We start from the raw sequence: 71,604 nt of genomic DNA on the forward strand, positions 1-71,604 counted from the left end.
CTTAACTTGGTGTCATCTGCGAACTCTCTGATGATACACTCTATGTCCTTATCAAGATCATCAATAAAGATGTTGAACAGAAATGGTCCCAACACCGAGCCCTCAGGAATGCCACTTGTGACCGGCCGTCAGCTGGATTTAGCTCCATTGACCACCACTCTCTGGGACCGTCCATCCAGCCAGTGCTTGACCCAGCAGACCGTTTGCTCATCCAGGCCATGGGCAGCCAGTTTTTCTATGAGAATTCTATGGGAAACTGTGTCGAATGCTTTTCGAAAATCCAGGTAGACAATATCCACAGGTTTTCCCTCGTCCAATAGTTAGGTCATCTTGTCATAGAAGGAGATCAGGTTTGTCAGGCAGGACCTGCCTTTCATAAACCCATGCTGACTAGGCCTGATCCCCTGGTTGCCCATTATATGACTTTTTATGGCATCCGAGATGACCTGCTCCATGACCTTCACTGGCACCAAGGTCAGACTGACAGTTCTATAGTTTCCTGGATCACCCTTTCTGCCTTTCTTGTAGATGGGTGTCACATCTGCCACCCTCCAGTCCAATGGGACCTCCCCAGTTAGCCATGATTTCAGGTAGATCATGGACAGCGACTTGGCGAGCACATCTACCAACTCGTTCAGCACTCTTGGGTGTAACCCATCCGGTCCCACAGACTTGTGTGCATCCAAGTGGTGTAGCAGGTCTCTGATCACCTCCTCTTCAACTGTGCTGACCTCAATCTGCTTCCCTTCCTCATCTCCCAGCTCATGAGGCTGGGTGTCCAGGGAACAGCCAGTTCCACTGCTAAAGACTGAGGCAAAGTAGGCGTTGAGCACCTCAGCCTTTTCCTCATCCTTAGTTACCATGTTTCCCTCTGCATCCAGTAAAGGAGGGAGATTTTCCCTAATCCTCCTTTTGCTGTTAACGAATTTATAGAAACATTTTTTGTTATCCTTAACAGCTGTAGCCAAGTTGAGCTCTAGCTGTGCTTTGGCTCTCCTAATGTTCTCCCTGCATAACTTCACTACATCTTTATAGTCTTCATGAGAGACCTGGCCCCTCTTCCAAAGACAATAGATTCTCCTTTTGTTCTTGAGATCCAGCCAAAAGTGTTTTGAGCTATTGAGTTTTTGAGTATGTATGGAGTAGTGTGGGGCCTGAGCATGACATAAATGGTATGGAATAAGGGGTAGAGAATGTGGTGGGTTTGGTTGGGGTAGAGTTATTTTTCTTCATAGTAGCTAGTATGGGGATATGCTTTGGATTTGTGCTGGAAATAATGTTGATAACAGAGGGATGTTTTAGGTATTGCTGAGCAGCGCTTACACAGAGTCAAGGCCTTTTCCACTCCTTGCACCACCCTGCCAGCAAGTAGGCTGTGGGTGCACAAGAAGTTGGGAGGGGACAGAGCTGGGACAGCTGACCCCATATGTCATCATGCTCAGCATGTAAAGCTGGGGTTAAACCACAACAATGAGGACATGCAGCACAGAAGGAAAGAGGATGTCCTTGGACCAAGAAGTCCTACTGGCAGTAATCATGAGGTTCTAAGACCAGAGTTGCCTAGACAAACCAGATCTCAAATTAATTTTTTATAGAAGTCTTCAATCAACTCACAGTCTTTGCTTTCTAAGATCATATAAGAACTCCCCATGTAAGATTCCCTTGATGACTCTGGGGAAACATTCCCTTAGGAAAGATCTGGAATTATTGATTGATGAAAGGGCAATGACTCAGCAGTTAAAAGTAGTGCTGATTTGTTGGTGTTATTGCTACCCATGTTACTGTGATGCAAATAGCTTATACCAAACATTAAGAGTGCTGAGAAGAGATTTATTTTTGTTTAGTAAGTACATTAAGTTCCCATCAGGGGCCAAAGTACCTGGTCTTGTCTACAAGGGTAGGAACGTCATGGGTTATCAACATCTCATTTGAATGAATCATGGGTATATCTGGACTTGCTCTTTTTTGCTGATTGATAGAGATCTGCAGCAGCACACTCACTGGACCACTGTTCTGAGGTACACACTGGGCTCTTAAATGCTTTTGGGATGCTGCAGCTCTGTTGGCATTGTTCCTAAGCACAGATTCTTTACACAGGTCCTCACAGGTCAGCTGCCTTCTCAGGTTCCTTCTCAGGTAACCTCTCAGGTTACCACTGGCTCTTCCAGATTTGTCAGTAGTTTCCATGCATTCATCCTTTGGCATCGCATTTCCAGATGAGGCACAAGGAAGGACTTACAGATGGGAGGTTCTTTGCAATAGGGTGGGCCTTGTAAATAATTTTTGTAATTCATGAATTAAGAATAATGCCCCAGACACCTATACAAAACAAAACATTACTTCTTTCAACAAGAGTCATCAGACCAGCTAGTACAATTAGGAAAGATGGACAAGTTTCAGGCTCATAAAACCTTTTCCTGCATGGAGAAAATGAGCACATAGGATTTCATATCAGAAGAAATTTATGTCTAAGGCAGCAATCCACTGGTTTACAGGAAGGTTCCTGATGGAGTTGGGATATAGAAGGGTAATATCATTCCCCAAAAAAACAAAAACCAAACAAAAAACCCCCCACAATAAAATGTGATTGACAGGAAACTTGCGAAATAAGACAATGGTTAAGTTCAGAAAATATCTTCAGACAAATGCTTTTGTAATAAATCTTGAGTTTTACCATTGACTCCCACAGAAGTAGAACTGGATTCAGTGGTGTTGCTCTCTCTTTATCCTAATTGTGAGGTTTTGTGGTTGTGGGTTTGAAAAGGGCAGTACCAATGCAGTAATGTTCTTTATACCTATTAGGTGCCCTTCAGCAGAGGCAGCTGTCATTTATAAATTCCTGTGAACTCTCCTGGGTCGAACATTAGACAGGTTGTTCTTCCAAGAGTTGCCTAGCACCAGAAGTGTGTCAGTTAGCTGGGATATGAGACTCTGTGATGGTTTTTGCTATGTTCTGGCTCCAAATTCCTTGTTTTCTTTGCTTTCCAATTGATTTTCATTGCAGGGCACAATGTTAGTTCATCTCACAGGAATTTGTTTACTGTTTTCCACTATTTCAAGCCTCTTTCCTGGTTAGTTTTCAACTTGAAAATTACCTTTTTCCACATAGACACATTTTTTCCCCTACAGTTCTGATTAGATACCTTTTTTTTCCACTTTTTGCCTTACTCCAGTAAGTAGCCTTACTACTCACTGAAGAACACTGGTTGGTCTGCAGCTGTATGTTCAGTATGGATGAAGGTCTTCTCAAGTTAGGAGGGTGTCTTCTTTGCTGGATGCTGACCAGTAATATCTCACCAGAGTAAAAGCAGTGAAAATAAGCCAGACATTTTAAAGTGCAGTCTTGATGTAGTTTGTACCTTATTTTTTCCTATCTTGAATCTGTGAGAATGTAGTATTAGCTCACAGTCTGTTTTTATTTCCTCCTTTCTTCCTCTTTTCATCTTGATTTCTTCCATTTTTCCTCCTGACTTTCTATCCTAGTTTTTTCTCACCCCTGTCGTCATCTTATTTTGTATGTATCATGGGCTACAACCAGGAGAAGGAATTTGATTATGTGGAGAGGCTCCAGCAAAGCAGAGTGGACAGTTTAAATGGATAGGCAAAGCAACACATCTAGTGTGGAAGATGTATAGATTTTTCTTCTACTCTTCTACCATATTCTTTTCAAACATCTTCAAACTATATCTTATTTCAGGGCTTGAACCTGCTAAATATCCTAAGTGATAGGATTCTCTGTCTTGCCTCTCTCCCTCATAGTCAGTGGTGGTTATATCAAGGCTAACATGCCTCTGCACATTAGAGGTTCCTGTTTCCTTAGGGACCTCATATTTGCTAGCATTAAGGCTTCTTGGTTTAAGTCAAATAGATAAGATGCTGTGGTTACAATTAGGGCATTGAAAATAGAGGATACTGAAATAACAAAGAAATTGTTGTTTCAGAATGAAAAGTCACCATAATCTGCAAGACCTTTTCTTGGGAGTCCTTTTAATGCTTAAGACCAAACTCTCAAAGGTTGAATATGGCTAAGGGAAGTAAGAAGAGAGAATTCAAGAGCCAGATCTGCTGTCTGTGCGAACAAAATGCTCAGTACCTCTGGGGGAGTCCTGGTAGGCATCTTCATTTCCATGCCACACTGATGATGTATCATCACACTAGTGTGACCATGATGGAGTAAGGAAGTGGAACCATGCCCCACATTACTAGAACAGCTCAAGGTTAAATGTAACATAAACCCTAGCTGTCAACAGGAAAGGCTCTGCTGGTGTGTTGCACAGTAGCAGCTGGAAGATATTACATTACAATTACATCTGGCTCTTACTGTACGCGTGGCTTGTTTAAGATCTGAGTGCTTCTCTTTTAGTAGTAAAATATTTAAAATCATAATACAGTTTAAAAAAGAGCACATGTTATGTCACACCATAATACACAATCTCCAGTTTCACTTTGGAGGACAGAAACTTAAAAACTATTTCATAACATGCAAACACTTCAGATATAATTAAGATTTTATACTTTCCTTGGCTGTACTATTTTTCTCCTTTCTAAATATATAAACTCAGCTAAACTGAATATTCACAGAAAAGCAGATTGGGAGGGTTCTGAGAGGTAATTTTTCCTGTTCTAAGAATGTAAATTGGATAGTGTATTCTAAACGTATGAGGAAGATACTTTGCCAAAAATTTTTTTTAATAAAAATAATTACAATGAGAGATGTGCCAGTTTAAGACAGGTTGTTATATGCAACCAACTGTATCTATGTATACGTAACCTACCGACTCTAAACAACTGTATCTACATCTGTAAGTACGGATTGTATATATGCCTGTTTATAAACAAGGAAATGGGAATTATTTAATCAAGAACTAAATTTAAATAGCAATTCCTGCCTGGCTGCCTTCATAGGATGCACAGAAGTGTGACCAGAGCTAGAGCAGGTGTCCTGCATGGCTTCTGCTGGAATGGAGTTAGAACTGCCCTGTACTTCAGACTCTGCATTGTTAAGAGCAGACAGCCTGGGGCTTTAACTCATGCTATACATCAGAGCCTGCACTTCATACAGTCATCTTCCTAAGGGACAGCCAAGACAGAGGGCAGAATGAAAACTGTAATGTTCTGGAAGAAGAATATTCATTATAGTCTGATGCCATGGCAGGCACAGATGACACAGATGATGCAAAGCTAATTCAAGGCAGTAGGAGTCTCAAAAGGAAAAATACTCCTTTCTTCAGGGGCAGGAGGACTGGAGAAGAGTTTGTGTTCTTTTCTCTTGGATTCAGTTGAAATGTCCACTTCTCACCAACACTTAAGGATAAAGATTTCTTGCTGTACATCAAGCTTGTGTGCTGTAGTTGAGGAGACATGTTTGACTTAAATCCACCCATCAGTTGCTTCTCCTTCTGCAGCTTTAATGTCTGGTTTCTTAGCACATCTCTTATTCCTTCAGACTTACTGTTTTGCACTTAGAATAATTAAGCTACACTCTGTTAAATGGCTGGGTTTTTTACATTTTGTACAGCAAGGCGTTAATTTGATTTACACTAACTTTCATTTCCTTGGACTGTCATTTATTTAAATAAAGTTCTGTATCTTAAGAATGAAATGCATCAATCAGTGATATGAGGGCTTAAGTTCTACTTTATTATACTTAGGTGGAGGTGGTGAAATCACGTGATTGTATTGATCTGAGCTCAAATAAGGCCTCAGTTCTGACCTTCAATATATTAACGTAGAGTTCCTGCTGATTACAATGAGAGCCAAGCACATGCAGCCAAGGCTCAGAGTTTGGCCTTTGGTCAGAATATGTATTCATTTTTGCTTTTTGTTAGATTTAGAGGATATATCAAAAATATTGTCCATTTTAAACTTGTTTTTCTTTTCTTCTGCTTGTCTAAAGTGAGATGCCTGTTCCCGTTATCCAACCCCAAGTGAAAGACACAAAGCTAACCTCTAACTTTGCCAACTGTAGTTCTCCAAACTTGCCAGCACTTTTGCATCAATGATGAGGACAGGTCACATTGCCCTGTTGACACAAAGATATGCCTTTGCAGCACAGCCCAGGGATGACACAGGTGACCCTGCCTGTCTGTTTCACAAGCAGAAGTATTACGTCAGTTCGTATTGGAAATTCCCCCTAGCCAGGCATCTTGTGAAAATCAGTGTTTTAGCTGTTTAGATGGTAACTAGTTATGTTTATACGGGAACTGTTAAACTAATTTAGCAATAACTTATTTAAAAATACCATCTTGCACAATGAGAAAAAGCTGAAAACAACCAAAAGTAATGTTAGTTTGAGTGGCCTCAACAGAACTGGTCAAATATTTTTAGCACTTATTTTAGTGTCCTTCTGACAGGGTGCACAAAAAGTTGAAGGTGAGACAGAGTTTTCTCATTCTGGTTCCAAAGGCACAGCAAGAAGTTTCCTGCACCAGGAGTTTACAGTGTCTGAAGATAAAAATAGGAAATGTTTCTGGGGAAAGGAAGTATTACTTCACAGTTTCTGAGACAAAAACCTTAAGCAGAGAAAGAAGAATGATTTGCTCAAAGCTACCAGAGGTTGTGGTGCTCAGAGGAACTGCACTCACCGCTCCTGGCTGAGGCACTGGAGTATTTTTCCACTCTGTTTTGCTCTTTGGGGTAATATTTAACATTGTGCACGGCAGAGTATAAATACACATAAAAACAAATCAAAGTAGATCAGATCAGCTGGTGGTTTATGTCTACGCATAGTGTGCCAATGTCTCCTGTAACACAGATGAAAAAAGCTGACCAGAAGGATAACCTGGATCAAACTTTTAGGTAGTTCTACAAGCAGAACTGGGACAGACACAGGGAAAAGGGGAAATAATTTTACTGGCAAAAAGAGACTGCGAGGGTTTAGATGAAGTTCTAAGACAGCCTCACTCACCTGACCACAGTTGGGGTGAAAACACCACAGAATAGGACTATTTAAAATACTCTAATGCTTGTGACAGAGCACACATTATGCTGATAAAACAAGTATGCATATCTGAAGCCATTTTGTGCAGTTTACTATGAATTTTTAAGCCTCTTGTGCTGAATTTGGCAGTGTGTTTCTGATGTTAGAACAGTCCTTCCCTGCAGCAGCCCAGAAGTCAAGTTTGGAATAGGATGAATTTCAAAAAACCTTAGGGAAAATTGAATTTGAAAGAATGTTGATGCCTATACACACATCTAAGTATTTACATATGTATGTACAAGACTTAGATGCATATAAAGTAGAAAGAAAGAATTGTAAGGCAATATTCATTTAAGGAGGTCGGGCTGGAAGAGGTTTCCTTTTATGTACAGGGGAAGAATTTATTTTCTGAATTCTTAAGAAGTTTTGTGGAGTTGCTGAGTTGTTTGTTGGTTTGTGGTTTGTTTTTTTTTTTTTTTTAGTTTTGGGCTACTTCATGTACACAGGTCCTACCAAAGTGATGGCTGCATGGCTTCAGACAAAGTTCTCATTTTATTTTGGCAGGATCTTTTTCCTGATTTTCCTCTGAAAGCATTTTAAATAGTTCTCCTTTGCAAGATTTGCTGGTTTAAGCTTATGTCAGAAAAAGTTTAGAAGTGGAAAAGAAAATTGCTATTTTAATCTATTCCTCATACTTAAAGTTCTCTTCTACTATTGTGCTCCCAGAATCTTGTCCTTAAGATGTCTGCAAATGGTCATGGGTTTTGGTTTTTTTCAAGAGTGAAATCAATAATTGGAGAAGTATAGTCTTTAAGGTCATGATAAAAAGCTGATAGAACAATATAAAATAGCAGTTTCAAATAAAAGCTTGATGGTTAAGCTGCAAAAAGATCCATAGACATGCTAACTGTTGAGAGGCTGATGACACAAACAGCTTTACTAAATTAATGGGAGAAAACACCTCCTTTACTAGAATAGACTGTGTGAAAAGCTGACCTAAGGCTCTTCTGTCTGACTGTCACAGTTGTCTTCTCTCTAATGTGTTTTGAAGTTTAAAAGAATGAGAAGAAGAAAGTCTGTTCTGTGTCAAGTAATGGAGGAATACCTGAATAGGTGAAAATTCTTGAGACAAAGGTGACTCTCTTTCAGAGCTTACACACTTAGGAGTGTGACAAAAACATTGGGCACCCAGAAGACAAAATCTCACACAAAATTTTGTCAAAATGATGGATAGGAAATGTGCATTTATGAATAGCTTGCTATTCTCTTTTTGCTGCTTTTCGCCTCTTTTTACTGTCTTTCTCTCTTTAAAATCATCTTGGTATTTCTGTTGATTCAATTATTCCACATTTGTTTGATGTGTAAGAATACTCTGAAACATTAAATTACATAAATCTTTCTTGTACCAGAGAGACAATTCAAATGTTAATGTAGATGTAGAGCCCTTATTCCTGGTATTTTCTTATAGTGTAGAGTATTAGTGCTGATTCTGACTCACTTGCTGTATGAGTATTGAAAAAGTCCACCTCTGAAATGGAAACCCTTCGAAGTATCTTGGCCCATGCAAATGCCAAGTTGTTTCCGTGTATTTGAAAGACAAAGTCCAGCACGTTTGTCTTGCAATACTCAGCTGAGTGTTTTAAAAGGGGAGATTAAAAAATGAAAGCTCAAAATATTAGCACAAGATAAAAGTGGCAGCTGTTTTATGGAAACTTTGATAAATTTCTTTTAGTAGACAATTGTGTGTAAATGCTCCTTAAAAACATTGAAATCACTTTTTGTTAAAAGATGTGAAACCAAAAATACATGCCTACTTCTTCAGTTTTTAACTCATGCCTTAAAAAGGCAAAGTTTCCAGTGACCAAGGTCTTATTACTTAACAAGGTCTATTTCTTCAGCTTCTCTTTTTTCTACTGTAAATATTTTAAACACAAGAACAGCCAGCATTTTTAACTTTGTCCTTCTTTCATTGAACTGATGTGGGTGGAAACAAAACACCTGACAGAAGCTAACAACCTCTTGTCAGATGGCATGCTGCTGATGGTGGTAGAAATATCTACCCTGAGTTCAGGGGTCAGCGTTGGACTCTGTAGCAATAGGCACAAGGAAAGAACTGAAAAAAAAGGAATTATTTTTCTTTCCTGCCTGGCTTTCTGAAACTCAGTACTCTTTCAACAAAAGGCTCTTTAGATTTGCAGATATTTGGGATTGAGGAAGAGGTGTTCAGTTTCACTGTTGGCTCCTTCCAGCCAAAGCTACAATTCAGCAAGCCTTCACCAGCATGCAGAAGAAGAGTTGTCAATCAACAGTTAAATACTGACATGAATAGTACTTTTGTAAATATTTCTGTTGTGCCTTTGAAAGCACACAAGCCAAAACAAAAAATCTTTTGACAGTGTGTGAAAAACAAAACTGAAATGCTTCAACAGCCTTTCGCAGCTAGAAAGCTGGCCATATAAACTCTAAAATTGAATGTTCTTTGTCAGGTGGAAGAAAGCTGTGTTCTGAGATTTGATCATCAGGCAGCCCAACAGTGCAGCTGCATGATTTAGAAAAGCATTTCTTAGCTGTGTGAGTTCGTTGGTTGCATTTTTATTCACATTCATGAAGTATTTGCAGTTGTCATTGTATTCATCTTGAGTGAGTTTCCCTTTTAAAAGCATTAGCAAGACACTGAGCAGTTTCCAGATCTTCAGTCAGATCTGATATATTGTAAGATCTGCCAAATAAATCCCAAAGTTGAGTGCTTTTGTCCATTTTTTTAAGAGGCAGTAGGAAAATAACAGCCTCACATACACAAAGAAAGTATCTTTCATATCTATCAGTTTATAATAATCTCTACAGGACAGTCTTAATGATGTGTATTGCAGAAAACATTGCAGGTGGTGACTAACTAAAGAGCACTGGAACACAAGTGGAGCAGTTATCTTGAGTTGCACAACCACACTTGCAAAATTGAATATTCAGACTTGTTTGGATTAAAGGGCACATTGGCTAAAGCTACCAATTTATCTGCTGCTTTCATTGTAACTTGGATTTTAACTTCCACCAGAGATGGCATGAGAATTGTTGCTACCTCATCTAACATCTAGCAGACTCAAGAGCAGCACCACAGCTGTCAGTCTGCTCAGAGGTGGCTGGGAGTCCAAATTCTCACATGAAAATTAAACCCATGACTTTGTGTCCCAGGTCCTGTGTTTGTGGGAATGTTTTTTTTTTTTTTTTTACAGGATAAACTGTTTCATCCTCATATACAACAATTTTGGTTGGTTTTTTTTTCAGACATCTGGCATCTTTTGAATACCAGTTAATCCTCTTTGGAAGGGCCTAAGTCTGTCCTAGAATTGTTATGTTTTCAGGAAAATAATTTTCAGCTGTTACCTAAAGTTAAATCAACAGTTCCCCTTCGGACAGTCATCCCGTTGCTATGCTGTTCTGCACAGATTTACAGCTGTATTAACCTGTGTCTTTTATCTGTAGGTCCTCTAAGGTCAGTTCAGCTGACTGTAACCTTCCATTTAGATTTTAAAATTCAACTAGCCCCAGTAAAATTCCAGTTTATGTAGACTCAACAACATTCCCTTTACCGCAGTCATGTTGCCTACCTCTGGGTGCACTTAGTAGGAATGTCTGCAATACTTTGGTCACTGAGAGAACAAAAAAATTCTCTGAAATGCCAAGACCTAGAAGCACTGGAAATGAAGGAGATGGTTGGAATCCAGTGTCATTGAAAAATGGTGAATGGGGAAGGCATCTAAGTAACTGAAGATGCCAAGGAGAGATCTCTTTCCCAAATAGAGATTCTTCCAGACAGATTATTTTTCAGCATATCAATCTTCATTTAGAAATAGAATCTGGACATTTAAGATACAAATATGAATCTTTAGGTGGAGAACTAACCTGCAGCTTCTGCTGAGGTGAAACCGCTATCTAGAATGCAGGCTGGGATAAACATCCTTGAAATTATGAGGTATAACCCATGTTCTTAATTTAAAGCAGTTCAGTGCAAGATTGCTCAAACAGGAGGAAACAAATGTAAACTTCTGAGGCAAAAATAATTTCTAAATACTGCCATATGCATGTGGATAGATGGAGGGACACATAGAGAAACATCTAACACTGAAAGGGAAGCCTGAAGTACAGGTTTTTGGCTCACATTCTCTGGAGCTGTTGTTTCCCGTGGGTCTCACCTTAGCACCAGGGATCCTTTCAGCTGGTCCTTGCTAACATAGTAAAACTGGAGGCTTGGAATGAAGACCAAAAAATAGCTGGGTAGATCTCATTGTTTTTCCTGGTGTAATATCCTTATTGTAGTCATTAAAATCTATCCTGGAATTTTGAATTTGCAGTCAGTGCTTATAGCAAAATACTTTTTGTCTAGATCTTCATCTGTGATGTGGATTTTATTCATTGAAGTCAATGAAGTAATAGTGACCTAAATCATCTAAGCCTTAATCCTGCCTGTGGCTGGAAGCCCTGGCTCTTGGTGTTTCCCTCACATGCTTTGCAGGAGCAGAAGAAACAGCATTAGAGAGAAGTGATTTCTGTTTTGAAGCAGAGACCATTTCTTTTGTTTTGCTTTGTTGGGTTTTTTTATTTGTTTGTTTAGTTATGAATTAGTCAACACCTACCAAAGGTGATATTCCAGTTAAAAACCTAATGGATGGTAATGGAGTGTCAGAAGATCGTTTGGGCTATGCATATATTGACAAATAGGATAACACAGTAGGAGTGGATCTGTAGAGTAAAAAAATTGGTGCTGAGGACTGGACATTCCACAATATATTGATTTCAGTAGGTTTTACTTCAGGCTGGTTCTGGTCTGATCTGTGAATGGAAAACTCATTAGCGGTTGGGGAACTCCAGGGGCACATTTCTGGGTTAGTGTTATCTGCAGGTAATTCAGATAATATGCTTCAAGACTTCTCTACAGCATGGTATGTGGGAAAAATCAGGAGGTTTGCTTCAAAGTTGCGCTCTTGGTCTCACTCTGTCCTGAAGACAGGTCATGAGTTGTACATCTTGCAGTAAGTGCACAGTGTGGGTATGGTCTTGCAAGTTCTTCCCTTGTTAAAAGTCTTCCTACTGGATTAGAGGTAAGCTTGCTTGCAAAAGGATTATTTCTGAGCTGATGTAAAACATATCTAGTGTATAGCATATAACTACAGCATTGTTTGCACTCTTTTGAGGCTTGCCAGAGAACAGCTGTTTCTTATTTTTCAAGTGTAGTGAAAAGGAGACAGATCTGGCAGGAAACCTCAGACAGGGGGTGGTAATAGCTTAGAATTTGTGCTCCCTTCTTCAGACTCAAACAACTTGAAACTGGACCTGGGCAAGCTCCCTGAGGCAATGAAGACACAAATGCCAAAGTGATTTCAACAACCAAAGATCTGACCAATAAATTTTTACCTGGAGAGGAAATTACCGAAATATAAGCCTCACTACTGATGTTTTAAACTTCTTGGGTCATATACATTCATTCTTGTGTGCCCAAATGACACTTTTTTTTTTTTCCACAAAGTAATAATTCCACAGATCAGAGGACAGACAGTAAGAGACTGATTTGGAGTCATTAAAGCAATTAATCGGTATGCTTATTTGATGATAATGCTTCCTGAAATAAGTCTGAAACCACTGTTAGCTCCAATATCGCAGCTGATGAGAGCACTTTCCAGAGGGTAGCCAGAGGTGGCCCTGACAGCTGCTCTGAATTGTCATGTTGCACATTCCACGGTTTAAACAGTAATTTATTTTGCAATCTCTGCATCATCAATTCCGGGGTGTTTGTCTGTAATGTTTAATGTTTAAAGAGGTCAATATTTAGAGATCTGTGACAGCAAATAAAACCTCTAGATTGCTTGAAAGTTAATATGTCACACACTCTGATGGTGATATAGAACAAGAACTGCCACTGACAAAGTGTCAGTGCCTCTATTAAGACAAGAAATTATGGTGGTAAGAGAACCAGCAGTGAGAAAGACTATTTAAAACTTCTGACGCAGTTTCTGAGTATCTTAGTAAAGTTCACCGGAGCTTAAAGAAAAAACTCTGTTTGTTAATCTTATTCAAGACGAACAGGGAAACAAAACAGTGTGAATAGTACAAAACAGGGTTATAGGATTTGCTAACGTGGAGAAATGAACGTCCCTGCTGCTCTGCCTCCTTCTCCAAGCCAGCGTGGGAAAAAACAGGCATGTGTATTGGCAGACTGTGGGATACACTACTGCTCTCAGCAATGCCTGTAAGAGTTGCCACTATATATTCCTGCAGGATCACTGCTTTGAAGTAGCACAGTCATGCTTGGTATTGAGGTTCCCAAAGTGATGCTGGAATAATCAAAGTACCAAATTTGTGGGTTGTGCTGCCAATAGGGGAAGATGATGGCAATAAAAGCTGGTACTACAGGCACCGAAATCCGTGTACGTGACTGTATGGTAATCCAAGCAAAGAAGGAAAGGGAGGGTGGAACCCTTTCACGTGTCGGTGACCTGAGGTTAGCAAGTTTTGCCTCTGCTAACCCTGCTGCTTCTAGATCACCCCCTCTACCCAACAGGGCTTTCTGCAACAAACATCTGTGGCAGCAATGCTGGGAAGCACTACCTGCCCTTCCTTTCTTTCCACGCACAGTTCTGAGTAAAAGGGGGACTGATGTTTTAAACAGCAGATGGGCAAAAGACCTCTGAGCAAAATCCGTAATTATTGGAATCTCAAAGATACTTTTTCTCTTGTTAACTTAAACTTTTAGAAACAGGGTTATTTGATTAGTGAGACAACTTCTGATTTTATACTACACATTAGAGAGATAGATATATAATATTTTCATCTGACTTGGCTAAACTCACACCTGCAAGCACAAGAAAAATTATTCCACTGAATTGGAAAAGCACTCCTTGAATCTAAAATTACTTTGGTTTAAGCACCAGGTTAAACATCATGATGTAGTGTATTTGTTGTGCAAACACAAATTACGTAATTAAATCAAAATTCTGTTATTTTTACTTTTCGTAATTTTTTAGGAGCTGTGACCATTTGTTTCCAAATACTCTAAGCAGTTCTGAAATTTCTGTGAGAGGGGAAAGTGTTAAAAAAATCTTGTCTCTTAACAAGGAAGTTTGGTGTTTCAAGCTGGAAAGATAGCTCATTTCCTGAAAACCCGATAATATCATTCCTTGACAAGAAATACTTTTTGTGTAAACAGAGCACAAACTACAGTTTTATAGTTCTAAATACCACTTTTAAAGAAACGGGGGATGTGGTTTGATTCCCTGACCTGATCCTTGCAAGTTAGATCCTCCATAGTCCCAAAAGACATGAATAGTTTCTTGCAAGTAGAAAAGAGAAACAGAAACAAGACTTATAGAATGTTCTGAATACGCAGGTCTCTGCTCACTCTCTCTCTTCTCTCTCTCTCTGTCTCCAGACCTAAAATGCTGTGAAGTCGAGGCAAACTGCCAAGAGTTTCACACCCAGTGCTGAACTGGCATGAAGTCAAAGGTTGCTAGTTGCATTTGGATGCCAAAACATTAGCACAGCTCTCACTACTGGCTCTTACACATCTTTTTTGAAAGCTAGGTACTTTGCAATTTTTGCCTCTTCTATAAGCTTTCATTGCTTGTTTTTCCAAGTTTTCCTTGAGTACTAACCTCGCTGTGGGTAAGAAAGCATCCTGAATACTAAAAGTTTCGTCTTCAGTGGTAGCTATTGATGGAGGTCCCTCTGCTGCAATGGGAAGCACATGCTTCAAGTGTTGCATGCCCTGGGTATGCCTGCACTTACCAGTTCAGTGCAGTTCAAGCCTGCTCTTTGGTCCGAATTTGCCAGTCAGCCACACTGAAACCCCCAAAACCCCACTGAGAGGCTGCCTCAGCCCAAGCTCCACAGACGTGTTTGGAGGGGGACAGCCTGCTCTTTCTTAGAGCCCCAGAGTATGTCCAAACTTCCACTCAGAAATGGAGCATGTTAAGTTTGAATGCAATACTGCCCTGTCAGGGATATCCCAAGTCTGACCCTTGTTAACACCGTATAAATGCATTCAGTGACTAACTACTGCAATTTGAAAAGTCATGGGCTACACCACCTGGGATCTGCCCTAGATCCCCAGTCTTTACCCCACAACTACTGTCTACCCTCAGAGGGTACCACACTGGGACAGCAGTAGGTTCGACCCATAACTTGCAAGCATATTTTTGGGACATAAGTTTTTATTTACCACGTGTTCAGATAGACACCAATATGTAATTAATAAATCACAAAAATCACTTTAAGCTCAGAAATGTTCCCACTGAACTCAGTGGGAGTCTTCACATGTTAAATGCGCTGGGATCAGTCACCTGAGGCTATGAACTCCCAGATCTGCCTAAAGTCCCTTGCTGTTGTAAACATGGCAGACTGACGCTGTTACAATATTTGATATTATAGCACTTTAAACCAAGACTGTCCTCTTCAGGAAAAGCAAGGACTCCAATCATAGAAAACATCTTTATGGATGTTCAAGTGGCTGGCAGAAGGAACCAATACAACTGTGCAGATGCTTTCTTGCACCAGGGCAGAGTTAACTCTGGCACTGAGGGAAAACAACTGCAGCTTATAGGGAAGTATTTAATCTCTGTTCTCCTGTGCAATTCTCAGCAACACAGTAAAAGGAACACACACTACAATTAATGATTTACATATTTATAACTCCATCTTCTTGACCTTTGTTAGACAAAACACCTGAGTAAACCAATCTCTATGCTTAAATTTCTTGTAACAGCTGGGAATGTGGTAAATATTTTTGAAAAAAAAGTGAGCAGGAAGGATAACTGTTTTGGTTTTTTTAAGGTAACACAAAGCAGGAATACAGAAATGGTCAGATGGAGTTTAATAATAAGACAACAAGTTGCAACTGCTAAAAACTGAATGTAAGAAGCTATTTTGCTTGTGCAGTGGCACACTTCAATTTTGCAACAATAACAAGTTGCTTGTTTATCTCATCCAAGCAACTGTTTTCTCCTTTCACATCACAGCAAATAGCTGACTAGGTGAAAAAAGTTGATCAGTAATTTCGAGGATTATAGCTAAATCATTGCACTGGTTTCAATTTAATGGTCATAAAAATTTCTTATTACCTTTATATCAGTATATAAGGCAATATTCTTATTAACTTTGGATAGAACACAGTATCTTGACTATTTCCAATTCTTAGGACTGCAGGCACATCCTAAAGAAATATTTTAAAAGTATATGTACCCTTTTTGATAACTACCTCTTTTGGCTTCATTCACCCACTGAAATGAATGAAATCTGAAAGTAAATTTTATGCCCTTGAACAAGGGCAGGATTCTTTTTCTGAGTACGTCTCACTGAAGCTCCTAGCTTGCAGCTAGTGTTTTGTCTTGAGTTGAGGCAGCCAGGGATGCTTGATATTTTGTAGTAACATGGTATAACGATAATTTAGAAGTCTATTTGTGTCAGACTAGCAAGGGAAGGCCATATGAAGAAGCAAAGTTGTTAGGAGAAATAATGCATCTCTCACTCTCAGGAACTCAGTGCTCTGTTAGTGCTAGTGAAGAAATTCCTGCCTACCCTTGGCGTTCTGCTTTAGAAGCCAAAAGCAAATTAGGATCCATATGCACTATGGATTCTTTCAGCTCTGCCTAATATCTGTAGTTGCCAGATCAAAGCTTTTAACTGAGTAAACCAATCTGCTTCTGTATTAGAGTCAAATACGCTTGATTGTGCACACCCTACTGATAAAAAATGGTGCTTAATCAGCATAAATGCATACTTTGTGTGCAAGAGCACAGTGTTTTATTGAAAACAGATTGGAGAGTTTTAGCCAGGGAAAATGACTGTTGTCCAGATCACCAGCAATTTCAAAGGTTGTTTTTGTGTGTATGCTTTAGGTAGACACAGAGCACTAAAAGGCAATGACTGTTGGATGATGTTCCATCTGTATAGCTGCTGAGCAGGTCAGAAAATTAATTGTTAGAGAGGTTTTAAATGGGAATGGAAGAATATTTGTTATTCCACCCTGAAAATTGTAAGATATAAACACTGGACTTGGCAACTTGCTCAACAATTACTCAGAAGAAAAAAGTCTATCACCACTAGTTCTTAAGTACAGACACGTTGATAAGCCCCCCCCTGAAATTTTCATTACAATATTTTGTTAGTGAAGACAAATAGCAATTAGCAAAACAAACCCAACATTTTAAATAACCTAACAAAGATTATTTTTCTTTTCCTAAATCAAATTTTCCTCTCCTTTATAGAGTCACTATTTCCTCTGTTCTTCATGCACAAAGTAAAGAGGATCTTAATTTCTGAAGTGAATAAATGCAGACGTTGGGCTAATTTACAAAAAAACTTTGTGGCTTTTCTCAAGCCTCGTGCTCTAGGACACAAGGACCTCATGTTCTTCACTCACAGGATCAAGAAGCAGGAACGAGAAGAAAGGAAAAACTCTCTTTAATTTTACATAGAAATTACTTGTGTATTTCCTTAAATAGAAGGTAAGCAATCTAATCTAAAGCACTACAAAACCTTTTTCTTTGACCTTAACTGGCGGGCAGAGGTGCAGCTATAGTACAGGTGATCCTATGTTTGACAAGGAGATAAAATCAAAGTTTGAGTTAAGGCTCTTGACTCACCTGAGTCTCAGTGCTGTGCTTCAATCCTGCAATGCTGTAACTACTGCTTTATTACTGCAGTGAATACCTAAAAGTATAATGTCTTAAACTACCTACTGGGTATTTAGGGAGAAAATCTGGCCTAAGCGTGTCAGTGGGAATTTTACCACTGACTTCATTGACAGCCTGGATTTCACCCACAGCTTGTTGAATCACTAGGGGGTTTTTTACTGAGTTTTCCAAACTATATGGTACTAGATAACCGTCATACTCTATTTTCAGCACTATTGTTTTTTCTGGATCAAACATCTCTATTGATCTGTCTAAATGGGTTAAAAAAAAGTGGGAGGGAGAACAAATTTTTTAAAGTTTTGAAAGAAAGCTTTGTACATCTTTTCTAGTTATGGAGCAACAACTGCAAAAATTACATCAACAAGACAGAAGAGCATCATTTCAGGAAGATGAGCAACTAACCCTCAAAGGCCTTACATTTGATATGTTGGAAGAGTACATGAATGATATAGCTAAACTATGAAGGAATTTCAGGAAGGTAAAAATTAACCTTACATATTCATACCTATTTTCCTTTGAAATGCATGTCATAGGGGGAAACTGATTTGCTTAACTGCATCTTGGAACAAGGGACCTTCTGTGTTTTTCCATTAAAGTAAATAATCATCCTGTTTTCTAGCTGTACTAACAATTTCTATTGTCTAAAAAGACAGTAGTTCTTTCTCTCCTTTTGTGGCACAGAGGTGGAGGGAATATTTTCTTAACATTAGAAGCATACTTACTAGTATAATACAGCACAAATTAAGAGACAGACTTTCTCTAGGCACACCAGTCTACAAAATCACTGCTCCCAGCCGCTTAGTTTTATTAATGAGAAATGTAGGATACTCCATTGCCCAAACTCACCATTTATGATTACATCTATGTCCCAATCTTTTATTAGTATTTCCACGTTGCAAAGCAAGCATAAACCTGCTCCATTTTGCATTGCCTTTGCACAGGTGCAAATGATTTAGCAATTGCAACCACATGTGTCCCATTATATAACTGCATACGCTTCCTATTTTAATCAGTGTGGCAAATGACTAATTGTATAAATGTGCAATTTAAAAACCTACTGATATGAAAACATGATAGACAACACCTTCATTTTTAGATGTCACTACCCTCTGGCTGAATATATAAAGTTCAGTGCTATAGTTCTTGTCTGTAATGACACTCTACGTAGTTAGCTGGTTCACCTTTTTACTCTCTAAGTAATGTGCTGAGTTGTAACATTTGTGTCCTACTGTAGGAAAGAATGTGATGCCATCAGTTGGGTGACCTGTAGGTGCAGGTGCACAGATGATGAAGCAGCTGCATTAGAAGTATTATGTATTGATCCATGGTAAACTTTGGATATCTCCACACGCAAGCAGGTGATCCTTTTGGACTGGGAAGAACTCATCTCACAGTGAAAGAATTAGCTATTTCTAGAGAAAGAAAAAATAATATGTTTATTTTCCCTGCTTGTATTCCTTTATTTTCTTGGATAGATGGGCTCAGGACTAAAAAGTTTCCTCTACTCTCTATGTAACACTGATAAAATAGAGAAGTCTTGTTGAAGACAGCCATGCGGGATTCCTCTTCCCATTAAGTTATGGCTAATATTCTGAATAGACAAACACAAGGAAGAAATGCATATACATCCTCTGATACACATGGAAAATTAGGAATGTACAACAACTAATGATAATCTGCAGAGATATAACAATCTGTTTAAAATGAAAAGGACATATATTTGGGGGAAAAAAATCCAACAATTTTATAAAGGTTCCCTCTCTAATTTATAAACTTATTGTTATGAAAAGCATTTACTCATAGTCTCAGTTTTATTTTTATCACATGTCCAAGTCCAAAATTGCTTCAAGAATGCAAATACATGGCATGCCTACTATTCCAGAAAGGAAACAGCGTTTTTATTTTCTCATGTTCTCCCACTTTTTGCAACTTCTAGTATATTAAAAATGTACAAACACAAAGGGTGTCTGTGACTGAAAGAAGCTACCTATTCTCTTCGTCACCCAAACCACATGTACCGGTGTCCAGACTTTCAGACAGCAGTAATGACAATTACCATAATTTTTGTAGATGCAGCCCTACAATTTAAAGTCCTTACTAGATAGTAATAATGTCAACCCAGAGACATAAATTCTAACTTAGACAAATGAGCAGAATGTATACTCCGAGCATCTAAATTCCAGCAAAAAATCATGAACTCATTGTAACCTCCACACAGCCTCATTCTACAAAGTTCATTAATATCAGCTTCAACATTTTGCAGTGTAATAACAGGTACAATTTTTAAAGTCCTCTGGAATTCAAATACAGGCTCACATGACTTTCAAAAATGGAATCAGTATTCTAAATTAAGCCCCCAAATCCCTTTAAATACTTTATTTTCTCTGCAGCGTTTCTTCATGTCAGTTTCCTGTTTCATCTAACGTAGAAAAAGCCCTTGTCAAAATCCTGTCTGTACTTTGGTAAGTTATTAAGCAAATTAAAAATATATTATAGCCTGAAGCCAGAATCTTGGTTTTTATTTCTGTATACAACTTTAATTGTTACATACTTTTAGACCATAGTCAGCTTTCAGTCTATCTTATTTTTGTACTACAAATGTATAACAGTGTCATAAGTTGTAAAAAGAAGCTGAAAAATGAACAACTGCAGTTTCCGGCACCATGAAGATCTACAAGCACTCAAGAACGTAGAATAAATACCTGTCCTAGCTGACTGACTTCTGCTATAGCATCTCATTCATCTTCAATAGTGTCTTAACCTTTCTTCTTCTGCCCATAAGCACACACTCAAGTTCTTGGTCTTGTTCCCTCCCACAGACCCTTTAAAATTCTCCTCTATCTGCTTTAAAATGCCTATATCACACCACACCAGGTTTGTCAGATTATCTGTTTGTCACTTTAATGAAACAGATTAACTCTTCGCACTGAAAGAACCTGTGAGCTCCTGGGACACAAAGTATGTCACAAAACTGCCAACAGAAGTCAGTGGAAGGATCTTTTGAAGGCAGCCATGGGTATACATTTAATTTTGCAGATTGATACAAGCATACCATCTTTCCAAGTCCGTGATTAAGTACCAGCCACCATCAAAGATTTCAATATGTAATTCAAAACACAAGCACGGAGATATCTCTGCTTTCATAGTCAGTGCTGGTATAAACCCTGGTTATCTATTAACATAGTGATAGCTACCTGTTTTACATCATTGTGATAGGTCCCACAGACTTTATAGTATCCCTTATAAAGACAGACAATAAATTCAAGTTTAGGTGGATTATCTAAGCGAATACTTTGAAAATATCTTTTCAAGGGCCAGAGGAGATGATTACCAGAGAAATTACAGGATGTTGAAACAGACATTATGAGTCTGGAATAGAAGCCTTAGAAGAAGAAAGTGAGCAGGTTTTATTGTCCATCAATGTTATTATTTCCCTCTGCCCAAGATACAGTAAAGAACTGCAACAACAATGACCAATCCATAAAAACATGGCATCACCCTTGCTCCTTCATTCTTTCAAAGAAAATGTTCCCCCGTTGCCTGTTGGATGTCCTCATTCATACCAATGCATTAGTTTTTATGACAGGACTTGCATTACTGTTTTCATCTAGCAGAGCAGCAGGACTTGGTACAGAGCACAGCTAATGTTGGTTGCAATATGACCTCTGATACCAGCTGTTTCTGTACTTCCTCACAGGTGTTTGTCTTCCACATGGCTGACAGCTGAATTCTGTTCAAAAAGGATGACTAAGGCTGCAATAGATAGAAAGCCAAGTTTGCTCTTGGATTCTTGTCTTCCTCCTGCTGTGCCTCATGTCATTAGCAGAGCTTTGCCATTGTGGTACAGAGGTTGCTGGAAATAAATTGTTCTTAAGCAGACAGGCTTTTGTTCAGTTTAGTCTCTAGGCTTCCAGCCCGAAGTCTTGAGCAATTCACACTCAGAAAGCTCTGTGTGTCTGTGGTAAGGCTCTTTTTCAGAGACTTTTTAGTCTGAGCCAATTTGTAGTAAAGAGAACCATTTTCTGAAAGACTGTTGTGGGCAGACGATCTTCATTATCAGTCTTGTCCTAGCATATTCTCTGAATTTTCCATCAAATTAGGCTTTGGATTTAGATGCAGATAAGATTATTCTTACGTTTCTATATCTGTATTTCTTTATGTGGACTAGTTGCAGAGCAAATCAGGGAGGCATACAGTATTCTTGTATGTCTTGCTTATTAATTAATTAATCCTTCACTTTTTTCTGTACAAATGGGTGAAAGAAATGATGTGTGCACATAGATCTTTCTTTCTGAAAAAATAATGCAGGTTTCGTTTATTTTCCGTCACGACCACAATTGCATCACATGAAATCCAAGGTTACTCTCTAAAATAGTCAGCATGTTACTCATTTTTTTTTGTGGACATGCAAGAGGCCAAGTAACATTGTGGGTTTTCCTGCTCCTTTTCGACTTCTCTTGTTACTCCTTCCAGAAGCCACTGTCTGTAATGTCTTTGCACAAGCCTACAAACGGAGGTACTTTTTAGAACCAAGATTTTTTTGGATGCACTCGTATCAGCATAATATTTGTGAAGCATTTGGTGTAACTGTTGAGAGAGCATCCCTCACTCATTTTCTTACCGATGATGGTATACAACCCCTCCTGTCTATCAGTTAGAAGTTGTCATCAGCTATCACCCAAGTTCTGAGCATTTCTAGCCAGTCTTCACCTGCCAGCTATTTTTGTTGAATGCTTTGATGAATTATATAAAAATTGTATAAGCATGACTTTTGCTGCAATCTGCACTTTACAGACCCTTCAGTTCTTTTGCAGCTAAAAAGAGAAGAATGAGGACTATAATGTTTCTCCATCTAGCTCTAAGTCCCAAAATGCACATTCATGTGCCTGTATCCTGTTCTGCGGAATGGCAAGGCAATTTTACAACAGCTATGAGCTCCTGGGCTATGAGCTCTTATTTTCAATCCCATCTAAGATGCTTGCTTTTCCCCTTAATCTTCTTTTTCCCATTCTTATTCCACCTCAAGAAATACATTTTCTTCTCTCTTCTCTATTATCTACATGTAACACTGCTACATTTTTTTTCCTGGATTTATTTAAAGGATGATTTTTGCCTAGACTTCACCTGTTACAAATTGCCACATCCAGCCTTTGACTCCTATTTTTAAATACCTTGACAATATATTGCTTGTCCACATGTTTCTATTTTCTGAAAGAATACCTGAATGCACCAATATGTAAAATATCTTAAAAGCAACAAAGCATACAGAACAAATGAGAAAAGCCAAAAACCAAAATGCCAGTTGATTCACGGAGTACCTGATTATTTTGCTTTCCAAGATATTAACAACACTGTTACTGTGTTAGCTATGTCTAAGATAAAATGTGGAAACTCCCTTTCGCTTAGAATACTGATGATATTTAGGATACTAATGCTTATCTGGTACCTTTTAAATATTCAGTATCTTGTGTTCTTTTTCCCAAGATTAAGAGAGGTAGTTTTTGAATCAACAGACTACACTTGGGTAGCCAGAGAGCGTACTAGATGGGTATCCTTATTCACTTATATGAAATTCTGTATTGCTTCCCTTAGGAAATATTAAAAGTAGCATATTTATTAGAGAGCCAGTCACGCTAAAGGCTTTATTTGTTCAACTGACAGCTGCTTATAAGCAATAATTACAGCATTACAGAAGGTAACAGACCAATTTATTCATTTTTCAGTGCATAAATACTGCCTGAGCATGAATAGCCGGGATTACTATGAATGGGCGAGAACCATTTAGTCATGTAACAGAAAAGAAAAATATATAGAATTGTTTTGCATAAAGATGTTCTTGGTCTTTTAAAATCTGTCCATTACTTATGAAGCCACAATACTGCTTAAAATGCTTTAACTGAAACAGTTTCTTAGAGAGAATGATATATTTTATTAGACCAACTATATAGTTTTAAAGAGTGGATTATTTTTATTAAGTGTTTTATAGCATATTTTAAGTACCTTAACTGAGTGGATAAAAGTGCACATATGAAAGGACATGTTTTTCTTTCATTAGGTAAGTGTAACAGCATTATTGAAATTCAGCCATGACTGGAAAGAAAACAAAACAAAACAAAAGTTGAGCCACTGGGAGAAATGTTGTGGGAAGGATGCCTGGTTTCTTCAGATTCTTCACTCAAAATCTGGCCAGAGCATAGTTTGGAGTTCCTATCCACTTCAGTGCAGCCAACCTTTCACTGTCTATGTCCTTCTGAGGTTTTCCAGCCCTTCCCCAGACCTTTCTCCTTCATGCAGTCCACTGAAGCCCAGGTTCAGCCAGAGAACAGATGAGAACTGGCCTTTTGCATATCCTCAGCCCTCCAAGTCCTAAAAGAAATTCGGATGGTCCCTACTGCCTCACCCCAGAGCTACACACTGTGTAACAGGGCTGGTGCGGGCACCCGTCCCCAGAGAGGACTGGGAACTGTGAGTGTTAACCACAGGCAAATTCCTGCCTACTGCTTAGAGCAGGCCACGTTTGCGACATTTCCCATGGGACAACACTTCTTCGTTTCCCATGGAGCAGCTTTTGCAGCTCCCTGCTCAGGACATGGGTGCTTGTAAGCCTCACTGCTGGAGATCTCAGTAAGTCATACCTAGGGAGTCCTGGTACCTAGAGTGACATGTGGCTTTAATGGGGTGTTGTAACCCATTCCGTTGAGCTATGCCTACACTATGTATGGCCGAGATTGTCACTTTTTTTTTTTTTTTTTTTTTTTTTTTTAGCTTTTCAATATCCATTTATCATTGAATTGGAAGAGCCAATATGAGAGTAAGGAAAGCTTAGGCACGGAATAGGCTTTCAGTAAAAGTTGAGAAGAGCGCAGGAAAGTCGTTACGACCAAGAGCTCCCTCTGGTGTCTGACAGAAGGAGCAGAAGGTCCGCGCCTGCCCATGGCTGGGCTGGGTGGGGACCGTGCCGCAGGGCCAGCACCCGCGAAGCAGTGGCACCCTGCCGCGGGGGTCCCCGGGCAGCGCCGGGACACGGAGGAGCCCCCGGCACCGGCTTCTCCAGCTCTGGCTGAGCTCTGGCTGAGCTCTGCACCGGGTATGGCCTGAGCTTTGTTGTGCCAAGGTGGAAGCACATTTCTCTAACGTAAAAACCTCTTCCAACATTCATAATGGAGTTTCACTGATTTGTCTTAAAAAAAAAAAAAATCCCAGGGAACTGCTATTTTGAAACAAATTCTTATCCATTTGAACTTCTTACTTATAAATATATTTTTAAAAAAAAGAAAGTTAAAAATCAAAGTACTATGTTTTCATGAATACAGGTTCACAAATCCATGTCGGTAAGACTTGAGACTCTGCAAGAGTGTACATGGGGTATTTCAGAAGGTAACAAGAGTGACACCTTTCCCAATAATCTCCCTTTTCTGCTTCCATGATGGCCAACTCCTTGTATTGCAGCAGCTCTCAACCTCTTCCTCTGTGAAGCCGTACACGTGGAAATACAGTAAATGTTTAATTTTGTGTGCAACTAAATTTATTTTTCCTCTAAAACATTTATTTCAATGTGTTATTTTCTTGGGGTGTCCTGTCTGGATGTGTTTTGGCATTTATGTAACCAACTATCACGAGCATAGAGTAGCACACTGACTTTTTAGACACAAACAGGCTCATTTCTTGTTCACTGCAGTTTTGAAAACATGAGAACAGAGGTTAGAAAATGCACTGAACCTTAAATGAAAGGATAAATTCAAGCAGTTTTGAGGTCTGGTGATTTCTTCCTCCACAGCATGACTTTGCACAAATCACACTGAACCTGTGGGATGAAACTGTGTTAGCAGTTAGTATACTTCAAGTGTTTTACAGTTGTTCAGGGCTGCTTCTTCAAGTATGAAGCACAGCAAAAAGGAAGATTAACTTGTATTATAACGTGACTGGCTTAATTTAGTAATTTTAAGCTATCAAAAATTGAACACTATACTGGCAAGTAAGTAGGAATTAATATCTGGATATCAAGGTCTATTTTTATGTAAAATTTGTCAAAGCAAGCCAAAAGCAAAGATTTTTAAAGCTGAGGTACTTAAAATGATGAAGCTTTACCATGATAGGTGAGTGAGTAGTGAGATAAAGCATACCATGGAATGCACTTAAGTGAGAATTGGTAAATAAAAATGGTAAAGTGGATTTTCTTAACTGTTACACGCCACTAGATTTCTGGAAAGGTATTATGGACACACAGACTAAGGAATTTTGTGAAAACACCTTTCAAAATTTCCAGTAGGGAGGATTGCATATTAAAGGACTGTAAAGGTGTATTTGACTGTACTCAAATAACAGGAAATGTTATTTCAGTCATAAGATCTCATTTTATCTGCCTGAAATTACATCCATATCTACAGCCTCTAATATGGGCAAAAGGTCTCTTAACTACCTCAGGAAATAAGGTTTGAAACTGCTCTCGACTGCTAAGCAGAGACGAAGAAATACAGATGCCCGAGCTTCCTCTACTTCACAGGTTTCTTCAGTATTTCTGCAGCTGCTTCCATGTGTGTTTCTGAAGAAATTAACTGCTCATACCACTATGATTCATTAGTATTTTTCAGAGGAGCATGTTTTAATTAATGCCTGCACAAGAAATGCTTGCTGTTTGACAATTTTAATTTTCCACAGACAGGAAGTGGCAACATACATTTACAAACTTGAAGTCAAACCAATCTAACAGTAAAATAAATCCTTATTTTTTCTAGTCTTTGACTGAGAACTATGTTCTAACTTTACACATAAGCTAAAAAAGCACATTGATAAAATTATCTAGCTATGCATGTTTGTTTGGGGAAGGTTGTAATTCAGATTTCTGCTTGCAAGCATTCTGTCATAACAGAAAAAAATAGTAAGTATTTTTCTCAAGCAAGAATTATGCTGCAGAGCATCTGAAACTGAGTCCCACCGTAACTAAATAGGTTGTCCAGTAGGAAAGATAAAACTCTTCATATGACTCCTCTAAAATTTATTTATTGAACTTATTTTGGGTTTAACATTCAAATATTATTTGTACACTAATATAAACATGACATGAGAAATTTTATTATTTTACAAACAGAATGGTTACACATGGAGGTAGAACAATGGAAACTGGGAATAATCTGGTAATAGTAACAGCAGCATCAGCAACCTGATTAATTTTTTAATTCCTTGTAAGGATTACCAATTATTAACTGGCTAACTCAAGGAAAATTATAATGAAATCGAGTACAAAGGTATATGTAATAATGTTCTTCTAAAAGAGAAGAGCTCAGATCCTTAGCATTACAAATTAATATATAGCTCCCTATATCATTTAGGGAATTGAATATCGCTGTGACTGGGGTGTTTAAGAAATGGACAAATCAAGCCAGTTTCAAGCTTCAAAAGAAGTACTGATGTTCATAGCAGTTCATGTTGCCAATAGTTCTTCATTACTACCAATCATTATTGCTACATATACAAAACAATTAGTACTTAACAAATCTATCCCAGATGAGATGCGAGCACACAGCACAGTACAGGTGATGCTACATAGTTAGTGCTGATTGCTGCACTCTTTAGTGGTCCTTAGTCACCAGGACCAAGGTTATCTGGCTTGAGAGCTCCTTGCAGGCAGTTTGCGTTCTTCTTTACTCAGATTATATTTTATACTCTCTGTCCCCAATCCAAAAGAAGATGATCTCATCTGCTCTTGATGACTTCGTTTGGGGATTGAGACATGTGCTGGGTTTCGCTTACTCTAAAGGTGCCACCAGACACCTTTCTTGCCTGTTCTGCAGGATTGTCTTGGTTTTACCAGGCATCTTTCCACTTCTGTTTTGTTGTTTGGTTATTTAGTGACAGGTTTCCAATTGTTATTTCTTAGGTAAGCTTGACTTTGCCTATTTAGTGAGGCTTTAAGAAAATAGCTGGAAAGAGTGACCTAAGAAACTATAAGCTGTACAAGATCACTTCAGTTGCTGTGAAAAATCATGGAGTGAGTGTTCCTGAAATGTATTTCTTGCCACATGAAGGAGAAGGTGATTGGGAACACAGGCATACAGGTCCTACGAGCCACTGATTTAAGTAAAATGACTGAAGTAGCTTCCTGTGGTGCAGATATATATTCTGCTTTTGAGCTATCTCAACTATCAGCCAATGCTTAAATGCAATCTGAATAAAACCAGTGTGTGTAAATGAAAACAGCAAAGATTTGAGGGTTAACTGTAAGTGGATAATGTCTGCCTTAGAGGTGGGGTGTATACTTGGTAAAGCATCTGCTATCTCACTTTAATCCACACATGTAAATCTATCAGAGCCTTCAGTATCTGCATTTTGGGTACCTCTGTCCTGTGAAATCCATGGTCCTCAAACAGATGCCCAGGCTTCTCATATAGTGCTGAGAACGGAGTTCACGGGCTCCACAAGCTGACTCAGTAGCCGCCTCGTTGAGGCTAGAGGATTACAAAGTAGCATCCCAGTGTGGTGGTTCTTTTAGCATTAGGTACTTCATGCATGTCAGGCCCCTTTTCCAGAGGAGCAAAATGGCAGGCCAGACGCACCCCATCACAAGTTCATTCTCCTGCCTGGGAGCTTGGAGCTAAGGTTTGTTTTTTTTTCCCTACACTGCCTGATTTACCACAGAACTTAAAATGAATATAAGGATGGAGTTTATCTTTGATTTCTTCTTTCGAATCTTACTTTGTAAAAATAACTATTTACTGGAGTAGAACTTAAAGCCGACATTCCTGCAGGCAGTGTGAGCACTTTAATGGGTACTTTATGAATGTTTAACGACCTGAAGCAGAGCTCAAGCAGAACTCTTCAGATTCATTCCTGTGTATTCCACTTCTTGAGGACGGGGAGTACTGAGGTTGCTTTTCACTTCTGTTCGGCGGTAAGAGCCCGCTATTTCAGCTCTAGGCCTCACAGGGCCCTGAAGACAATCTCACCGCCGGTAACTCCATTCCACGGACGCAGAGCCAGAGCTCCCGACACCGCGGGAAACGCTGCCCGCGCCCGACAGGGCCCCCGCCCGACAGGGCCCGCGCTCTTCCCACTGCACACCGCGCCCGCACAGCCACCAGCGGGAGGGGCGCGCTCCCCCGGAAGCGCTCCCGGAGGGCGACCCCGCCCCGCGCGGGTGCTTCCGGGTGGCAGCGCGTCTCTCCGCTCGGCACCTCCGCCACGCCGGCGCTGCCGCCTCCCGCCGGGCCGTCCTCTCCCCCGGGCCGTCCTCTCCCCCCTACTCCCGCTCCGCCTCGCTCTGCGTCCGTTCCCCTCCCGCGCCTCTCCCCGCGCCGGGCGATGCCGCTGCGGGGCTCCCGGGCCGCGGGGCCGTGGGGGCGGCTGCCGCTGTGGCTTCTGGTGGCGATGGCGGCCTGTGGCGCGCGGGCCTCCGAGATCACCTTCGAGCTGCCCGACAATGCCAAGCAGTGCTTCTACGAGGAGATCGCCCAGGGCACCAAGTGCACCCTCGAGTTCCAGGTAGCCGGGCGGCCGGGGGCGGCCTCACGGGGAAGCGCCGCCCCGGGCCTGGGCGCGCCCGCGCCGCGCTGGCGGAGCTGGGCCCCAGGCCGGAGCCCGGCCCGCCGCCGGGGAGCGGTGGCTGAGGGGCTTGTGCTGGCCGGGGAGCCTCTCAGCTTCGCTCATTTACTGCGCGGCGCTCGTCTGCTCTGAGCGGTTACGGAGAGCGCCTGGTGCGGGAGCAGCGGTTGAAGCCAATGTAGAGTTTTCAGCTCAGCTAAGGAAATAGTGCATGCTGTCGTTCGCTCTGCGGAAGCGGCGGGGAAGCAAGAGTTTAGTTCAGAGCTAAGTAAGACATGTAAGGCTGGCCTCGAAAACTGACTGTTTTACCGTGATCATTGTCATGCAGTGTCCCAACTGAACAGTGGAGAATACCTAAAACACGCCTGCCCAACAAGATGCCGTGAAAGTAATTTCCTTGTGGTTAGTGAAGCATTTGCATGATGAGCACGATACAATTTAAGGAGCTAATGGTTCTTATTTCAGAGTATGGTTCAAGTTGGGTTCACATAGCAAACAGTAAGAAAGTCATGGAGTAGGTATGCGGTACTGGCAAAGTGTCCTGGGCATGTAGCAAGATGGGAGTCTTACAAAAAATAAACCATGCAGGCGACCAACATCTTACTGAAGACTATGGTTAACGTGCACGTACTAAGTGAGGCTGCACAGTTTTTCTTACTTTTGCCAGTTTCTAACAGTTTGAATTTGCAGCAATCATGGTAGAGCATGCTGTTTGGGTTTGAGATGTATCGAGTAAACAACTCTGACAGTTTTGGTGCCTCTGGGTGTGTCAGCAGGGTTGGAACCTTTCAGTCTGTCACTTCACCAGCTGAAGTGACAGACAGCACAGTAGCAGCATAAGAGAGAAATCATCCTTGAAGATGGGAGTCACAGTTGCGATTAGGGGCTTTTGAAGAAGCTGTGTACTTTAATGGTCCAACTTGTTGAAGTCCCATTTTTTTTTTTTTCCCATCTGTTGTCCCACCTTAGTATTTTGGAAAACATTGCTGCCAAGTAGTGGTCCTTGTTACTCTGTCCTACCTCTTCTTAGATATGTTTTTCCCTACCCAAATGTTTCTTTTCCTTCCGTGTTATTTTCATAAAGTCTTTTCTGTGCAGTACTTTCCCCCCTGTTTTGAAGTGGGTATCACTAGACGTTGCTGGACAGATAAGCCTGCCCTTGTTACTTTTGTCGGTGATCAGAACAGGAGTAGCATTGGTAAAAGGAAAGTTTGGATTTGACCAGCCACTGGTAGACTGAAATGCTGTGTGCATGTCCTTTGGGAGTATGTCTTAAGCGCTGAGAGGAGGCTCAAGCAAGGCCTGTGGGAAAGAATGTCAGGGGAACTTTAAAGCTCTGGCAAATCTTTAGCATGTATATGTAAACTGGCCCTTTCAGTGTGAGTGACTTTCATGTAATCAAGCACACCTCTGTCAAATTTGAGATCATACTTCAAAAATGAACCATTGTTTCTTTATAGAAAATCTTATTTTTGTTTTTCCTTCCAACCAGGTAAGCATTTTTGTATGAAAAACCCAACTAGATGCAGACATCCAGGAAGAGACATCCAGGGATCCAGACATCCACAAATTTTTTTTCTCTTTGTATCCTGTCATCACATTTTTGGAAAAACTGTGAAGATAATTGCTTGCCAACTGAATATTTTTAAAACTTCCGGTTTGCAGAGTAGCTGCTGCTCAGATCTCATGTTATTTCAGTTGTGCCATTAACATTATCATTTTAATAACTTGATCCCTAAGTAAACTGATATGAGTTTAAATAATACTATGTGAACTGAAGTGCAGATATTCAGATACTAAAATATTTCAGTGATTTCTACATGCATATAAAAGGGACATGCCTTTAGATAGAAGTCTCTTCCTTTGTCAGCATGCTTTATCTTAAAAGCAAAAAGTTTGGAGCAAGCATTAAGGGTAAAACTGCTATCTTAAGAGTCGTCAGAACACCAAGTTATGAATACCTAAGCTACCACTTAGTCTTTGTGTAGAGGTGGGATAGCTAGTTTACAGAGCAATATGCTGTAGATCAACAATAATCAAAGCCTGGAAAAAAGCTCTTGAGACAATCATGAGAAGTTTTGAGTCACTTGTAGGCATTATCCAGATATGCTGGTTCTGGGAGGAAATGCTGTGATTAACTGTGCAGGAGGGAGGCAGCAGACCTCCCAGAACATTGCTCTGTTCACTAGCAGACCTGAAGATGAGCCATGTTGAAATACCTGTTCTACTGGTCAAATGCCATTCCTGCAGCCTAAAGCAACTTGTGCTAATAACATAGTTACGCTCCTTTGGCCCTACAGAAAGGAGCAGTCTTACTGCATTTTAGCAATCTTAGCCCACTAAATCAATTCCATGGAGTTGTGGATACAGCAAGTGGTTGATTTGTTACAGTAATGCCTTTGCTGCCCCATCAAGTTTCATGTACTGTAGCCTTTGCTGTTGTACAATTATTTATAACAAAGTAACAAAAATTGCCCCTAAATGGTTTGTAAATATAGCTGACATTACATATTCTGAAACTAAAGTATTTTGAATAGTGTTCTGTGTGTCTTCCATAAGTAAATAATTTTGCAGGCTTGCTTTGAAAGATTTTCAAATTAATGCATTATATTTTAAAAACATTTGTTAAAGCAAAAAATTTTGCAGTGCCACTTGACAAATCATACTTCTTAGAAGAAATGTATAAATGTCTGTTTTGTTAAGAAGACACTTTCTTGGTTTTTGTTTTCAGGTGATCACTGGAGGTCATTATGATGTTGACTGTCGGTTGGAAGATCCTGATGGCATTGTATTGTATAAAGAGATGAAGAAACAATACGATAGCTTCACGTTTACTGCATCCAGAAATGGGACATACAAATTCTGCTTCAGCAACGAATTCTCTACTTTCACACACAAAACTGTGTACTTTGATTTCCAGGTTGGAGAAGATCCACCACTGTTTCCTAGTGAGAACAGAGTAACTGCACTTACCCAGGTAAAATGCTGTTGTGTTTGACAGTAGCTGTCAGATGGAGGCAATGTTTTTTCAAGTTCAGCTGCATTAGATATCTATATCACTTTTGAAAATCAGTGCATTGGAGCTTTTAAAATAATCTGAATTACTACAAATAAGTTTTCTTGAGATAGGATTTATAGAACACAGGACAGATCTGAGGAGGAGTCACCAAATGCTTAAGAGAAAATTAGGATAGTAACTTAAACTCTAGGCCACTATTTTATTTTTTTTTTTTTTAAGGGAACTTCCTTTTAATGCCATAGTTGTGTGGATTTCACAAACTGTAGATATCAGTGGATCAGGGTTTTAAAAATTTCCAAACTTTGGAGAAACTTTGAGAATTGTTTTTGTATTTAAAATTCATTTTTATACTTTAAACTGGTTTTATATTTAAAATCGCAGGGTCTTTTTTGGGGGGAGTACTTAAGCTGACCTCTCACATAACTTCCGTTTTTGAAATGGAAAAGAAGATTCTAGCAAAATAAACAAATTAACAAAATCAGCCATATTTGGCTGGCTTTTAGATATTTGCCCTTCCTAAGAGACTACAAAGTGTTGGAGCATTATTATTATAATATTCTCAAGATTTTGCAGTTTTGTACCACCTCTACCCAATATAAATCCATCACAGCTTCCCTTGGAATACTTGCTTCATGAATTCCCACTAATGTCCTTAGATTATAACCATCACTAAACCTCACTTTAAACAACCATTAAAGAATGCTGGACATGGGTGCTATTTTGCTAGTCAGGACTCAACAGTATAAATACTGCTTCCCAAATGCCAATCTCACTTGAATTTAGCTCCCATAAGTCTGGAGTAGCTGAGATGTGTAATCACTTGCTGTGAATTCAACTACAGCTCTTACCTCTTTCTTCTTGTCACTCTTCTGCTCCGCTTTATTTTTATTATGATTCTTAATCCTCTATCTTTCCATCTCTTTTCCTTACTTCAGTCTTAATTCTGTTCAGTCTGTGTGTTCTGTTATGTCTGGCTTTTCTTTTGCTGTCTTGGCATCAGCAGAGGGATTTTGAGAACACAGAACACGCACTTCCTGGGTCTCGCATCTTCTGCAGTCCCTTGCAGCCTGTAGGAGAAGATGTGTAAAAAAATAGTTTATCACTGGATTGTAGCACACGCAATGCAAAGAAGGTATTTAGGAAATCGGAAGGTTAATTTTCAAAGAGTACAGCACGTCTTTGCTAAGAAGATTCTTGTTGCAGTTTTCTTGAGGCTTGTAACATGACCAAATTTGGGCAGCCTTTCATGGGGACAGTAGGTGAAGCCATAAAATCAGAATGACTTTGTGTTTAAATCTCTTGTGCAGACTAGGAGAGCTCTATAATTTATCAGTGAGACCAATGGCAGAACTTAATTTGGAAAACCTCTTCCTGAATTCTGTTGAGAAGAATATCTTAGACTTGTTCAGACACCTGTCTTGAAAGTCATCAATGTGTAAAGATGGTTAGACAGATACAAGTAACTGAGAGTGGTCATATCAGGGTGTTAAACATTTTCTTTTATAATAGTTTGTGATGTTTGATCTTCAGGAAATACTAATTTTAAGCCATGAAACAGAAAACCAAATTGTGGCTAGAAATCAAGTATTTTGAAGATCTATTGGTTAATGTCTTGGTGATCAAAACACAGTGAGGAGTACTGACTTTTACTTACAGCAGATAAACTGGAAGAAGCTTACATGAAAAATGATCTAGGGCTTGAAAAGCTGGTAATACTTTTTTAATGAAAAATGACAGGAAGTTGGGCAATTTGTTATTATGTTATGGAGCATTTGGGAACGCTGAAAGGTAACAGAATTGTCCTTTCTCTAACCACTTTTTGTGTACCAGACTAAGAGAAGGGTCTCTTGCCAAAGAACATGTTGAGTTCAGTAATGTAGATTTTAGGATGTTGTACAACTTCAGTGAGAATTATGCAATGAAGCATGCCATACTTTGAAACACAGAAGCATTTAGTATATCCTATATACATCTTCATGTTATAAGCAACTGCTTATTTTCCTGATATGTGTGGAATTAACTACTGGGGGATCACTGACACTTCAAAAGAGTTTCTAATGTTCATTTTGAACCCAGACGTACATGAACTTAAGACTTGTTGTTCTCAGAGCCCGGCGCTTTTTATTCAATCTGCGGTTTTACACGCTTCTGTATTTAAGAGTCTGTCACCATCCTGTCTGTAGAGTTTGATTAAATTAAATTTTACTGCTTTTACAGTATTTCAGTCTTGACAATGGACTGAGGTAACCCTTCGCTTGCAGGGGTTAAATCCTAATTTTAAATATGAAACCACAAAACTTTGCAGAAAAAGCACTAGAAGGGTTCTTAATTGTGGTATGTATTTGTTTGCTTCTCTAGATGGAGTCTGCGTGTGTTTCAATTCATGAAGCTTTGAAGTCTGTCATCGATTATCAGACTCACTTCCGCTTGAGGGAAGCACAGGGCCGCAGCAGAGCAGAGGATTTAAACACGAGAGTGGCCTACTGGTCAATAGGGGAAGCAATCATTCTTCTTGTTGTTAGTATTGGGCAGGTATTTCTTCTCAAAAGCTTCTTCTCTGATAAAAGAACCACAACAACCCGTGTTGGATCATAACTGGTAGTGGTAATGCTTCAGGTCATTGTGCGCTACTCATCTGTAAAAATTAACTGTTCTCCAATTAATTGTAGGTACCTGAACGATCTGAATATATGCAACATTCAAATGTGTCTCCCCCTCATCCCTTAAAAATCACAAAACAAATCCAGAAAGTTATGAAAGGGACACGATTTGAAATACTTTGAAAATATTTTGGAACTTAAGTGTTTTCTGATTCCTGTATTAAATATCTGGCAGTGACCAGCCTCTCTTTATTTCTACTGATTTTAATCCAAACTGAGTTTGATTTTTACTAGTCAGATTAGCCATCTGCAGTGTAACACTTTAAAATAACCCAACAGTGTAGAGTGTCTGAGAGACTATATATATGAAAATTTTATTTTATTTTAATTTTCAGGCTGAATGTATTGGATTATAAAAAAGCAAATGTGATGAACTGTAGTGTACTGTTTTGATTTGCTGTTAAAAAAAAATAATCCAGTGGTACCCTTTGCTTATTTGTAAAATTGTTGCAAGCTTGACACTGTATCATGGTGCAAATTCTCCATCAGCCTGATAAGTCTCCATCTCCAAAACTTGCTAAATTTTATACTTGAGTATGTTCGCTTAAACATTATTCTATATTAAAATAAATGCATTTCCTCTTTTACAAAGTTTGTTTTACTGAACAAATTGTAAGCTGAGACTACTCAGGAAATCCACTTTCTGTATTCAAAAATCCAAATCTCCAAGTTTATTTAAAGAAGATGCAATAAAAGAGGAAATCTTGTAACTTTGTCACTGAAACTACAGTTTCTGTACTCGTATATGCTGCTGCTGCTTTTTGGATTTAAGACCAGAAGTAGCGTAGTTTGTTAAGCAGCCCAGCACCAGCACTGGACAAGGTTATATTATGTGTTAGGCACATACAAAGCTTTTTACGAAATTGTTTTCCTATTAAGAGGCCAATTTGATATTGATATTGCATTGCACAAGTGCTGTAAATTTTACTTTCCTGTGTGTGGTGCACTGATACATGATGGCCTTGTGCATCTAATTGCCACTCTTTTTTGCTAGTGGTCAGGAAATGTTTTATTATTTCAGGTTATCTTTTTTGTAGAGTTATAGTTACATGGTTTCCACTGCTCATGTCTTTAATAGCTTATGTACTGTAAAGTCTTGTTTTATTTGTATGTGGAAGGTAGTAAGTGTACGTACATACAAGTAGCTTGAATTGAGCTGGTCATAGTGAGGCTAAACTCCTTCAAATGGCTCTGAAGGAGTAAGTAGACTGACCAATTCTTAAATGCACACAAACTAAACTAAGGTGAAAAAAATTGGCATATATTACTGGCTAAATCAAAAGATGCTTCTTAAGTTCTCAGCAAGCAGAGAAAGAATCCTAAACCCTTACCAATTGTCTGTATTATTTCCAGCAAAAATTTGAAATTACATGTACGGGTGAGGCTTGAGCAGTCTGAAGAATTGATCTAAGATTACTTAATTTTAAAATCGTGTGATGGCTAAAAAAAAATAAAAGACCATATAGTGTGTTGTGAACTGAATGACTACCCTTTTGAAAACTGAAGAAAAACCTCAAACGGCTCAAAAATTATTTAAAAGATCATGGGGGTATTAAAGCTTAATGTATGTAAAATTCAGGATTATATGTAACGTTTTTCTATCCTGTACTGAATTTTAAATACTGCAGTCCCATTTTGGGATGCAAGCTTTTCAGAAATAGTTAGACTCACAAAGATCAGAAAACAAAAAACCTACTGCTTTCTTCTTCTGATACAAATCTGTGCCTGCACACATAATTCTTGATTGTACCTGTGTGCTTTATTCTTGTGTTTCAGCAACTAACACTCAGTACTTTTCGTGCTACGTTGCACACAATAAGGAAGCAAGTGATACACTTTGGGTGCAAGTGTCACATGAAAACGTGATTTAATTTTGGTAGTGTCCACTATTATCTTCTGGAGTTTGAATATCACTTGTGTAGCTTTAATCACAACAAAAGCATTTGTTATAAAGATTGAAATGTGTTGGGTTTTTTCCCCACTGAGTTGTTCTGTGTGCTGTCAAAATTGATAAACAATGGGGTAAAACAAATAATGATCGGCCATTGCAAACGTTTTTTCTATTCTTTCATAATGTTTGAATGTGTGAAGTGAGAGGACTGTTAGCTCAATATTACTCCCACTGCAGAGGTTTAGTGAACTTGACTTTTGCATTGAAGTTAGATATCTAAACCAGTCCTGCTGCATAATATGCAGCAATAGCTTAAGAATGCCTTTATTTTTGTGTTATTAAAAACATGGCACAACTACACATGTTTAAACATAGCTGTATATAGTTTTTAAAAAAAGTGACTGAATAGGATATAATAAAACATGCTAACATGCAGTGGGTGAAGAAATGCATTGTGACTTTTGGTTAAAGCTGCATCTTTTTAATATATGAAAAAAATAGTTTGGTTAACGGTGTGATGCACAAATAAACGCTCTGCGTTAAAGGGGATATAACTATGTTTTTAATTGCTAGAGGCCCTGGGTTTCAGCTATTCCTTGGATGTTTTATGTTTACAGAACTTCTTTTCATGTCCCGAAATGTCAGTTCTTGTTTTAGTTTGGGGAGGGGGGGAAAAATTGAGTAAGACGAAAAGCAGACCCTGTGAATATTGTATGGGAAAATAAAAATTAATATATGAGTGTGGTCTAATTGTTTTGTTTGCATGTGGGAGTGGGGAGCATTAGTCTTCAAAAAAGCTTTGAATAATGATTTAAGTAGTCAACTTGTATTTTAACACATTACAGTTAATCTACCACCTGTCACTTGATCAGGACTTCTGTTGCTGTACATCATGAAGTGTACTGGTTCACTGCCTTCAGGTCACTGGAAAAACTCAAGTTTCAGCAAGATAGTGTGGTTACTGGCTCTTTGCTCAGCACATTAGCAGTGCAGGTAATAATACTCATAGATCTGTTCCCATTGGAGTGGAATTCAAAGTATTTGATTACAGATGCCAGGAATGACTTGGGACCTACTGCATCTTTTTGCATTAATTTTGTAGATAAAAGGTTATAATATGGGATGATCTAGAAAGGTTCATCCAATTAGTGTTGTCTGATGATGAGATATAAACTTCAAATATGTAGCAACTAAACGTGTGATTGGAGATACTATGTTGTGTAGCTTCTTGATGAATCTTAGCACATACCAGTTAAGTTTTGAGTAGGCATCATTGCTTTGGGTGGGCACCTTCCGAAATGGCTTTTTCTTGCTGTTTGTGTTTTGCCCGTGTCAGTTGCTGTACATTCAGAATTTTTCAAGAATATTTACAGTACTTGAATTAAAAAAAGCATTTGTCTAGAAGTATGGGTAAGTTTTCCTCTTTCAGTGATGTTATTGTTATGGTCAAGTAGTTGTGTGGGGTTTTTTTAGATGCCTGGCATGTAGGATTTAGAAGTAGCTTAAGATAACTTCTGGTCTGAAACACTTTTGCACTGAAAGCTGATCATCTGACAAAAAAAGTAAAAAAATTAGGCAAAGGGAAAAGATGAGTCAGTGGATCAGATGACTTGTATGATGATGAAGGCTTTTATCAAGGAGGAAGTAGAAATGTGCTCTGGACCACTGCAACCCATTTTAATCAGTTTCTCAGACTGCCTGAGGGCACAACTGCAGCAGGGACACCCCAACCTGGATTTTATCACACAACAGCAACAATTGCTGAAATAAACTTTTAAAGCCTGACCCTGAAGTTCTTCAGGGAGTTACAGTGTAACAAGTCATTGTGCAGAAAGCTGGTATACTGCACCGGGTTACTCTAGGAGAGGTTCTGTGCTTGGTATGTGAGTGAAGTTCATCATGTGATGCTTCTTAAGTAGTGTGGGGGTTTGCTTATAGCTATTTTCTACATCTCTAAAGGAAAGCAAGCTTATTGCATATTATATTATCAAGAACTCAGATCTACATTGTCTAATGTAACTCTGGAGTCATTGCTATTGACTTCAGAGGTTTTTTGTGTGGGTTTACCTTCAGGTGCCATCAAAGTGTAGCTCCTAATCGTTATTCTTGATGTGCAAACATTTTGTGCCTTTACTTTCTGACCAATTTGGTGCTTCACAGGAAGAAGCCGTACTCATACAACGGAGAAATCCACCAGTAGGGGGAGCATCATCTATTGTCAATGATTATTTAAAACTGTTTTAGCGATCCTTGTTGCTGTTACTGAGTTATTTCTCTCAGCCATTGAGTTAGTCTCTATGCATTTACAGCTGATGAGTGCTAATTCTGCTTGTCAGTAAGACCACAGATATATTCCTTGAAGTGATTGAAATCTTACAACATCACCTGATTTCTCATTGTTAAAAAGAGATTAAACTTCTTCTGTACAGCTCAGTGGAGGAGCGCTCCGCCAGGGTGAGATGAAACCAAGAGTTTAAGACGGGCCCTAAATGAGACAGATGTAAAGTCTTTCTCTCACATACCTCCCCTTGATTTCCATGGTTGTCAAATCAAGTTCCAGAAAAGCAGAGTTAAGATGTGTGCATACTGAGGATGCTACTGGTCTTGACCAAGTAGTGTTGTGAGACATGAGGGGCAGCGGTGACTGATGTCAGTTTAGGAAATACTCCAGTTACCTGTCAGTGGCGGCTCTCAAAAGGTTCGTTATTTGTATTAAAATAATCCATGTTACAAACCTCAGGGCAAGACCTTACGTAAGCGTAAGATTTTACTTTGCAGTACTTCTGAGCGGATTGATTTGACCCACTCACCTTCTCCCCTACCTACTGACAAGAGTAAGGACATGTGCACATAGTCTGTTCAGCATCACTGGTGTGCAACACAGCAATTTTAACCAATTCGACTGCCTTGTGCATCTGTGGCCTGAGTTTCTTAGCATTATGGGCTGTTTTGTTGGTGGGCTAGCAGGAAAAGGAGTGACACTGGGCGTATGCTGTAGCCTTGTTGCCATCCTCCTGTTTTCAAGATGCAGAGTCCACTGCTGATGAGTCATCTGTGCTGTGGTTTTACCAGAGTGCAGAAACTAATCTTTATAGGAACATCATGTTCCTGAATTTCTCTGCTATTAACTGAGTGTGTGATTATTAATACAGGCCGTTGAACAAGACTCCCTAAACATTTTCATAGCCTGTATCTCACTGCAAGACAGTGTCCGGATCAGAGTGCAGCAAAAGAAGATGCAATACAGCAGGATGTCATCCCTTCAACAGCCTGCACAGTTCAGGTACGTGTTTTGTAGCTGAGTGCATTTAGTTGGTGTGCTTCAATGTCACAAGCCCCTGCGAGCCACGTGTGACAGGGCATGGTGGAGTATTCATTTTGTTTTCTCTATGAAGAAACAGGGCAAAATTTTCCATCAAGGACCCTGTGTGCTGTACATAACCTGGGCTGTAATACATATGCAAAACTTCTTTTGCTGCATTTGTTTTTGACACTGGCTTCTGAGCATTTAGCAGTGCCATATTGTTTAAATTAGCAAGCAACTTTATGCAAACTTGTTTTCTGCTAAGAAAAGGAAAGAGATGAAGAGGAAAATTTAGTCAGTTGAAACATGATCAGTTTGCAAGTGGATGCTAATTTGCTCTTCTAATTAGTCATGAGCTAGTTCTGATTCAAAACCCATATAAGTGCATTAGTGCAGCCAGAGTGAATATTCTTCAGTTTGCTAGTTTATGCTTATCACTGCAGCAGTGGCACTTACATTTTTGCTTCAAAGGTGGCTGACATTCAAAGAGCAACTTGTGTGTGTTCATGCTGATCTGGCTGCAGGGTACCACTATGAAGGACTCCTACCTCACTTGTTTTCACAGAGGCTGCCAGAAGTAACTCCATAGTTCCAAGCAACTTTGGAAGTGATGAAGCAGGCTGCAGATTTCTGTAAAATAATAAAAAATTAATTTTACAGATAGAGACATAGAAATAAGGGAAGTTGAAAAGACCTGCTCAGGTCAGAGAGGCAGTCGGCATTGCACTGGGAATTTTCAGCCTCACATACATGGTAGTGCCTACAGTCGAGTTGTAGCAGGACAACATGCTCCAGACAACAATGTGAGGCACAGGACAGTGAGATTTGAGCCTCAGTTCCCCCCTGCCCCAGGTAAAGGGAGCTCACATTTAGTTCCCCTCCCAGCCATCATCTATTTTTCTGGGAAGCCCAAAGTGAACTAGACTCTCACAGTTCCTCTGTTGCAAAGACTCTGTGGTGACTCTCTGACCTGTGCCAGCTAGCACAGTTTCTGACCACCCCTGGAATACAACTGATGCAAAAAATTTGAATTTGAGGTCTATGTCTTTTTCAGTTCTGTTGCTACCTATAAAGACACGTTTGAAGTGTTTTTCAAATTAATGAACTGTATGAAGTGTTCACTACTCTTGGATTTACATGGACCAAGCTTATCTATGTTGTAACTCGATGACTTGTAATCTCAAGGCTGCCTTGTGAAATTCTATCTAGCTATATATGCCTTCAGGCTGTACAATTCAGTGGGCTTTTTTCACACTTTTTGTGCACTGGTAGCACAATGGGGGTTTTTTGTTTGATACCTTATTGCGTTCAACTCCGTAAGCACGCTCCATTAAATGAAACCACGTGGTAGATTCTGGAGCTGTCAGAAAAGGCTACAGGTCTACTTTAATAACAGTGATTTCCCAGCCCTCAGGAGATAGAAAAATAATAATCATCAACATGAAATAAAATACTACACATATCTAAAAAGAAGTTAAAATATGATCCCTTTAACTATTGGATGTTTTTATATGCAACAGAAATACTGACTCTAGGCAGCAGCGTTGCGTGGCTTTAGAAAGACTCTACTTGAGCACCCTGCCAGTCTACCACAGGCCCTGTGCTGTCTCACAGTGTTGTCCAAAAAGTGGATTCATCACCTGGTGTGCAATTGGTCAATAACCACACACTCAGGAGAGACATTGCTTATTTATTTTAGGGTTGCGCAAGCCTAGGTGCTCAGTGGTTTCCCACAAATCAAGCACACCAATGGGACTCTTCGCACTATATTTATACACAAAACTTGCAGAGTTAGTAATTTTCCAAGTCCATCCTGTCAACGATGATTGGTTAGTAATTTACATACAGTTATAATACTGCTGACACAATACTTCTACGCATGCTTAGGGGAAGGGTCTTCACCTGGGCAAGGGTCTTCTTGACCTATAGGCATGATTTTTAGTATTATAAAGAGGGTAGTTCAGCTAAGGATACATGGACCTTGAGTTTGCCTGCCAAGTTGGCAATGTATCCTCTTCAAGGTTTAATGGCTCTGGCATGTCCTTGCTCAAAGAAGGCTATCTACTTGTTCTTCTGATTAGGGATGCCTTTGGCTTTAACATATACGAAGAACATCTTTCTTGACCTAAGCATATTGCTACATTGTTCTAAAAGTTTAACCTTCAATAACAGTACTTATCTACCTCATCCCCTGGGAAGGTGATGGAACAACTAATTCTGAAAACCACTCCCAGGCATGTCAAGGACAAGAAAGCCATCAGGAGTATTCAGCATGGATTCACCAAGGAGAAATTATGCTTAACCAACCCGCTAACCTTCTACAATGACGTGGCTGGTTTGGTAGATGAGGGGAGATCAGTGAATAGTGTCTGCCTTGACTTCAGTAAAGCTTTCTGCAATGTCTCCCAAAACATCCTCAAAAACAAGCTGTTGATGTATGAGCTGGATGAGCAGACAGTGAGGTGGACTTAAAACTGTCTGGATGTCTGTGCTTAGATGGATGTGACCAGTCTAGCTGGAGGCCAGTAACTAGTGGTGTACCCCAGGGGTCAATATTGGGTCCGGTCCTGTTTAACATCTTCATTAATGATCTAGATGATGGGGCAGAGCATAGCTTCAGCAAGCTTACAGATAACACAAAACTGGTGTCTGGTACACCAGAGGGTTGGGCTGCCATCCAGAGGGACATTGACAGGGTGGAGAAATGGGCCAACAAGAACTTCAAGCAGTTTGATATGGGAAAGTGCAAAGTCTTGCACCTGAGAAGGAACAACCTCAGGCACCAAGACATGCTGGGACAGCCTAGCTAGAAAGGGCCTCTGCAGAGAAGGCTTTGGGGTTTTTGTGAACACCAAAGTTGAACATGAGCCAGTAATACACCCTTGCCACAAAGAAGACCAACAGTGTCCTGGACTGCATTAGGATTGAGTGTTGCCAGCAGGTTGAGGGAGGTGATCCTTTCCCCCTACTCAGCACTGGTGAGACCTGGAATACTGTGTCCAGTGAGGGGCTCCTCTGTAAAAGAGAGTCATGAACATACTACAGAGAGTACAACAAAGGGCCACTGAGATGCTGAAGGGACTGGAGCATCAGTCCTATGAGGAAAGGCTGAGAGAGTTGGGACTGTTAAGCCTGGAGAAGAGCAGGCTCAGAGGGGGAAATGATGAATGTGTATAAATATCTGATGGGGGGAGTGCAAAGAACTTTCAGTGGTGCCCAGTGACAGGACAAGAGGCAACAGGCACAAACTGAAACACAGAAGGTTCCCTCTGTACATGTGGAAGCACTTTTTCACTGTGAGGGAGACCAAGCACTGACACAGGTTGCCCAGAGAGCTGGTGGAGTCTCCATCCTTTAAGATATTCAAAAGCCATCTGGACATGGTCATGGGCAGCCAGCTGTAGGTGTCCCTGCTTGAGCAGGGGGATTGGACCAGATGACCTCCAGAGGTTCCTTCCAACAACAACCACTCTGATTCTATCAGGAGTCCAGATCCTATAGCTGTTTTGGCAACTGTTGTCCATAATAAATAATTTCTGTGTCTCAGTAAAGCGGAATTTCTAGTATTTCCTCTGTCAACATCACAGCTGAAAAGCAATAGGTACATTATAGATAATATAAGAGACACTGAAATAACCCGCTAAGCCTAGATCCAGCAATTGACTTCAGCAAGTGCATAGGCTGAAATACTATAGCAGTCCAGAAGAAATCATGTGCGTAGTTAACATTCTTCCCTCTTGAACTGAGGAAGCATTTAAAAACTGCAACTGTACAATAGTAAAGAAAGCCCTTGCTCTAATTTTTATGACGTATATTACAACTTTCTAACATAGACACCTACTTTTCTGTCAACAAAATTGTAAGGATTTTAGTCCACAAACTAGCAAGGCCTACCAGGTTAGATCAGTGCTGCATCTGCCCTAGTACTCTGTTTCTGACAGTAGCAGAAGGGGAAGCTAATTAGGCAGAGCATGTGACCCTGCTCGTTATATGCAGTCCATTACCCTTTGATTCCCCAGGACCCATAACTGTTGAATTGCAAAGGAAGAAATACATGCTTGCCAGTCCTTTCTGTACCTGTTTATAGACCTGTTACTGTGAATTTGCTTAGTCCCTTTTCGCATGAGCTGCTGCTCCCTGCCTTCGCAGCCTCCTAGGATAGCAGGTTCCAGAAGACTGATAGCCCCTGTGCAAAGCAGTATTTTCCCTTTATCTGTTTCAAATTGATCTCCTGTAGTTTCATCAGGCTCCCCCTACTTCTCAAATTGCACTGAGAGGTGAAGAGGAGTTTGGCATTTACCTGATCCATAGCCCTTTCCCCCCTTTCTTGAGCAGGAGTACAAGAATACCTAAATGTGGCATTTTTGGGGGGTCTACCTTCCCTGCTCCATAGTTAAAATTAGTTGTACGTTTGTTCTTGTTAGAGAACAGCCCATGTAAAAAACACCTCTTTTACACGCAAGTAATGCACCATCCCAGTCCAAATCCTGTACGGCCTCTTCTGTGGGCTCTAGGACTAGTTGTCTTAGGCAGCTGTCATTTATTGCACCCAGAGATGTTCTCTCTGCACTTCATTCTTCAGAAGTCTTTGACCCAGTAGTAGGGATCCCCCTACTACTACCTGTCCACAGTTCACAGCATGGCAAATCCTACTTACCACTTCTTGACCACTCTCTTCTTCTTGATCAAGGAGGTCAGTGGTATAACCTGAAAAAGACATTTTTATTGTCAGTCTGTGATTTCCACCCACGTGTCCTGTGATGCTTTTCTTTTCCGTAATGCTTTGATGCTGTTGCTGCTTTCAGAGTCTTTCATGCAGAGTGCCATTCTGTCCCCTGAACACCTTATCACATCATTGCTATGAAACTGGCAGCCAGGTACCATTGAATCCCATCAATCCTCCATATCCCAGCTCTCTGAGATGCCCACTGTATCAGAGTCCTCCTTGAAGGCAACCATTTAAGCCCCCCTAACTTCTTTTTTGGGCTTCACGCATGGGTGTGCCAGCACCTGTAAGTTTTGCCCTTACTGCATTACTTCAGTCAACTGACACTAGCAGTCTGATTCGCTTTCCTTATTCATTGCAATTGTTCTTTTTATTTCCCTTCTGGTATTTCCTGAGCTGCACTGACCCCTAGCTGAAATGGCTGCGGGGTCCCTGCCAGGGCTGGGGACACCCAGGAAACAGGGAGAAGGTGCTCTAGGTCGGCCAGAGGCTGGGAGCCAATGCTGGCAGAGCCTTGCCTGCCTTGGTCACTGGGCATCTTGGGGTCTTTCTTTTCCAAAACAGTGTCCTGGGGGATGTGCAGAAGGTGCTGAGCACAAATGCGTGCAGTTTTTCTGTGAAACTGGGGTGGACGGAGTGGGGCTTCCCTCTTCATGCTGCTCATGGCCCCGCTGCTGCCTCTCCCCAGTGCTCCAGGACAGGCTGTCCCAGCAGCAGAGGGACGCGGAGGAGCAGCGCCGATTCCAGGCAGTGGTGGCCAAAATGGAGGCCAGGCTGGATGAGCAGACTCAGCTGCTGGAGCAGGTGAGCCCACCCTGTGTCCTCTGCCCGGCTCAGCTCTCCTGTCTGGGGATGGGCCGTAGGTCTCGCCAACTGGAGGTCCCTGACCTGGAGCCTGCGAATGGCATCTGTGTCTCCTCTGTGTCTGAACCCAGGAACGACAGAGGGTGTTGGTGGAGCGCTCCAGAGCGGAATCGCTGGAGGAGGAGCGACGAGTCATGACCCAGCAGCTCTCTGTGGAGTGAGCGGAGCTGGAGAGGACGAAGGTGAGGTGGGGTGGACATCTCCAGGTGCTTTTCACAGGTCCTGTGTGTCTGAGTGGGGCTGCACTGCAGTGTGTGGTGGAGGAAAGAGCTGAGTGTTGGGCTGCAGCATCCTTCCTCTGCCTCCTCAGTCCCACACCCAACTGCGTGGTGAATCGCCATCAGACCAACCCTCTGGCGAGAGGCTGCTGTGTGCGTGCACGGTGCTGCAGCTTCTCGAGGAGCCTGGGGCCAGAGCTTTCTGTGCAGGGTTCCCGCCAGGTGCCGGGGGCTTGAAGCAGCCTCTGGGTGTTGGCCGGGCTTCAGTGGCAGAGATGGGTTTCCCCTGTGCCCATCCTAGGAGTGGGCAGAACTGCAGATCCAGGTCTGCATGCTGAGAGCCAGGGAGGAGCAGCTGGCGAGGGACAGGGAGCTGCTGGACAAGTCCTGGCAGGAGCTGAAGGTGGAGAGGGAGAATGTGAATGGGGCTGCGCTGCACGTCCGGCAGCAGGAGGAGGAGATGAAAAGCGTGACCGAGGTAAGCGGAGCATCTGCGCTGCTGTTCCCAGCTGCACACAGGCTGGCAGCAAAGCTGGGCTTTCACTGCCCTCCCAAAGCAGGGACAGAAAGCCTGTCCTGGAAGGGGAAGAAGGGGATTCCCAAAGGAGTCCTGCTCCAGGGCAGCGAGGGTCCCTGGCCCCAGCCTCCCCAGCCGCTCTGCCTTGCAGCTCTCCTCCCAGAAGTACAAGGAAGGGGACCGAGCCCTGCGGGAGGCACTCAGAGTCGAGTCCCACCACCAGTCCAGGCTGCAGGCCCTGCAGTGGCAGTTGGAGCAGGTCAAGCAGCAGGAAGAGCATCTGCACCAGGCAAATACCCCCTCGCCTTCCCTTCTGGGCCTGGGGCTGCCGTGCCAAGGGCCTGAACCTTTGCCAACAGCTTCTCTCTCTCCCTTTCTCCCCAGGACAGGGCAGGACTGGCTGAGCATGGCTCAGCAGAGGAGCCAGCTTCAACAGCTATGCCAGGAGCTTCCCAACAGCCCCATGATGCTGCGGACCGCAGGCCGGGACTCCAGTGCCCCTGTGAGTGGCTTCTCCAGCATGCTGTGTAAGGCTTTGTGCTTGCTGCTGGTGGGAAGGGACGTGCTGGGGGGCAGCTGCAATTGTATTCCACTTCTTGGGAGGCTTGGTCTGTTCCTGGGGGCTGTTTTAGTTTCCCTGTATATAAACCTCAGATGGGAGTTGGCCTCCTCATCCTCTGAAGGAGCTCAGCGAAGCTCTGAGCCAGGGCAGTGCCAGGAGAGGGCAGAGGGGCCAGAAAGGGAGAGGCCGGTGGGTTAAAGCCCATTTGCACTGGGACCGTGGGGAGGACCCTGCTGCAGGGACACGCAGGCAGCACCCAAAGGGATGCTGTGCCGTCTCTGTCTGCAGTTCCTCTGATGGCAGCAGCACCACACAGTCGGGCTTCTGTTCCAGGCTTTCCACCTGCCATCAGCAGCCCGGGAGGTGCCCATGAACTCCTGGCCAGGGCCAGCTCCGCCGAGCTCAGTGCCACCCTGGCGATGCTGAAGTTCCAAGCCCTGCAGGTGAGCTGGTGGGAGACTGGGGTTGGAAGGGGCTTCAAACCCGCTGGGTTGGAGCAGGGCTGGGTGAAGCCTGATTTGAGCCTGATAGGAGACAGCCCAGGCTGTGGCTAAGATCATGACTGAGCTGTGGGGCTGGGCGGGCTTGTAGAAGCCCTGGGCACCTAGAGGAGTGATGCCAGAAGCAAGGACGGGTGGATCCTCACAGCTGGTCTCAGTCTCATGGACAACATCCTCAGCTCCGGGGGGTTGCCCTTGTCCTCGCCCTGTCCCTGGCTGGGAAAAACCAGTTCTGCTGGCCTCTGGCTTCACGATGTCCCCGTCCTCTCCCGTCAGCCCCCCGATTCCCTGCTGGGTCCTTCCCCAGGCGGGGCTGCTCTTTGGGGCTTCCGCTGTGGGTCTTGCTCAGAGTGTGAGGTTGTGGGCTCGGGGCGGGGGGAGCCCCACACCCCAGGGGGTACCACAGATGGTACCTGCCCACTGCCCCCTGCAGGAAGGAGGGTTTGGGATGCTTCCCTCCCTCATGAGTGATACCCGGGACTGTGAGCCCCCTTCTGTGGCACTCTCTGATACCTCTTCCACCCATCCATCCATCCCTCTCTTCTCAGGACCACGCTTACTTAGACAACGAGCAGCTCTTCCTGGAGTCCCTGAAGAAACCGTCCTACAATGCTGCTTCTCTGCCAGGCTGAAGGGGTGGCGTCCCCATGCCGTGCCCGGGGGATAGCTCCTCAATAAACCCCTCTTCACACACTCAGGAGAGTTACTGTACTTATTGAGGCCTGGGCGCTCGGTGGACTTTTCCACACATCAAGGACAGCAACAGCAGGTTTTTGTGCTGCTTTTATACCCCAAAATCAGAGGCTTTTCAAATACACCTATTGGATACTGATTGGTTAGTGATTAACATACTTCATGCTTCTACTACTACGTGTGCTCAGCAAAAGGGTCTCAACCTGGGTAGCGTCTTCTGAACCTCTGTGTGTGTGTGTGTGTGTGTGTTTTAGTATTATAACGAGGGTAGTTCACTTCCAGGACACTCAAAAGTTAGTTTCATTGCCACGTGAATTAATCGGTTGCTCACTTTGCCAGGTTGTCCAATATTTCATCCTCAGCACAATCGCAGACCTTCTCTTTATGTTCCAGGGTGTTGCACTTGTTTTCTAGGGTTTGGAGATCAAAGTCTATCCTTGATGAATTTCTCATCACTAGTGCAGGTTGTCTTGACCACGCTTCAAAGTCCCACTTCCCCGAGCTTCACACCGTCGTACTTGTTCCCATGGGTGCGGTACCTGTAGCCCCTGGCATGATCCTTAACCACGGCTACGAGAAGATGTGAAGTGGACTGTGTCAAGACCCACAGTTTGTCTGGCCTCCATCTCTGTCTCCAGTCAGAGAGGGACCTGGGGGTGTTTTGTCACCTGAGGCCATCCTGGCAGCGTTCAGCTGCCTGGGAGGGTGTGTGCAAGCGATAGCCCATCTGCGAGGGGAAGGAGATGAGGTTTGGGCTGGAAGGCTGGGAGCTTTTTCTCCTGGAACTGAGCTGTGTGAAGGTAAGGTGAAGGCAGGCGATGGCCAGACACCACAGTCACCTCCGGGCAGAAGAGTTCCCCTGCCACCCGTGCAGGGACTGGCTGCCCAGATGACATCTTTCCTGCATGTGGGAGCACTGGTGTGCACGGGTGTCTCTTTTGCAGATTCCTCAGCTTGAGCCTTGTTCTAAGCGGCTTGGCGTGCTTCTGGGGAGGTTGCTGGTTGGCTGCAAGCAAAAAGCATCCTATGTGGGAGAGCCAAGGAGGCGAGGAAAGACAAGATCCTCTCCCCCAACACCAGTTACTGCCTCTCAGGGGAAAGCCTGTGTCCCACTCAGCTGCGGCAGGATTCAGCCTTTTGGCTGCAGGGGGAGCAAACACACCTCAAAACCTCCCTCGCCACTGTTCCTTCTTGCTGCATCCACCCCCTTCCCCTGGGCACCAGCAGCCCCAGCTAACACAGCCCTGCCTATGCCACAGGGCTCTCTGTCTGCAATTCGCTTCCCAGTCCCCTTCAGTGGCACGAGTCTGGACCTGGCTCCATGTCAACTCAACTGGAGGAGGTGCTTTGCATCAACTAGGAGGAAGGAAGGGGAATGAAGGTAGGAATGAGGAGCATGGGGAGGAGATCATGGGGGGTGTGCTGATCCAGGACAGCTCCGCGGGACCCATGGCACCGTCAGCCTTCTTGGCTACAACTGACAGGAGAGCTCAGAGGTGTGAGGGGAATGCGGGCTGGATCACTGGGACAAAGCCCCGTATTATTACCCCAACCTGAGACAAGACAGTGCTTAAAATTAATTTCTCAGATCGGAGCCCAGGGTTTCTGAGAGCTCCTGCTGGAGCAGCTACACGCGGAGCAGACGGGAGCACTGCGGCCATCAACCATGCCTTTACCTGACAGGAGAGTGGGGATTCAGCCCTTCAACTGGGGCCTCCAAGGGCTTGGCATTCCCACCCTCAGTAAGTTTGCAGATGACACCAAGTTGGGTGGGAGTGTTGATCTGCTCGAGGGTAGGGAGGCTCTGCAGAGAGACCTGGACAGGCTGGAGCGATGGGCTGAGGCCAACTGTATGAGGTTCAATAAGGCCAAATGCTGCACTTGGGCCACAACAACCCCCAGCAGCGCTACAGGCTTGGGGAGCAGTGGCTGGAGAGCTGCCAGTCAGAGAGGGACCTGGGGGTGTTGATTGACAGCTGGCTGAACATGAGCCAGCAGTGTGCCCAGGTGGCCAAGAAGGCCAATGGCATCCTGGCTTGTATCAGCAATAGTGTGGCCAGGAGGGACAGGGAAGGGATCTTATCCCTGTACTCGGCACTGGTGAGGCTGCACCTCGATTACTGTGTTCAGTTTTGGGCCCCTCACTGCAAAAAGGACATTGAATGACTCGAGCATGTCTAGAGAAGGGCAACGAAGCTGGTGAAGGGTCTGGAGCACAGGTCGTACGAGGAGTGGCTGAGGGAACTGGGGTTGTTTAGTCTGGAGAAGAGGAGGCTGAGGGGAGACCTCATCGCCCTCTACAGCTACCTGAAAGGAGGTTGCAGAGAGCTGGGGATGAGTCTCTTTAACCAAGTAACAAGTGATAGGACAAGAGGTAATGGCCTCAAGTTGCACCAGGGAAGGTTTAGACTAGATATTAGGAAGTATTTCTTTACAGAACAGGTTGTTAGGTGTTGGAATGGGCTGTCCAGGAGGTGGTGGACTCCCCATCCCTGGAGGCCTTTAAGAGTAGAGTCAACACAGTGCTGAGAGATATGGTGTAGTTGGGATCTGTCAGTGCTAGGTTAACGGCTGGACTAGATGATCTTCAAGATCCTTTCCAACCTAGATGATTCTGTGATTCTGTGAATTTGTGGCTTGCATGTTAAAGAAGAACAAGCAAGCAAGCAGAGGTTGGTGGTTATTTCTGATCCCTTATGCAGCGCTGAGCTCCCATGGAATTTTGAACGCAAAGTGCAAGGAGCAGGCTTGATCTGCTTGCCAGAGAATGGCACAACAGCAGTGTTGTAGACACTAGGTAAAGTAATTACAGCTTTTCGCCGCTCTCCTTGTGTGCATTTTGTGACAATTGTTCCGCTTTTAACAGTGCTGCTGTCTTTTCAAATCAAACTCCATGTTTTGGTATTTTGAGCTTGATTGCCAACAGCTTAACCAGATTTCTGCAAGTTGTTTTTACCTGCTTGGGAAATCAGCTGGACTGAAAGGAACTAGGACAATGAAAACAGACATAGTTTTGAGTTTGTTTTGGTCCCCCCCCACCCCCCCCCCCAGCTTTGGTCCCTGGCTCTCATCAGAGAGAAATGCTTTGTTCTGCAAGTTCAGTTCATAAGGGACTTGCTGCCATCATGTAAACACCATGTGCACTGCTTAAAATGCATGAAAGGAAAATGTTTCTTTGATCTTTATTCTATCTGGGCAATATTAGGCATACTCAAATGGGAGGCCTCTACTTCTCCATGTAAGTAGTTGGGGTGACAGAGGAGAGCAGGAGTGCAAACCTTCGAGGGAGAGAAACAGAAAGGTGTAGGTTTGTGAACTGAGAGCCTGTCCTGAAGGTTCGATGGGAGAAGGTGAGGGACTTTCATAGCTGAGGCTTGTAGTCCAAGAAGTCCTGTCCCCAAAAATAAGAGGTGATAGTTGGGCTGTCTGACTAACTCCAGCCACAGAGGTGAGCCACCAAATCTGAAGTTATACGGGGCTTTGTGTGCCTGGGCACAGGTACTGCGCTGTGTCCTCAGTGTGGTAGCTGGAGAATCTCATTTACAAAGATTGTAACTTCTTAAGAAGATAAAGAGCGAGTGACCAAAGGCATAGGAGATCCATTGCAGTTGATAACTTCCTCCAGGCTTCACTGTATTAAGATGACTTATCTATAAATATGTTTTTATATATTACATAAATAAAAGTATGTGTGTGTATACATACATATGCATATGTGTATGAGTTCCTCTTAGCAAGTTTTCTGTATTCTTTGGCATAATTCACATATGAGTAAATTTTTCTTCTTTCCAAGAAATACTTCACCATCAGTTGTAGTGCAGAAGATAATAGATTACTCCACAGTCTAAAGAGCAGAAGGTTGGCGTGGAAGAGACGGCATTTCTAGAGAGGTCTCCCTTTATCTGCTCTTTTCCTCTATCAGCAACAGAGCTCAATCTTTTCCCTCTATGTCCATTTAACAGCTTCTTTCACTGACCTCCATATCCTCCATTATCATGACTGAACAAGCTGGCACACAACTCCACACCCTTTTAACTTAACTCATTTGCTGATCCTAACAGGTCCACACAACACTAGCAGCATCTCGGTTGGTTGTAGCTGTGGTGGCTGTTCTTGGCTGGGAGGACGCCTTACGGGAAGCAGCTGAACACACCGGGTCTGCAAATGGCATCAGTTCTTTTGCGAATATTTGAGACCTTCCCCATAGCTCCAAATGAGCATGTTGGGAGGCATGTTGGGAGGCAAAACAAGTTTTTTCTTATCCTTACTGATAGATGAGATAAGAGTTGTAACGTTGTCCCGTGAAATGTCAATAGGAAGTTTCCTTTACATTTTAGTAACAGTGTGTCAGTTTTGGAAGTCACTGTCTATGGTAAGGGAGGCACCTGCAGTTAATTTTACCTGTTCGTGTGTAAATACGGACCTCCTAACAGTCCAAATCACAGTACAGTGGGGTCATGGCATTATGTACTGTAATATCTTATTTTCTAAATAACACTTTAATTTTAGTGCTGATTTTAAAACCCTGGCTTTTTTGTTGTTATGGCTTGTTAAATTTCTGAATACTGTTTGAAGATTGTGTCACCAAAATGGGATAAAAGAATGTATCGACACCAATGTGATGTAGATAAGCAGACACTCCTTTATTATTTTCCAGGGATAGAGGTCAGTTCCACACTACTGCATTTCATATTGCAGTGAGGGTTTTTCCTAAGGAGGGTAAATAATTACACACATCTTGTTTCATTTTACATGCATATTTGGATTTGTTTCCAGAGATTCATATGGTTTCCCATACGGTAATTCATAAGGACTAACTGATGTGCCACTTTCTGGTTGTACCCTGATTTGCAACAATGCTAATAGAAGTGTCTGAGGCACTTTAAATTAGTATTGATACCCATTTTGTCTAGGTAACTCTAAAAAGTCTACTTGCTAATAGTATCCTGGTTCTGTTCCAGATTTGAGTTTACCTATTTGGACCCTTTATTAATGGATTATTTTTCAAACACACACCACATTTTGCAATTATCATTTTGGCTAATCCTAGCGTTCTGACTAATACTACTTGTCTTTTTAAAAGGGTTACCAAAGCCTCTATGCCCCAATGACATTCCTGATGTCTTAACTGAATTCTCTCTTGTTAGAAGAGGTGGTACTATTACTTGTCTTTTAGAAGTCACTCACCATGCAGCTAAATTTTTCTAGCATTCAATAATTGCCCTAATTTATCATCCTTTTCTGAATATTTAGGTTCCTCCCTTGGAAGAACTACTGTCTTGGTTGAAATCAATGCCATTTGTAATGTTATTTCTTCCGCTGCTCTTCTGGCAGCCCTATCTGCTAAGTTATTTCCTCCAATTTCTTTTGTATTCCCATCCTGATGTGCTTCACAGTGCATGATTGCCACCTGAGTTGGTTTCTGAACTGCTTGCAATAATTGCAAACTTTCATCCTGATGTTTAATATTTGATCCCTGGGAGGACAATAATCCTCATTCTTTCCACAAGACTCCATGTACATGTACTACCCCAAAAGCATACTATGAGTCAGTCCAGATATTTACTTTCTTCTTTTCACTTAGTTCAAGAGCTCTGGTTAAAGCAATGAGTTCTGCCTTTTGAGCTGAAGTGGTGCTAGACAATGTCTTTGCCTCTATGATGGTGTTGTCTGTTGTTACGGCATATCCAGAGTATCGAACTCCATGCTCCACAAAGCTGCTGCTGTCTGCATATAACTGCCAGTCGGGATCTTCCAATGGAGTGTCCTTCAGATCCTCTTGACTGAAATACGCACGTTCAATGGTAGTCAGGCAGTCCTGCTCCATCTGCCCTTCCTCCTGTGCAGAACTTAGAAAAACTGCAGGGTTTATCAGGTTAATTGTTTTTAAAACCACATTATCTTGTTCAGTGAGGACCACCTGGTACTTCATCATTCTGCTTGGAGACAACCAAAGTCCCCCCTTTTGTTCTAAACCAGTTATCACCATATGTGGGATGTATAATGTTGCTGTTCTTCCCGAAGTCAATTCCTGGGCCTCTTGAATAAGCATCACTGTAGCAGCAACTGCTCAAAGGCAAGTAGGCTGTCCTTTACTCACAGTATCCAACTGTTTGGAAAAGTATCCTACTGGTCTTTTCCAACTTCCCATTCTCTGGGTCAGCACACCTAGTGCAAGATGTTGTCTTTCCTAAACAAACAACTGGAAATCTTTGGTTAGATCTGGAAGTCCCAGGGCAGATGCAGACATTAGAGCTCATATTAAGTCTTTAAAAGGCCTGTTTCTGATGTGGGCCCCATATAAAGGAAAAGTTCTTTTGAGTTTCATACAATGGGTTGGCTATTTGGGCTTTATTTCTGGATACCTTGTACTTGTTTAGTCCAAAAAGAATTTAAAAGTTCTATTGTTACCTTTATGCAGGTGGATCTTTCTTCTGTAGCAATCAGTATGTCGTCCACATATTGCAAAAGTGTCCAGGCTTTGGCTGTGAATCATCCTGTTTCCATACTTTAAGTTCCTTTGTCAGCTGATTTCCAAAAATGGTTGGGCTATTTTTTTTTTAAAGCCTTGGGGTAGTCTTGTCCATGTCAATTGCATTTTTTCTTTTTCGTCCCGTTTGTGGATTTTCCTACTCAAAGCCAAAGAATTTTCTGCTTCCCTTCTCCGGAGGCATGCAAAAGAAAGCATTCTTTGAATCAAGCACTGTAAACCACTGATGGGTCTCTTTTAATGCTGTCAACAATATATATGGATTTGCTACTATAAAATAAATGTCCTTAACTATCTGATTCACTGCTCTTAAATCTCGTACTAACCTATATCCACACGAAGGTTTCCTAACTGGTAAAACTGGAGTATTATATTTAGATTCACATTCCTCAAGGATTTTTTTACTCCAAAAATTTGTCAATCATTTCTTAATTCCCCGTCTAACTTCTGTTTTAATCAGGTACTGTTTAATTTACTGGTCTTGCACCCTCTTTCAATTCTATTTTCACAGGTGGTGCTAATTTTGATTAGCCAGGTTTATCTGTTTCCCATACTGTAGGGATTACTGCTAGATCTACTTCCTGTGGAATTTCTTGTTCTTTTACTCTTTCTTGTATCATCAGGATTTCTCCTGTCTTTGACTCAGGTATTTTTAGGAAGAGTTCCCCTTCCTCAAAAACAATTTGTGCATTTAATTTGGACAACAAATTCCTTCCTAACATGGGTATAGGACATTCTGGTACGTACAAGAATTCATGTGTAATTATTTTGTTCCCAAATTTTAAATTACAGGGGTTGTAGAAATGGCTGTTTTCTTCTTTCCCTGTTGCTTACCTTATGTTTGCTGTTTTCATTCCCAATTTCCTTTTACAGGTATTCAATACTGAAAATGTTGCTCCTCTATCTACTAAAAATTTAACGACTTTTTCTCCCAGATTAATTGCAACCAGAGGTTCAGCTGGGTTCCCCTCCAGTCCCCTTCATTCATCTAGGATCGTTACTCTTGCTGCCTCTTGCTGACCACCACAATATTAAACATCAGGATGAAATTTTGCAATTATTGCAAGCAGTTCAGAAACCAACTCAGGTGGCAATCATGCACTGTGAAGCACATCAGGATGGGAATACAAAAGAAATTGGAGGAAATAACTCATCTTTGGACATTCTTGTTTCCAACGCCCTTCTTTTCTGCAATAAGCACACTGATTTATTCCTAAGGGTGCATTAAAATCTTGATTCCCAGAATTCACAAATCCTCCTCCAAAGTTCCAGTGGTAGACCACTTTTCCTGATCTTCCAAAACATAAAGACCACCAATAATTACAATACTCTATCATTTGACTTTTATATAAGTCATCATGTATTTCTCCCCAATGTGTTAACAGACATCCTAATGGGGAAATCTTTGGTACCTTTTCATCCAAAGCCAGATTACTAACACTCTTACTCTTGAACAAATGTGTTAGTTTAGATGTCATTTCAAAATATTTTAAAATTCACACACACACAATCACTCAGGCTTCGCTTCGTTCTTCTCCGGCTGCACTTTCGTGGGGTAACAGAACCGTGGATCCGAACTCCGCACTCGCTGCGTACTTATTTGTATGTCTCAAACTCACACAAACACCACCAATTTTTTTTTCCAATTTTTTTAAATACCAAAATACAAATACCAATAAAAACCTATAGCATATAGGTTTTTCCAATACCCAAATTTGTCCAACCCTGCTTTCACTTATGTCTTTGTTGTGGTTTGACCTTGGCTAAATGCCAGGTACCCACCAAGTCGCTCTATCACTTCCCCCCCCTTCCCCTTTTTTTCTCAACAGGGCAAAGAGGGGAAAGAAAATAAGATAGAAAAAAAAAAAAAACCAACCCTTGTGGGTAAAACAAAAGCAGTTTTAATATAAGCAAAGCGAAGCAAAGGTCCGTGCGCGGAAGCAAAAAAAAAGAAAACAGATTTATTCTCTACTTCCCATGAACAGGCGATGTCGGGCCTTCTCAGGAAGCAGGGCTCCAATACGCGTAGTGGTTGCCTCGGAGGACCAAGGGTGACCCCACCCCCTTCCTCCTTTCTCCCAGCTTTATACTCTACCAGACGTCATATGGTCTAGAATATCCCTTTGGTCAGTTCGGGTCAGCTGTCCTGGTTGTGTCCCCTCCCAAGATCTTGCCCACCCCGTCCCACTGTGTGTGGGGGAAATGTGGGAAAGAGCCTTGGTGCTGTGTAAGCACTACTCAGCAGTAGCCACAACACCAGTGTGCTATCAACACCCTGCCAGCTCCCAACATAAAACACAGCACCATGAGGGCTGCTACAGGGGAAAACCAATTCTGGCTCAGCCAGACCCAGTATAGTCTTACAAGCAGAGGCCTCGGCTCCCAGACCAAATGGGTACCCTTTGTCCAACCCCGCGCAGCTTTCGCCGTGTCTGACAGGCACTTCCCAAACCAAACCAAGAAAGAAGTGTCTTACCAATTCCAGGGACATCAGAAAGAGCCTTATGGATCGGGGATTGATGGGTATCCCCGAGAATTCCTCAGTGCTGGCTGGAACCGATCAGGTCCCCGACTCCTCCAGTCTCTCTCAGCGAGGTCCCATCTGGGTCACCAGAAACCGTCACCAAAATGGGATAAAAGAACTTATCGACACCAATGTGATGTAGATAAGCAGATACTCCTTTATTAATGGCCGGGTGCACGGGGAAGTCGTCTCCCCAACAGTGCACACCTAACTCACGTAGCATGCTGATTATATAGGATACAGTTATACATATTAATCAAGTTCTCATACATAAACATGCTAATTCCCATAACTCCCTTTCATATTCCCACCTCTTTCCGGTCATGTGCACTTGAGTCCTGAAATGAGTCGGGGAGCTGCTTTTGTGACCACCACGGACTACTGACTCAAAAGAAAGACCCTCCAATGTCCTTGACTCAAGGACTTTGGCTCACATTGCAATTCTAACATGCTTTGAGGCCCTTTCACAATACAACTTTTAAAACACCTGATCTACAGGGCAATAAATCGTCCCCACCAGACAGTCTAACAATGGTACCTTGTCTAGCAGCGTAACTGGTTGTATGGTTACTTTAAACTAAATATGACATCTCTATGACTACTTAAAACATTACACCACTATCTTTTATAAAAACCGATATTTCTGTGAGAGTCCATTTAATTGATTAGTCCTAATAATTCCTTATCAAAATCACCAAAACTCATCAACTCAAATTAATAACAAGTCAGTAACAGTCAGTAACAGTAGAAATATCACAAATAAGAGAGAAATTATGGGAGGTGATTGTGGATTTTTTTTGTGTGGCACTCAAAGTGCAATATTCTGCTCTTACTCCCCACACTAATGAAAGTTGCATAACACGTAAGCATCTTTCAGGTCTGTGCACTCATTCTTTCTCTCAGTCTTGTTTTTACATCTTTATTAATTTATTTGTGTTTAAGGCCAAATAAGAATTTTGCTCCTGTTCTCAGAGTTTTACTGTAATTATGGAAAACATTTATAAGTGAGCATTTCTCTGTGCTAGCCAGGAGCCTTAAAGCAGAACACCAATCGTGGCACCAGTCGTGGATGATAGTTCTGTTTGGATGAAAAGACCTTAAATAATTTGTCCTCTGTGCTTTAAACATAAACAGGCTTTTCCCTAGCAGATACGGTGTTCATCTTCCCAGTTTTGTTCTATTTCTCTTTTAACAGGCATGCCTGAAATATATGGGAAGAAACAAATGCTGGTTTCATTTACTGAGTTGCTTGTGTCCTGCTTCTGCTTTTGATAAAGGAACTTATTTTGTAGGTGGGCAGAAAGACTAGAAAATATTTGACACTACCAGTTGTCATCCTGTTTTCTCAAGCAGTAGTTAAGATAAAGAAAAAAAGAGATTGGATTTTGCTATGCTATTAATGGTTTTATGCCTTTTGGGTGAGAGAGGGCTGCTGCAGTTCCTTTATCTGGAAATGGTTGCTTTGTGAAGGTGGAAAAGTGGTAATGCTCTGCTGGAGGTAATGCTCTGCTGCTTCTGTGGTGCGACTTGAACTTTCCTGTAGTTCCTCCAGCCCCTACTAATACTCTGTGCAGAAAGGCAGCTGTTCCTCTGAAGCCCAATAAATTGCAGCTGTCTTGACTGGTATCAATCTTGAATTGTGAGGCATGGAAGTAAACTCTGCAAATATGAGGAAAGCACCGCTGTGGTTGAGCGGGATTAGGCAGAACGCTGTTAGTGCATTCAGTAGTGTCTCTGTGTGAATTGCATTATCAATGATTCTGAGTCTTATCCAAAACGCTTGAGTATTTGGTGTAAAATCAAGAACAGAACATGCACAAGGATGCTCGCTGAAACACCTGAGTTTACTCTGCATCTCTTCCAAAATTAATGTGTCACTCCTTCTTTCCCTAGATATTCCCAAGAATAATTTAAGACTTTTTGTGTGTGCATTTCAGACTGTGCAGTGAACGTCCATAAGAACTGCAAGAGTTTACTGGCTGAGTGCAGTAGCAACAGACCAAAGGCGGGTTTTAAAGTTTGTTCTTCTTCTATAATAAAAGTGCTTGACATAGAAAATTTAATTTAGTGTGTTTTCGTTTACATCAGTACAGAACCTTGCCCTACATCTTCAAGACATTGAATAGTTATTAACTTGTTATTATAGTAATTTATGACAATATATAAGGAAAATAAAGTGAAATGTTTATTGTTGTACTGAAAATTACTTACCACTGCTTGTGTCTGTCAGAACGGTGACTAACCCTTATAAGAATGCTCAAACCCATCACTTTTTTTTGGGAATGCAATTGAATTATATGGTACCTCTGAATTTTATGCCACTGTATTTTAATAGGTTGTGCCATCTTAAAACTGATGGAAGTGTGAGAGGGCTGGAGGGGAATTTGGTTATAAAGTTGCATATTATTTATAAAATGAGAACTGCAGAATAAGTTCTTTCATTTTTGAACTGTGATGAACTTTATATCTTGCTAAGCTGTTCATTTTTTATCTGTGTCATCACGGTGCCTGCGGTTGTATGTAAGGTCACAGGTTGGTTTCAGATAGCTGTCTATCTGTCATTTTTTTCTTCTGGTATTGGTTTTGAAAATCATTTCCTCCCCCTTATAACTAATTATACTTGAGGGAGTTCTAGTTAGTTCTAACCTGCAAGCGTTGATGATATTAGAGACTGATAGCAGATTAGGGAGTACTGTGAGGGGGAAAAGAGCGAGCAGAACAGCTCAGAGCTGGGCTGTCAGAGGTTAGAGGAAGTGCTTTCAGCCCTTGGTGATTTAGAATGTAACTCTTTAGAGGGCAGAAATGTTCTTGTGGGGTTTTTGATACATACTTTTACACCAAAACATTCGCTCTGATGCTTTCATTTCCATTCGTTACCGTCTCCCAAACTTCCATGGTTGAATCAGCCCTGACAAACCTTTCCTGAGCAGAGCAAAGAGGGAGTGGTGGCACAAAGTGGTATGAGGGATGAAGTCAGAAATGAGATCCTCAAAGTGAAGCAAGACTCCCAAAAAGCCATTTGTTACAGGCTATATTACTTACTTAATTTCTTTGCACCTTCGATAAATTCTATCTCAGTGAATTGTAATATCCTAGTGTTGTAAGAACGAGAAAGTTGTACAGGTTACCAAGATGCAATTTTAAATAGGCGGTCTAATTTTTTGTTAGCCAGCTGGGTTAGTTTAGTTAGTATTGATGTAAACTAAATGGTAACAAAGTTACCTTTACTACATAAAGGGTTTGCTTTCATTTAATTATTTATTATCATAGCTTTAATTCAGCTGTAACTTCATTTTTGGTTCTATTTCAGTCTGATTTATACTTGATAGGACTTTATAAACAGAGTGTTGATATCTATATGCCATTCTGGAACGTGAAAAAAATCAAAACTGTTACTATGTGAAATCTTTTATATTTTCAGTATACAGCTTCACTTACAGTTAGTGCTGTATGATAGGAGAAACATGATTCATTTTGAACTGAAAGTTTGGTCTGTATGTGTAAGAATATTGTGTTTCTTCCTATAGCAGAAAGATTTGCAGCACAGACCTTCTGGATCCTCACAACGTTCATCCCAGTGCATTTCCCCAGGTTTGTACTAAAGAATGATTTCTGTGCTCAAGGCTTACCTGTTCAATTGTATTTTTTTTTCTTTAATATGTTTTAAAGGCTATACACAGTGTGTTATTGAAGCACAGAAAAGGTCTCTTTTAATAAGATGGCTTCATTCTTTTTTGTACTGGGTATGGCTTAGAGGCTCCTAGCAGTCTCCTGTGTGTTTTTATCTTTTTATTTTTCTTTATACCTTGCTGTGTAACCTCAAAATATCATGGTGAAAAGGGATCAATAAGCTAGTTTTTCACTGATTGTCTGTTCTCTGGCCTCTGAAAAGACTAGAACTGTGAACTTTGTTTTACATCAGATTTTCATAATTGTCTATTTAAAACTTGCCTGCAGCTAGTGGTTGCTAGAAATCTCTAAGACAAGGTAGCACTAATGGTCTGAACGTAAATCTTTGTTGCAACAAAGTGGGAAAAGGGATCTGGGAGAAAAAAACAAGAAGAAAGAACAGCTCTATTGCAGCATAGGCTTTGAAATAGCTTTTTGCTGCTGGAAAAGACCATCATGGCCACAGGTGTATAATTTAAATGGCATTTTAATTTGTAGACATTGCAAGGTCTGCACTAACAGAACAGGCTTCTTGGCTCTCAGGTGACCGACGGTAACTAGAGCAGAATTACCTTCTGCCTTGCAGTTGGTCCGTTTGGTTGCTTTGGCTGTAAGAAACACAGTTGACATGAATGTCCAAGTATTGCTATGTGTATTTCTTATGTTTTCGTTAGGTACCATTTGACTTGCAGTGCAAGGTGTACTTCTTTATGAAACGGTTCTTACCAAGAGGTAGTGCAAAGGCAATAATTGTTACAAGAACCTAAGTGGCTGTTTGTGTTATCGAGAATGATTTTGTGCGTTTAGGGGACTGTGCAGAGGCTAAAATAGGAAACAATAAGGGATAATGAAAGTAGGAAAAGTTGGCTGTAGGGCTTGTAGTTGAAACAGCTCTGTGGTATACAGCCTGCTGTGGTGTGATAGGTTAACAGCGATCGATAGGGACTCTCAGCAGTGTGCAGGCAGTGCTAATGGAAGTCAGAAAATGGCTTTTTGTTGGTGCAGACTCTGCTAGGCAGCCAGTACTTATTTTCCATAGTCAAAAGCAGAAGCTGGACAGGAACAGCTAATAGCATGGGCACTGGTTGTCTTTACCCACAGTGTGACACTGCAGGCTGCAGTGCCCAGCAAAAAAAGCCAAGGGTATCGTATCAGTGTAAGAGAAATACATTTTAAGGAAGGTATAAACTGTGGTGTTTGCATCCCCTCAGTCCCTCTCCCCATGTTTTGCCTCTGGAGATGTTTAGATTTGGCCTAACGCTGTGAACCAGAACTTTATGTTCTTGGCTTGTGGAGTACAGAAGGAGAACTTCATGGCTGATGATTTAAATACTTCTCCAAACAGAAATGGCAGGACATTTATTATTAAGTCTTTAAGAAATCCGCCTTGACAAATCTTGCTACTGTCTAATTAGTCTCCTCCTTCAGAACAATGGGCTTGGAGGTCATCACTTAGCTGTTTCATTGAGCAAGGCAGAAGTGAAGGGAGAGATAATGGTTAGTGGAGGTACAGACTAAGAAAGGGGAACTTTTGGGGACGGGTAGACACCAGTGCTTTTACAAGAAAAGTTGTAAATTAGCAATGCATAAACCTTGGCTGGGAACTGGACACCCTCTTGAACTGCTGCAGCAGCATGGTCCTGAAGCAGCCTCCCAGACACAGTGCTGGAAGAGGAGTTCGGTCGGGGTGGAAGACAAAGCTTGCTTGCAGTGGAGGGTCCTGGGCTCAGGGATCCATGAGATCTCGTCCACTCCCATGTGCTTAAAAGCACTTTGAAAAAGGGGCAGCTGCAGACCTTGTCAGTGATAAGTTTTAAAGATCATCTGGTTGATTCTTCATCTTTGACTTCCCTGAAGTTCTTTTTTTAAAAGGATGTGTTTTGTCTCTTGTTCCTCATCATTCATTACAGACAATTGTGCTAAATAACTGTATCCATTTTTCATATGTCTATTACAGGCTTCCATGTATTGTGTAATAGTGATTAAAGTTTTAAATATCTTTCCAGTTCACAGTCTGTCTAGATTTAAAAAGCATTTAAAGCTGCTGTATTAAAATTAAATTTACCTCTGGTATCTATTATGTTCAGTGTGTGTGCATGCAGATATAAATCACTGTGTAGCAATAAGCATTGCAAAGAATCTGTGGTTTTTATGTGATCTCAGATTTTTCTTGTTTGCCATGAAATGTTCTTGTGTGGTAAAGTGTGAATAATTGTGTGTAGGTTCTGGTGTTGTACTGAAGGAGAAGATACTTTGCAATTTCCACACTAAATGGGCACAGTAGGAACCAGTTTCCTGCCCTTCAGACCTGCTGATTTAGCCAATACAGCAAGTTAAGTGGCAGCTTTACATTTCTAGAAGGATCACAGATAGTATAAAAACAGTTCATCTCTGGGGCCACTTTACTGTGCCAAGTCTGAGGGCAGCCAGGAGTGAGCATGGGGAATACAAATTCAAAAAACGGCGGCAGAGTCAATACAATTCCAGGGAAACAATAATAATTGAAATTGAATGTGCTTTTGGTCTAGATGCATATTCTGTATCCCTCCGGAGTGAAATAGAAACAGATGCTGATGCATTTGAAGCAGAGTGTTGGAGTGTTGCAGTGGAACAGTCTTATGCAAAAAGACAAAAGAAAGACGTTATAAAAAGGGAAGATGTCATTTATGGTAAGAGTATTTTTTGTTCTTATAACTTTTTCTATTTCACAGTGTCACTGTTTTGAAACAAAGCAGAAATCGTGTTTATTGTCTCCCATTTTGACTTGTGCTTGAAAACTAAAATTGAGTGACAATTTTCAAGTCTGTTACCTGTCTTAGTGTGCCTAAGTCCTCCTATTAATCATTTTAAGCAACCTATAGTTTTCAGTATGCCTGTGTTAGCAGCAAAGCCCAGCTAATAGCTCCACTGCAACTGGGAGATGTTGTTAAATAAGTAGGGTTAGTCACTGTTTGGTTGAGAGATTAACAGGGCAAATTTAAGAGCTTCACATCAGTGATGCAGAGATTGTGGTGAAGAAGAAGGTGGTGCAAAAGATGGTGGCTTTCGGACCCTGCTCTTTTATATCTTCCTAGTCATCGCACAGTATATAAATGACTTTTGATTTTTTTATTTCCCCTTGCCCAGGACTAATGCAGACTGAAATGCACCATGTTAGGACACCAAAAGCAACGCTGAAGGTGTACTCCAAAGCCATGAGAGAGGAACTGTGGTTCCCAAATGCAGTCATCAACAAGCTTTTCCCCTGTATGGATGAGCTGCTGGTGGTGCCTGGGCAGTTTCTGCTCCAGCTGAAGGAACGACAGAAGGAATCCTTGGAAGAGAAGGCAGTGACCGTTTTTTGCCCTTCACCTTTTACAAGTCCACCGTCTTTTTAAGTGCAGAGGCCCAGAGAGCCTTTAAAAAATTCTCATAGTGATAACCATCATTTAATATTTGGTTATCTTGTGGTATTCCAAGCTCTCAGATGTCACACTGTGTAAATCTCTCATTTCTGGTACTGAAGAAATTGAAATATTGAAGAAATGCCTCAGAAATCAGTTACCATAAAACCATGTTAAACCTGGGTCTTGCAGTGGAGATAGGTTTACTCCTAACGATTCATGTCTTTGGTTCTTATATTTCCCATTAGTTTTCAGGTGAAAATGGGGAGAGAAAGAAAGAAAAATACGGTGTGTTCTGTTGTGGACACAATGAAGCTGTTACTCACTATACAGACCTGCTTCAAAGCAATATGAAATTCCAAAACTTAATAAAGGTAAACAGCAACCAGAAGGCTCCCATTCTTACTGTGCAAAATATACTTAACTGCTTTAGGTTTTATTTTGTACTTGAAGATCTCTTAAATTTGAATGAGCAGGGTTAGAGGCATATTCTTGTTATTTGGTGGGTTGTTAGCTTCTTGCATTTTAGATCTTTTGAGCTGTTTGGACACAGAGCCACAATTAGCATGGGTTAAATTTGAGGCAGGATCTTGAGAGCACATAGGACTGAGGAACAAAGTATTTGTTTTATTCGTAGCTCTCTCACTGACTGTGTCACCATCTCTGTAAATTGGCTTGATAATAAATCAATGATAAATGCCATTGATGAACCACTATAGGAAAGGCAGGTACTCTTAGTCAAGTTTTGCCCACTACACCATCTTTCCAAAACTAGAAGACTGGCTCCAGGGTGGTTTGTTTATCTGCCGTACGCTGTGATGTGCAATTAATAGGAAGGGCTGAAGGGACACGGCCAGAGTGGAAGCTGTAACCTGAATCTCTGATGGCATTGCACAGTATTCTCATTTTCCAGTCATCAGTAAGTGATACTGTGTGAACTTTCCAACATAGCTCTATACTTACAACTCTTCCTAGCTAGGTGTCTTTAAAAGTGAGAACCCTTTACTTTCAAGGAACTAAATAAGTGACCACAGTTTGAAAATATATAATGTCCGTCCTTGTAAAGAAGGTGCTGTATTCTGGTGCCAGGATTGTGCTGTACCTACAGTCAGACTAACCAGTGGATTCTGATGCCTTACAGTCTTCCCTTCCTAAACAGAAATGTGTTTCTGTAGATCAGCTTACTGGTGCAGTAAAATAAACACTTAGTTTATTGATTATTGACCCAATTTGTCTGTTAGGTGGTTGAGTCTGGTTTTAAAAACAATACTTTTCTATGTATTTAAGGACTGGTCCTATTATAAAAGGCAATCAGTTAGCAAATAAGCAGGCAAACAGTTCAGATTTGGAACTTTCTCTGCTTGGCTCCAGATTTAGTTAACAGTAGTTGGAAGTAATACCTAAACTATTTTCCAGTAATAAAAGCAATTTTTTCAATGTTACCAGTAGTTTTGCTTTTTACTAGAAGAGTGCAGCTAATTTTGTGGTGCTGTCCCTAAATGTAGGGAAATGTTTTGAGACAGAAGATGTGTGAATGGAGGGGCAAGGGAGTTGAAGAGCACTATATACAGTGGGTGCCATGAGTCTGTCTTGTTTTCTAGACAATCAGCAGCTGCTCCATTGTGAGGAGACTTGGTGTTCAGGAGTGTATCCTTCTGGTTACACAACGCATCACCAAATACCCAGTCTTGGTGGAACGCATTACTCAGAACGTGGGTTGTTTAAGCTTTCCTAGAGGCCTCACAGTTGTCTGCTGATCCTTTTTCTCCTGTGTTTTGCATGTTCTTTCTTCAGACAGGGAGGGACAGGCTGGTACTGCCTTGTACCTGCTTTCTCGCTTACTCATTAGCTGAAGATGCCATTTTAGATGCAGATCCAGATCAGTCTCACCTCATCAGAGGGTCAAGAGCAGCCTTCAGTTTCAAGTCTGCAACCACAAAGCCATAGTAGTTAAGCATGTCAGTTCATGAGAGATTTAGAGCTTTAGAATATTTTATTTTATTTTATTTTATTGTTAAAGTCAAGCTCTTGGGAAATACTGTTAGATGTTCAGTATTGAACCTTCATGTTAAAATATGTTTGGGTGGCTCATATCTTGTATCCCAGAGTTGAAAATGGGACTGACTGCTACTCTTTTCTCTTAGCTGTAACTAGAGATTCCGAAGAGCTGAACCAGGCCCTTAGTTTAATTAAGGACACCGTCACTCATGTAGATGCCATGGTAAATGAGTACGAGAAGGGACAGTGCCTTAAAGAGATTATGCATGAAATGGAGCTAAAATCATCTGGGAACTGCAAGAATGGGCTTTTCTTCCGGAAGGATGACGCGTGGGACAGAGGAGACTCTACTGGATGAGATGCTATACTGGAAAGCTGCATCAGGGCGACTCAAAGGTAAAAGTACAACTAGGAACAAGATTTTTTTTTTTTTTAGTAACTGTTTATTACTGATCAGTTGAGTATAAAATGACAATAACCTGCTTGTTTAATAGGATATTGGAGGAAATAGCACTTGTTCTATTCTTGGCTTGTCCAATAAGCATCTCTGTAATGGTGCATGATAAGTTCCTTACGCTGTTTGTTTATTATCTGTCTGATCTGCTTTCCAGTGCAAGAGGGAGGTCTCTAGATAGATGACAAGGTTTTGAGTCATACTGACTTAGTCTTCTGTGGAAAGGCATTATCTTGTGCAAGCTTGGGTTCACACTTTGAAAGATCATGTCATGCTAACCCCATGACAACTTCATTCTGCATAATGTCTGTTTTGTCACAAAATCAAAAGTGTCCATTAGTGAATATTTCAGCAGCTTCATTGCTCAAGTGTTCAGAGAAGCTTCAGTGGCCCATAAAATGCAGCCAAGAGTAGGCAGTAGTGTGAATGGCTGCAGTTCCAGAAGAATCTGCTGTTGAGGGAGATGTGTTCTATCTTGAGTGTTTGAGTCGATGTGTAGGGTGCCTGTGGAGGAGTTTTCAAGCTTTAAATCAGTTCCATTTGTATTGTGCTGGTTCTGCATGACTGCAAGCTGTCTGTGGACAACCCAGGTGGAAGGCAGTAGCAGACCCAATATTGCAAATGTTGACGTGCTATTCCCTGACCCACAGGAAATTTAAGTCAAGTGATTTTTTCAGTCTGGACCAGTCTTTCTGCTTTAAAATCTTTTTTTTTTTCTTTTCCTCCGTTACTGTAGATATTCTGGCAGTCCTGTTAACTGATGTGTTGTTGCTCTTACAAGAAAAGGACCAAAAATACACATTTGTGTCAGTGGTAGGTATTGTCCTCCTTTTTAATACATTCACTTAGAGTATGAAAGTGACAGTAACAACAGAAGAAATACAGTTAGAGATGTTAGATACTTGTCATGGTAGGTTCAGAAGGAAAATGAAGTTAATAAACCAGCCAGCTATTAGAGAGTCAATTTTTCTGAAGTAGTTCTGGTACCTGTTGAATGCCTCCCGCTGTCTCTCAGTGCAGAATATTGTTCCTGTGCATCAGCCAGTCGAGCTGCCACATCTGTGGTTTTCTGATGCCCTGACCATGTTCTGACATTCACTGTTTCTTTTCTTGTGCTCTGACCTTCCCTTTCACTGCACTTTGTTAGGTTGCTGTTTTATGCAGGTCGTAGATGTTAAACATGCTGTGATTGGAAAAGCACTCGCAGGTAAGGTCTGCCGCTGTCTGTTAATAGACAGGAAAAGAATCTTCCATTTTGGTTAGGGACGTGGTAGTCGGGTTCATAGTAGTCTTAAGATTTACTGGGGGCAGGGAATTTTTCTGAAGTAAATGTAATACGCCCTAAATGCAAATGTAATTACTGCAGCACTCTAGAACACTCAGTGGGTTTGCTTGTTTTTCTAGGGCATTTCGACAGGTGTCCTCAGAGCAGTTAATTGTGTACGTTTTGTCCTGATCTAGTTCAGTTACGGCTGTAAGAGAACCTGTAACAGAGAAACTATTTTATGTAATTGTTTTCTTGGGTGTGTTTTTTTCAAGACATTAACATTAGAGCTGAATTCTAATGGCAAAAACTATTTTGGTGACATCAGGGCTGTAAAAGCCACTGCTTTTCAAATTACCCTTCCTCTAATGCACAGAATGGGGATACTTTCACAGATCAGGATGGCTGGAAGTTGTTTCCTCTTGAACAGCATTAGGTGAGTCTTGAACAATAATTTATTTTATGACATTGATTCTGATGGACTAATTCTGCCCTGTTTTCCAAAATGCATCTGAGCTGTGAGCAGAAGAGCAAATTCATAGAGGAGAGAAACATACTGTTAGTGTACAGTGTCTTGGCTGTTGTGGCAGTTTTCCATGTGACTGCTGTTGCTTTGAGAGAAGTGTGAGTAGCTTACATAGAGGCTAAAGCACAGTTCCCAAGAAATAAGAGCATGCATATATGTTCTTAGTCAGTGTAGCTGTTCCACTGTGAGCTGGAACATATAAGTCCTGGTTTATATGTCCCGTAGTAACTTTTCTGTGAGCACGTACCGTACAGTTGCTTATGACAGTCCCCAGAAGCTGATCTCTGCTACATGGTGGATTTTTTCCCTCCAGTTGTAGATTCATCAGTTTTTTGCATCTTTGTATGTATATAGTTTATTTGAAATGTAGGTATCACTTCTCCATAGATAAATCAAGTGAGAGGAGCAAATGGATCTGCTTGGTGATTCTGTTTTTCCAGTGACCTCTGTCGATGGCTTGAATTGCAGTATAGTGGCCCAGAGCCATTGGCAAAACCCGGTGTTCCTGATGTTTGTTTCACAGTTCAGTTTTCTTATCATCACTAGATTATGCTGTGAAGGTTCAGCAGTTACAAAGAGCTTTTTTTTTCTGGGGAGGATCTTTCTAGGTCACATATGTCGGGGTCACCATTAGCCGGGGTCCTTATTTCTCCATGCAGGAACAGAAACGACGCAACATCAATGTGATGATCAGGTCGTCCATCTTTTTTTTTTTTTTTCCTTTTCTGGTTACATTTATATTCTACTGAGTTCCGTACACGCACTCATCTATCTTCTAATAGGCTACAGGTCATCTACACGCGCTGTTCATGCGCCTCTACAAGCATTTGCATTGGTTAATTGCAATTAGCACATAAAGCCCAAAACTTGCCAAAACTCCCTTATCTCATACCCTGTTTTGCTCAGACTTGTGTGCTTTTGCTGACCACAGGTGTTTCTCACTTATCTGCTATCTTGTGTGTTTTTGGCAGCCTTATTTTGCTGGCCTTGTCTTCGTCCTTGCATTCTTCTGTCTGCACTAACTTTCTCCCAGCACGGCCCAGACTCCTACACACATATATTGGACCTGTGCTGTGTGAAGCATAGATAGGTTTTTAGTAACTAATATCCCTCCTGTAAATTTGTTTTCATTGCAAAGACTGACAGCTAATCCAGTTAATCCTTAGTTACACAATGTATGATCTCTCACCGTGTTTTATTATTCACAGGGCCTGATGGCACACTGTAACACCTCTCTGTCATGTTTTTATTCCTTTTGTAGCTAACTTGCCAACTTAGAACTTCTAACACTTCCTTTTGTTCTCCTCTTTCACTTGTGTCATTAAGGTTTTTGTTTTCTTTTTCAAATTTTGTTTTCGAGCAAATTTTTTGAGCCTGTTCTTGACTTCTGGGACCCACTGGGAATCCTCAGGTCTTTAAATTGATACATGCTTTAATACTCAATCAGGTACCAAGACCTCTTGTTTTTGAAATATGTGTTCTTCATTCCATGTTTTAGCTGTGGTTGACGATGACAATGTCAAAAGTGTCATGTGAAGAGGCCATAGCAATAAACTTAGAGTGTCATGATGTTATGGCTCATGGTGGCCTTGTATAAGCAGGAAGATGGGGAGCTAGGAAGCACAAACCCTAAAGAATGTATGTAATGTAGTACAATAAATTATATTTTGTTTTGCAGAGGACCTTCTCACACCTTGGATTTTTTTATTTTTAAGGATCAACTGGTGGAGTCTTAGGATGAGTCTATTCAGATGAGTAACTCAGTGCTCTAATAATGCGCCAGTCCTGAAATATAATATTGTATGAGGGTTATATATTAAAATAGCCTATCTAGAGATAGTATAAAAGAAAATAAGCACAAACATAATTTTTATTTTAGAAAAAAAACCTTAAACACTCAAGGCTTGATAATCTAATTTGCAATCAAGGAAGAGGTCATCTTTATATATGCAATACGAAGAGCCTGTCGTAAAGAACTAGTCATGAAGAGAAATTCATCTGTACTGCAGGAAATCTCTCAAACTGCTCCATCTTTTAATGTACTTGATGGTTGAATTTTTTTTTTTTAACTAGTTAGCATGATGCACTTGTCTCACTGCACAGACATGGCTGTTTACATGACATGTTCTCCTCTTTCTTAGCTGAAATCTCCAGAACCTTATCTTCACTCACTTAGGCAGTGGATCCTGTCAGCCTGAGGATTGCTCTGGGTTTGGACTCCCCAGGAGAGCAGAGGCATTTGGAGGATATGACAGTAGTCCCTCAATTTCAAATAAAAGTAAGAAAGGGACCATTCAGCATTCTTCTGAGCAAAACTAAAGACAAATGTCATCCTAAAACTTTCCCTAAGACTTGTAGGAATTCTAAACTGGTTTTGCTTAAATAGCATGTCCACCTTTGCATCTGCAAGCAGTATGCATTTTCTCATATTCGCCATGTTTTGTTTCTGGGTGTCTTTTTGTGATAAAGGTCAAGCTATAATTGTAATAAAGGTTAAACTTATTTTAACAGGGAAAAAAAAAGTCCAGACTTGATGAGTTTACAGACGATTCAGGAATGGATGGAATATAAAACGACTCCGAAGGAGCGCAGGCGTTTGTTTTCCAGGTAACTGCTTTACGTGTCTGTAACAGAGAAGCCGGCTGTCTAGAGGAATCAGGAGGATCTGCACTGCCCCTCTCCAGATGGATGGGATGATTCCAGGGGTTAGGAGGGAGAGGAGTTCCGTATGTAGGTTACTAGCTCAACTAGGTCAGAGATTACAGTTGACTGAGAGTTACAGTTTGGCAGCAGTTGCTGAGGAGCAGGTGTCTCTTTCACTGAAGCTTCTCTGCAGTGACACCCCTCACCTCCTGACAGCCGCGAGGAGGCCAGAGCCTGAAGAGGTCTAGTTGCTGGATTTTCTGCGTCTCCCTGTTCTGAGTGTAACCGTTACCTCAAAGCACTTGGGAGGAGATATGGGAGAGAAATTGTCTTCAGCTCCTCTTTTGTTTATCTCCTGTGGGTACACGGGGAGATGTCAAGCTGGACTGCAAACCGGTGGCTTTCCTAGGAATTTCTTGACGTTGATCAATTTCTCTTAGAAACTAAAAGATCAGACTTGTTTGTAAGGAAATCTTAAATGGGTGAAGGACTTTGAGAGGAGGAATTGTGCTAATGAACACGTGGAATAATGTGAAATGGTTCTTTAAAAATAATGAAAT

General features: G+C 41.3%; 1 protein-coding gene and 3 long non-coding RNA genes across 7 annotated transcripts; all 4 read left to right on the forward strand.

Annotated features, from left to right (window-relative positions):
• The first annotated feature begins 17,193 nt into the window (after positions 1-17,193).
• Positions 17,194-20,091, forward strand: LOC141918450 (uncharacterized). Its single transcript, XR_012621684.1, has 3 exons — positions 17,194-17,412; positions 17,931-18,079; positions 18,836-20,091. It is a non-coding gene; the product is annotated as an uncharacterized LOC141918450 (long non-coding RNA).
• An 8,643-nt stretch (positions 20,092-28,734) lies between these two features.
• TMED7 (transmembrane p24 trafficking protein 7) lies at positions 28,735-37,448 on the forward strand. The gene is made up of 3 exons (XM_074812011.1): positions 28,735-29,079; positions 31,871-32,116; positions 34,517-37,448. Exons 1-3 carry the CDS (start codon positions 28,900-28,902, stop codon positions 34,751-34,753), a joined length of 663 nt encoding a protein of 220 aa, XP_074668112.1. The 5' UTR covers positions 28,735-28,899; the 3' UTR covers positions 34,754-37,448.
• An 88-nt stretch (positions 37,449-37,536) lies between these two features.
• LOC141918032 (uncharacterized) lies at positions 37,537-46,622 on the forward strand. 3 transcript variants are annotated; one of them, XR_012621555.1, is made up of 6 exons: positions 37,537-37,702; positions 39,862-39,992; positions 45,428-45,543; positions 45,675-45,785; positions 46,123-46,299; positions 46,490-46,622. It is a non-coding gene; the product is annotated as an uncharacterized LOC141918032 (long non-coding RNA). The 3 variants fall into 3 exon arrangements; XR_012621554.1 differs by having other exon boundaries at positions 45,675-46,299; XR_012621556.1 differs by lacking the exon at positions 37,537-37,702 and adding an exon at positions 39,369-39,407 and having other exon boundaries at positions 45,675-46,299.
• A 96-nt stretch (positions 46,623-46,718) lies between these two features.
• LOC141918640 (uncharacterized) lies at positions 46,719-48,409 on the forward strand. 2 transcript variants are annotated; one of them, XR_012621744.1, is made up of 3 exons: positions 46,719-46,840; positions 47,234-47,343; positions 47,949-48,409. It is a non-coding gene; the product is annotated as an uncharacterized LOC141918640 (long non-coding RNA). The 2 variants fall into 2 exon arrangements; XR_012621745.1 differs by having other exon boundaries at positions 46,725-46,865.
• Positions 48,410-71,604: the final 23,195 nt, after the last annotated feature.

Source organism: Strix aluco, chromosome Z, assembly GCF_031877795.1.
Source record: "Strix aluco isolate bStrAlu1 chromosome Z, bStrAlu1.hap1, whole genome shotgun sequence".
NCBI lineage: Eukaryota > Metazoa > Chordata > Aves > Strigiformes > Strigidae > Strix > Strix aluco.

Excerpts from the sequence above, each read along its gene's own strand:
- TMED7 (XM_074812011.1), top strand. The coding sequence starts at position 28,900 with ATGCCGCTGCGGGGCTCCCGGGCCGCGGGGCCGTGGGGGCGGCTGCCG. Across the intron at positions 29,080-31,870 it reads AGTGCACCCTCGAGTTCCAG|GTGATCACTGGAGGTCATTA; the intron begins GTAGCCGGGCGG and ends TTTTGTTTTCAG. Across the intron at positions 32,117-34,516 it reads GAGTAACTGCACTTACCCAG|ATGGAGTCTGCGTGTGTTTC; the intron begins GTAAAATGCTGT and ends TTGCTTCTCTAG.